We start from the raw sequence: 72,089 nt of genomic DNA on the forward strand, positions 1-72,089 counted from the left end.
AATATAGAAAGTAATGGATTTTCTTGAGTCCTCGCCAACTTTCTTCCCTTCTACTGGGATTTTTTGCTTTGGTGAATATGGAGAGTAATGGCAGAAGTTTCTGGGTATATTTTTCTCTTTCCTGCAGAGGGATCCAAGAAATTACTGCTGTCGTAGGATTCTACAAGTGTTTCTTGCTTGCCGAGTCCAGGAGTCCTTTGAACCTGGGAATGGGTTTCAGATGTGCCTTTCTGGGTAAGAATCACTTGTAGTCTCTACGATGGGATTTCTCCTTTCCCTAGCTTTTGGGGTTTCACCCAGGAAAGCCAGTCGTAAAATTCAAGAGAGGAAACTATTTTAAGGAATTGTCATAAAAAAGAATTCTCAAACCCAAGAGAAGATAATTTTAGCTTTGGTAACTGGAGGGACCATACCGTTAGATCCCCTTTTCTAACGTTCCCCATGTGTACCTCCACTCCCCTGTTTTTTCACCAGCATCATATTCTTCTTACCTTCTGACTCCTGTAAGTGAAGTCTCTTTAATGTTCCTAAATATTCTTTCCTTTCTGTCTCTGTGTCTTGTATATGTTTCTTCTATCGGCAATCCTCTTCCCTCTTTGGGTTCCATTTCAGGGTATTGAATTGCTGTTTTTTGTTCATTTGATACCTTCCTCCTTACGGTATGTTCAGAGAGAAAGTCAATTGTATATTTAATACCCTTTCAGCATTGCCACTGTAATTATTTCTAATGACATTGAATGGCTTATCCTTTCTCAAACAAAGGGGTCTCTGGGCATTTGTGTCCCCTCATTGTAAGTGCCAAGACTTCTAAACTGGCACTCTCTTGTCTTTTCATTCGGTTTTTCCTTTGACAGCCACTTATTTTCCTGAACACTGATGAGATGATATCTTTTACCTCTGTGACAATTTTGAGTAGGTCCTAAGCATACCGGAAAAAAAAAAAAAAGTGAAAAGTCATTATTAGCATGCTTTTTCAGGACCTCCCTAGTCTGGTTGCAACCTATTCTTCTCTTTTACACCCTCCACAGAGGGGGTAAAATTTCAGACGTCTTCTCTCTGTGGTGCCTTATCGAGATGTGGTGTGCCCTGTCATGAGCTAAGAAAGGTTTTCACATTTTTAAATGATTGAACAAAAAAATCAAAAGAAGAATAATATATTCTGACATTGAAGATTATATCAAATTAAAAGTTCATTAACCATGAGTAAAATGTTATTGGAAAAGAAGCGTGCCAGTTCAGTTGCCTATTGGATATGGCTATTTTGTGTATTACCCTGGCAGAGTTGAGTCATTGTGACACAAAACCTAAAGTACTTACTATCAGGTCCTTTACAGAAAAAGTTTACTGAGCCCTAAACCCCCATTTTAGCTGAGTAGGGCTGGTTCATTTGCACAATTCTGCTGTTGTTTATGCGTAGCATTAATACTGAGCCAATTATTCCCATTTACCTCAGTTGCTGCAAGTGGCCAAACACTTCTGCAGTGGTCCTCCCTGTAACAAGGCTCTGTATGTTTCCTTAAGTAAGCCAATCTGATGCCTTTTCAGAATCCCCAGTCCTTCTTTGCTCTTGGATTGCCAATGACCATTATCTTCTAGCCCTAACAAAGCAGAGGACCTGGCTTTCCCTGAACCCCTCTCAGGTTGAGGCTCTTTTTTCTTCACTCCTGTCACTCCATACCATGAGAATGTTTGTGGTGAATGTTCTCCTTGTCCCTCATTGCTCCCTCCAGACCTTTCTTTTCTCTCTTCTTGCTCGCACCATCCCGTTCTTTAGACGTTTAGGCTCTCAGACTGTATTACTCGGCACTACTCCTAGATGCAGTCAAATCCAAGTACCCCATGCTTACCTTAGTGATTTTGGTATCCGCGTGGATGATTCTTCCTCACCTCTACCACCTCAGAGTTCAAACTTGTCATTACCTGTAACTGTACGGATTCATAGTCTCATTTAAAAGCATCTCAGTCTGGGACCATCACTTTTAACCTTCTCAGTTCACTTCTAGTATTTCCAGTGCGATGATCTGCCATCCAGTGGCTCTTGCCTTTTCACTGCCCCTCAACTGCTCTTGCCCTTGATTCTTATCTGGTCCACCTTAGATTACATGGCTCAACTAATTTATTAATTTGGTCATAAATCCAAACCCCTGAGGTCTAATATATTTCCAGGTTCACATTTTTCTTTTTAATTTTAGAAAGATGGTAATTCCTATACCATGTTGTATAATACCATCTGCAATGAAATTGATGATTATTCCCAAAGAAGTGGGACCAGTAAAGGCTCTAAATAGCTATGTGTCTATTCAGGATGGATTTTGCTGCCAAATGGGTTGTGAGCAATATTATCAAATTCTGTTTTTTTCCATGATCTTCTTAAATTATGGAAATGCAGAAAGGGATTGTGGACCTGGACTTTAAGCTGCCCTGCGCCCTGATCAGTCCATTTACTCTCCCAGTAAAGAGTAAAGGTGATACCCTGGTTAGATGTAACTCGACTTACTCTCAGCTTACTTACATCCAAGCAGCTGAAGAAAACAAACAACCTTGTTAATGGGTCTCCTGCAAAATCACAAAAGCTTAACGGGAAGTCGCGTCAAGCAACATAATTATTTTCACCAAGGGTAGTATCGCCTCCTAGAGGGCAGTAAGTGTTTTATGGAGATGATGTTAGTCTCCGTGTACTCAGACCTGAGCATTTACACGTGTAAATACCTGTTAGTTTATTATGACTTACTTTCCTTTTATTTCTTTATATTATGGTGAGGACAGTATGTGGATTTAAAAATATGTGTGTAGCTAGGTTAAATTATTACTTTATTTTTACAGTAGTAGCAAAGGTGCTAAAAAATATGTAACAAAAGTGGTCATTGTGGTCAATGAGGTTAGGGTTGAGTGGTCAAATGAGTGGTCAGTGAGTGGTCAAAAGTGGACAGGATTGAGAACAACTGTTCTGGTCAATTTACTTTCTCATGTTTATGTATTTATGTGTTTATTTATATAATAGACTTTATTTTTTGGAGCAGTTTTAGGTCCACAGCAAAACTGAGCAAAGGTACAGGGATTTCCCTTCTGGCCCCCACTGCCACTCATGCATGGCCTCCTCCATTACCAACATCCCCCAACAGAGTGGTTCGTTTGTTACAATTGATGAACCTACACTGACACATTATTATCACCCCAAATCCATAGTTTATATTAAGGTTTACTCTTAGTGTTGTATACTATGGGTTTCGACAAATGTATAATGACATGTATCGATTATTATAGTATCATATAGTACAGGTTTCTCTGCCCTAAAAGTTCTCTGTGCTTCACCTATTCAACCCTTCTTTGCGTCTCATGATTATTTCACACTGTTTTCTCTTTCCTCAAACATCTAACATCTTTTCCCAAGTCCAATCAGCTAAGTATTTTACTGAACTGAGAATTAAAAACAATTGGAAGAGAACCTCTATGCACTCCACTGTCCAACTCATCTACATCTATACCCAGGAACCTTGCATCCTTCCTTAGTAGTATGTGTGAACTGTCTGTGCTTCATTCCAAGGCTTTCCCTTCATTTATCACTGGATGCTATTTTCTCTTGACTACTCAAGGACACTGTTCAAACAATTATCCCTTTTCTCCTCCATCTTCATTTTTTTTCTCTCTCTCTCAACACTGGAGAGAATGCCACTGACATTCAAATACACTTGCTGTGGTAATGAGAATTCTAAAAATAATTACCTTGACCCTGCACACCCCCCCTGTTAGTTTGCTTACTCATCCCATATTATTGCTCCCTTTTATAGAAAATTTCTGAAAGGATTTTCTTCTTTCGCTTCTTAAACTATGATTGGCCAACAACATCAGCCACCAAGGAGCTGGGTAGAAATACAGACTCTCAGATCCTACTCTAGACATGTTGAATCAGAAACTCCATTTTAAAAGGATCTTCACGACTTATAATGACATTAAAGTTTGAGAAACATTAATCTGTAGTGCCTGTTTCCAATTCTTGTATTTTCTCTTGACTCTACTTCAGAAATTTTTCCTTTCTACTCTGTACTGAAACAGCTCATTTTAATATTTTTGAATACAGTTGACACATAATGGTACATTCATTTTAGGTGTACAGCATTTCTGTACATTATGCTGTGCTCACCACAAGTGTAGCTGCCATCTGTCATCATACCCTATTATAATACCATTGACTATGCTGGACCTTTTATCCCCGTGACTTATTAAAGCCTGTATCTTCTACTCCCCTTCACTCCCTCCACCCTTTCCAGATCACCAGTTATCTCCAAATTATTAAATTCACAGTCAGTGTTCACTACTCATCTTACTGGGTCTGTGCATCATGTGACATGGTTGAAATCTCTGTTGTGCCTCATTTTCAAGACGATTCACATTTATGTAAGGGGCTCACTCCTTGGGACTTTCTTGTTCCCTCTGTTTAATTGACTAATTTATCTCACCTAGTGCCATGGCTTTAAAATTTTTTTTACATGTTTATTTATTTTTGAGAGAGAGAGACAGAGCGTAAGTGGGAGAGGGACAGAGAGAGAGGGAGACACAGTATCTGAAGCAAGCTTCAGGCTCTGAGCTGTCAGCCCAGAGCCCAACGTTGGGCTTGAAGTCACAAACTGTGAGATCGTGGCCTGAGCTGAAGTTGGACACTTAACCAACTGAGCCATTCAGGTGCCCCATTTTTTAATGTTTACTTATTTTTTAGAGAGAGAGGGAGAGAGAGAGAGAACCAGAGAAAGAGGGAGAATAGAATCTGAAGCAGGCTCCAGGCTCTGAGCTATCAGCACAGAGCCTGATGCAGGGCTTGAACTCACGAGCCGTGAGATCATGACCTGGGCAGACGTCGGACGCATAACCAACTGAGCCACCCAGGCACCCCTAAATGCCAGGGCCTTTAATGCTGCCTGTTGATATAGTCCCCACGTTTCATATTTCAAGGCTAAAGTCAAATACCAACTTCTTACTGGAATATTTACAGATTCTCCTGGTAGAAATTAATCACCCTTTCTTATAAGTGATTATTCCCGTCACTTGTACTTCTAGTTTCTCACTTTTTTCCACTTTATTTTATAGTTTGTTTGTAAATTCTTTGGAGACAGGATCTATATAATATTCATCTCTATGTACTCATATTTCACTCTTTTATTAAAAAATACATATTTCAGGGTGCCTGGTGGCTCAGTCGGTTCAGTGTCTGACTCAATCTCGGCTCAGGTCATGATCTCACAGTTCATGAGATTGAGTCCCGTCTCAGTCTCTGCACTGACAACACAGAGTCTGCTTGGGATTCTTGGGAGTCTCCCTCTCTCTCTGCCTCTCTCCTGTACTCTCTCTCTCTCTTTCTCAAGGTAAACTTAAAAAAATACATTTTTCTCATGCAATAAGTGCTCAATAAATGCTTATTAAAGAGAAGTTTTTCCTCCCTTCCTAGAGTGTATGATGGGCTTAATTCCATGTGCAGTTTGCTCCAGGATCATTAAAATCTGTACCTACACTCCTATTATCCTCAAGAAGCCAATCCCCATGTAAACTGTCGACATTAATCTTTTCTTGTAAAAAAACAAAAAACGTAGGCAAGATCAGAGATAATCGAGTAGCAACTGGATTTGCAAGGCACCTTTTCAGACACACTCAGTGAGACTCATGGAATTCTGCACGCAAAACTACTACTTGAAGGGACACACTCTACAGAATAAATCATAGAAATTAGATTGTGAAAATGGTCTTCTTTCAGCTCTTTCCATAGTTGGCTCCTCATCTTTTATTTCTTGGGTGTGATGGGATCACCACAGAAAGGCGTTCTCTAGTCATCCTTTCTGAAACAATACTTTTCAGTCATGCTATGTCTTAATACGTTGTTTTATTTTAGTCATTTACTTATTATCTGAAATTATATATATTTTTAGGTTTTTATTGTCTATCTGCTGCCCCTATGGAATATGAGCCCCATAACTGCAGAAACTTGGCTTGTCTGTGTTCTTCAGTTACGAAGTAAACAGTGCATGGCACATAGTATGTGCTTAGTAAATATTAGTTGAGTAAATGGGTAAGTACAACCTGAGGACACTGAAAAGCCTCTTTGGTCCTTACCTTCATCTGCACAGACCTTAAAGGTAATTTTTTCAAAGTTTATTTTGAGAGGCAGAGTACACAAATGGGGGAGGGGAAGAGAGAGAGAATCCCAAGGAGGCTCTACACTGGCAGTGCAGAGCCCAGTGTGGGGCTTGAACACACAAATGCTGAGATCATGACCTGAGCCGAAATCAAGAGTTGGACACTGAACTGACTGAGTCACCCAGGTGCCCCTATAAATCTTACATTAATATAATTTGGTGGGGTGCCTGGGTGGCTCAGTTGGTTAAGTGTCCAACCTCAGCTCAGGTCATGATCTCATGGTTCCATGAGTTTGAGCCCCACATCAGGCTCTGTGCTGACAGCTCAGAGGCTGGAGCATGTTTCTGATTCTGGGTCTCCCTCCCTCTGTCTCTGTCCCTCCACCACTCATACTCTCTCTCTCTCTCTCTCTCTCTCTCTCAAAAATTAAGGTATACACATATATGTATATGTATATGTATATGTATATGTATATGTATATATATGTGTATATATTAAACTTGGTGATGAGGAGGTAAGGAGAAGGGAGGAGAATATTAATGACTTATGGGCTACTGACTTCCTTTAAAAGACTTAGAAGTCTTTTGGATTTTGAAATGGCCAATGCTTTAGGAAATATCTACAAAGCTAAAATAGAAATATTTTACTAAGGACTTTGAAGTGGGTATTCAACAAATATTCTTTGATGGACTCATTTGGACACTTACTTGGCCAAAATGATACATACGTAGCTGGTATAATTTCTCTGCCAGAGCCCATGTTTGGAACTGCAAAAACCCTATAAAAGGTTACAATGACTTTTTTTTTCCTTGCTCACCTTTCAGTTGTATTTTCTAAGTTTTTTCTTGTTGTTGTTGTTCTGTTTTGTACTTTTATTTTATTTTATTGTAGTATAGTTAACATACAGTACTATATCAGTTTCAGGTGTACAGTATAGTGATTCAACATTTCCATACATTATGCAATCCTTACTCTGATAAGTGTAGTCATCATCCATCACCATACAATGTTATTTATTACAGTATTTACTAAAGAACATCTTAGGCCAATGTATGATCTCAGATCAGCAGCACTGGCATCACCTGGGAGCTTGTCAGGAATGAAAATTTTTAGGTCTTACTCCAGATCTACTGAAATAGAATCTAAATTTTGACAAAGTACACAGATCATTCATATGCACATTTATGTTTGAGGACTAGTACAATAGAAATGATATCTATCCAATGAAGAAGTGACTTAACAGCTGTTTCTGAAAATAGAGTAGGAGGGTGAGCTTAGGGCAAAGATTGCAGCTGAGGGTGAGGGGTGTATGAACAGCGATTTAAAGTGAGCAAGTTAACCCAACAAGGATTAAGTGGTATTCATTTTCACCTCATGGTCATAATAAGCAACTTGGATGAACACACACGTCATTGAGTCTAGTGACTCTTCTAAGATGGCACAGATGTTTGGCAGTACATAGAAAATGGAGGGCAGATCTATTTTCTGACTTTTTTTCCTATTGAGAGTTTTAACTCAGTGCTTAATGATGCTTCATGAATTTCCTCAAGGCTTTTTAGTACCTGTGAAGGAGTCAGAAAGTGATAGGTTTGGTTCTATGCAGTAGGTCAACTTTAGCCACAAAGGAGAAAGAAGGAAGGAAAAAGACTTGGAGAAATAGAGAAAAAGTTTGTGTGTGTGTGTGTGTGTGTGTGTGTGTGTAGGGTGTAGGGTGTATGGGATAGGGTTGTTGAAATAGATTCCTGTACATATTTATATATAAGAAGGGATTTGGTTTTTCCTTGCTGAGGAAGAACATAAATAGTGCTACAGATGTTATTTGGGAAAGAAGAAAAGAGCTGAAATTGTGTTCAAATAGACCTTTGGAGTGGGCAGGGGACTCATATCCTCAAATAAAAATTCAATAAGAAATAGATCTATGCTTATGTTCTTAGATCTGGGGAATTATGGTGATTTACTAATGCACTCTATTGCCATGACATCTTTATGAAGTCGCTTTAAGCTTTCCTATGTTTTTAATTAGAAGTCATTTAGCCAATGCCTCTGCTCCTTGGCAGCAGTGGACTTAAATGGCTACGGAATAAAAAATGAATAATGAACGTTGCCCTCCCCTCTAAATACCCCACATTGACCAAGGAGAGGTGATCACTCTCTGTATGCCAAGGATTTTTCTGAAGTGGAATTTGGAGAAATGGAGTTTCACACTCCATCTCCCAGTCTTCCTTATGTTTTGACACAGGTCCCAATATAGTGCTTTGTACTTAATCCTTAGTAAAGTGTTTGTTTTTTCATTGTTCAGTCCACTCAGCGACTGTGGTCTGTGAATTCTGATGGCTTTGAATAAAAAGATGGATAATCCCAAGTCAGGAGAGCACCTTTAAGAGTCCATTTTTTGGAGAGCTTTTACTTAAATCCACTGCTGTCTTAATCTGTATACACTTTAGATGGGAGGAGAGAGACTAGAAGAGAGGACTTTTTGTAGGTACAATTTTGATGCATCCTTTCCCTGTAATCTAACAAATCTTTACCTTTGACTTTCCCTATAAATTATCAAAGTCTAGTCAATACAAGGTATATTAGTTTGTTAGGGCTCCCATAACAAGGTGCCATAAGCTGAATAGCTTATAAATAACAAATGAATTTTCTCACAATTTTGGAGGCTAGAATTCTGAGATCAAGATATCAGTAGGATCACTTCCTTCTGAGTCTTCTCCCCTTGGCTTGTAGATGGCTGCCTTCTCCCTGTGTCTTCACATGGTCTTCCCATTGTATGTGTCTTTGTCCTAATCACTTCTTAGAGTTTTACTGGATTATGGCCCACTCTAGTGACCTCATTTTTACTTATTGCTTCTTGAAAGACTCTGTCTCCGACTATAGTCACATTCATTCACTGTAGATATTGGGGGAGTGGAAACACAATTCAGCCCATAACACAAGGCAAACATTTGACCAGGAATAAAGCCTGGACATTAAGGAGCAGACTAATGAGAAATGAAACTTATGTTTTATCAATGTTGTATCATTTGCTTTCCTGAACTCCCAGGACTAAGCCTCTCTTATCACCATGGGAATTAGGAAGGGTATAAAAGACTATTCTCTACAAACTCTTCCCTTTAATTTTACTGCCCACTTTCTGTGAGATTTTCCTTGTCGGTATACTGAATCCCACTAGGGAGAATTTTAGCTGGGTTGCCCTGTTGGTGGTCAAATTGTGCTCTTTACAAATGCAACCTAAGAGCCAGGCCCATCTGGGAGGAGGAGCTACAATCTACTTAGGGCTTCATCCACTCAGAGGGGCCAGTTTTTCTGATATACCCACCTCAAAGGGGACCCATTATATTCTCACAAAATTGTCATTTAATCTGTGTTTGGAGGTTTACTTTTTTTTTTTTTTTTTTCCCTTCTGGCTGTATCACATATAGAAGAGAAAAAAATGATTATTTTGTTCAGGAAATTTCATGAAGCCATGCTCAGTGACGCTTCAAGCAGGTCTGTGAAGAGCTGTGTAACTGAAGCACAGGAGAGGAAATTTTCAGGGTGAGCATGATAAAAAAGCTTCCTACTCAAAGTCAGGAAGTTGGGGTTCCTGAAGAGGGCCAAGCTGCCACTCATCTTTCTGATGGTCTGCTCAGCTGCTTGATTCCTCAGCTGCAGAATACTGGGGTTATTTTGCTTGCTTTATCATTTTTATTCATTTAAAAAAAATTTTTTTTTAACGTTTATTTATTTTTGAGACAGAGAGTGACAAAGCATGAACGGGGGAGGGTCAGAGAGAGGGAGACACAGAATCTGAAACAGGCTCCAGGCTCTGAGCTGTCAGCACAGAGCCCGACGCGGGGCTCGAACTCACGGACTGCAAGATCGTGACCTGGGCCGAAGTCGGCCGCTTAACCGACTGAGCCACCCAGGCGCCCCTCATTTTTTAAATAGATACTGAAGACACAATATATTCAAAATTTCTAAATCTTATGTTCAAAATTCGAAACATATGAAAAACTGTGCCATCCTCTGTCTTCAGAGAGGCAGAGACTTGCTACTTAAAGTGTGGTCCATGTGTCAGCAGCATCACTTTGTGAGAAATGTAGAATCTCCGATCCTACTCCCGACCTATAGGATCAGAACTGCATTTTAACAAAATCCAGGCGATCCTTGTACACATAAAAAAATGACAGCTGTTGTAGATGCGTAGGTGTAAACATTTTGAATCTGAGTCTCAGCTATAGCACTTTCTCAACACCAATGCAGGAAGGCAGCCTAAATTTAACCTTATCTTATTAGCATCCTTGTCTTAGGGTTGCCTGAAATCCATAAAGCCCACAGCCACATAGGTGGAGTTAACAGATCCAGCAAGTATATTATTTATATTTAAGATCAACATAATTGATTTCACCGGCTTTGTTGCGTACAGTTAATCTAAGCAACTGTGGGAATAGCAACCCTACCACCAACTGAAAGAATAGAATAGACAAACTGGTCCTGTAAAGTATACCACTACAGGGAAACTGTCCCACTGATTGTTCTTGCTCACTTGATGGTGTGTGTGTGTGTGTGTGTGTGTGTGTGTGTGTGTGTGTGTGTGAAGAGGGGATACTGTCTTACTTTACTTCTAATGTTTAAAGGTGGATAATACTGAAAGGTTGAGTTTCTGTTTGGAGGTTCTAGAGCTCACTCTGATGAGAATTCTCATATAATATCCAATCCATTTCTACAAGGGGGAAAAAAGATCATTGTGGGACACCCCCTAGAAATTAGGGTACCATAGCCTTTCTTCTACCCCAAACAAATATGTACGTATTGTGATATGTGTTCATAGAAAGACTCAGTTTAGATTCATTCATTTAGCATTGGATGCCTTTTTTGTTAATTTGATTAATCCTATAATAAATATAAATAAATTGAAAGGCAAAATTTAGTTCCACTTATTGGATACAACCCAATGCAATAAATACAATGTGGGCCATTTTAGGTCTTAAGCATTCATAGTTGCAAAAGTTTGTTTTATGTATAAATGAATAAATACACATATATTCTTTTTCTTCCCCCTTTTTTTTAAATTTTTTTTTCAACGTTTTTTATTTATTTTTGGGACAGAGAGAGACAGAGCATGAACGGGGGAGGGGCAGAGAGAGAGGGAGACACAGAATCGGAAACAGGCTCCAGGCTCCGAGCCATCAGCCCAGAGCCTGACGCGGGGCTCGAACTCACGGACCGCGAGATCGTGACCTGGCTGAAGTCGGACGCTTAACCGACTGCGCCACCCAGGCGCCCCTCTTCCCCTTTCAGTAAATGGGAGCATATGCAATATGCTTTAGCATATCCTTCACATTTGCACACCTTCTCTCTTATTGCAACTGTAAGGACTAACCATGTAGCTGCTCAATTATGAGGTGTTGTGAAGCTTTATTTAGCATGACTTTGAGCTTCTCCAGAGCTCCAAGGCTTTTCCCCAAGGCTAAAATTATGATGAAAAATCACTTGCTTATTTTTTGATACCTTGAAATTATTAAAAATTATTATGAATTTTTTTTCTAAAAAGGATAATACATATACATGATACAGACAGTAAAACAAGGAAGGTCAGAAAAGGAAGTCTTTCCTACTCCTTGACCACTAGTCACCCAGTTCCTGCCCCCAGGACAACTCTTAGGTTGTCTTCTGAGGCTTTGTTTCCCTTCACCCAGATATTTCTTGCTTTGTCTTCCAAGAAGGCAATTTGTCCTGCAAGGGCAACAAGCTACATTAAATGGTTACTTTTTCACAATCGGTATTTAATACAAAGGCAGTCTTCATGGGCTCCCCAGGTATAAACGTGGAAAATGATTCTGCAATTTGGCTATTTAGGAATAAAGAAAACTTCAAAGATCCCTGAGTGCATTGGTTGCTTCCATATAGAATTACACTGCCTATATTGATGCAGCAAATATTCACTTCTAATATTCCTCTGATTCCTAATGAGATAGGCATTCTGAAACAAAATTAGGGAAAAATGGAGCTCATGGATATGGTAACTGCCTCTATATTGTCCCTTACGGTCATTAGTAAGAAAATAGTTCATGAAACATTTCTCACTCTTCACAGTGTTCCCTAAATTTGTATTTAGTTGTGACTGCTAAGTTTCTGATTCCAAATTAGGTTGGGTACTCATAGAGAATCTAGATGAATTTTGTGTAGCTATATGATAAATGTGATTTAAGCAGTCAGAGTTTAAATTATTAACATTTATGTAAAAAATTAACATGGATATATTGTATATTTTAACACAAAATTCACATGAAGTTTTAAGATAAAATAGTCTTCAAAGAGAAATTAAGCCTGTGGTACCATGTTTTTTCTCTACCACTAAAGGAAATTCTTGGAAAAATTTGGCAGACATTATAAATACATAAAACTCTGTGGAAGTGGAATGACGAACTAATGCTGGCATATACAGAATTAAGAGCAAAGAGTGGGTGTTAAAATTGGAATGTGGGAGGTGAACAGTTTTTTAGTAGCTTAGTCAAATGAACGCGATTTAATGATGTAACTGTCCCTGACTGAAATAAGAAAATAGTGATAGAACCCAACAGCAGCTAAGAATATGTCCTGTGTTAATAGGAGGCTTTTAAAAAAATATATGTGGTACAATCTGAGTATTTTTCCTACATCCTAAAAGTCAGATAATTAAATTCTACTGTCAAACAAGTGTTGATTTAAAAAATCATTATTACCTTTATTAAACAGCATTTTAATAGATGCTAAAGAAGGTAAGTCTTATTACCTACAGACAGACAATTTGTTCTTTGTTCTCAGGGAAACTAGAGTGGTAGTTAAAGAGCAGTTATTAAAAGATGATAGAAAAAATTGTCAAAAAGCAGTTAGTTTTTTCCCCCATAGTTGGTTTAAGTAAAATCCCACGATTTCCTTTTGGTATCATAAATTCATGTTACCATTCTCCCACACCCAGTTATATTGTGGGATTTTTTTTTTTGGTAATTTTACTTAAAATATTTTAGCCTATTTTTAGTACATTGATTTATAATATACTGTTGGATCATATAACAAAATATATTTATAATTAGTGTGGAGTGATATATATATGTGTAAATTAACATTAATCTACACCTTAGGATTGGTTGATCAGCCTCTGAACTGCCTCCAGGAGCTTGAGAGATGGGCACAGTTAAGTTTTCAATATTTATATGTAAATCTAAACCAGAGAGATTGTTAATTAGCCCACATCATCTAGGAAAAAAATACTTCATTGGTGAGATGAGCAATGTTCAAAATGTATAGTAGGCAAGAAAGATTGTAACAGGATCTGTGCCCTTGAATGAAGAAGTGTCTCATAAGACCTGCGTCCTAATCTTGTCAGAGTGGTCCCTTAGGTCTAGGGCTTACTTTGATCCTTTGACCCTACCCTCACAGGTAACCATTATGTAAATTGATAAAAAACAAAGTCTGCTTATCCAGTTAGTAAAATACTGCATCTATTTTGAAATGAACCTTTTGTACTGTGTGCTTATTATTAGAGCATCCAAGAGCTGAGAGTGGCAAGAGGCTATATGGCTGTTTTTCTTCCTACTTGGTATGAGATATTTTTAGGATTGACAGAATTATGTTTGGGACTTGCTTTCCTGTAATGTACTACTTGGAAACTAGGTAGTAAGGGACAAGATGCATAGAGCCAATTGGAGTTCAATGATTTTCATCATCAGATGCTGACAATTGTTCAGTGAACTAATACTTTTTATATTAGTATCAAACATTTCAGGCTTAAATATGCAACCAAACTTGGAGAGGATCTATTGGCCTGTCTTGGTGAATGTTCCATGTATATTTGAAAAGAATGTGTATTTTGTGGTTGGATGGAGTCTTTGATAAGGGTCAGTTAGGACAAACTAGTAGATGCTGCTGTTCAAGTCTTCTATATCTTCACTGATTTTCCATCTGCTCTGTCAGTTACTGAGATGAGTGTTGATGCAGCACCTGTGCGTTTGTCTATTCTCCTTTCATGTCTATAAGCTTTTGCTTTGTGTATTTTGGAGCTCTATAATTAGTCAGCACACATTTAGTGTTGTTACCTCATTGTGATGAATTGACCCTTTAACATTATGTAATGTCTTTTTATCCCCAGTGATATTACTTGTTCTCACATTATTGTAGCTACTCTATACTTTGTTATGAGTAATGTTTACATGGGTTATCCTTTTTTAATTCTTGTAAGAGCACTATAAACCTTTAGATTTCCTGTGACAAATATCTCTAATGGTAGAAAATGGGGAGTGTTGGGGAGGAATTTCAATCTCGAATGCTTTATTGTGACTGAACTGCATGTAACAGATCATGTAACAGAACTGTTGTCAGAGCTGTTTCAGCATCCAGTTCTTAGATATATTCCTTAAGATTGAATGTGAACCTCTGTCCTCTAACTAAATATAATGACTCCAAATACTAAAGCCCTATGAAAAGACACGTTTAAAATGCACCTCCTAAAAATAAATTATCTATTCATTTTGGGTATTTCAAAAATAAATCGTTATAAAAGACGTAGCTATAATATAAAAAGTACTTTTTTTTTGCACAAACCTACAAAACCTAATATTGATCCTCTTTGCTAAAACTATTGAATGGCCTTTGATATTCTTTTATGTGTTCAATAATGTGTCTGTCCAGTCTAATGAAATATTGTGCCTCAATTTGTTTGGGGATAATGGTACAATAAAATGTAGGCTTAAGCATGAAAACCTTGTCAATACAATTTACTGTGTTTTTTTTGTAGGTTTACAGTGCTGCAAAAAATCATGACATTATAAAGCTGTACCCATAAAGCATCCATCACATAACTCTCCTACTTTCTATGCTAAGCAAGTTATTAAAAACTATTAACACAAATTATGGGAAAATAATGTTTTATTTTTAGAATAATTGATATCCCCTTGTTAATTAAAACATTGTTGCTTTTATTTTTGATGAAAACAACATTTTCATTTTGTTTTGCATGCCAAATTAAAACAAATATAATTATTGCCTTATTCTTCCAGGTCCTTAAAGAGATTACTATTATTCTCCATTTGACGAATATAGACTTATAAGTAAACAGCTGTTGATTTATTTCTCCTTCTCTAAGGATTTTGATCTCAATACTTAGAATTTTTTAATTAGCAGAAGGCAACAAAAGAAGTGAAAAACCACAAAATGTAAAAATATGTTGTAATAAGTGTGTTTAAAATGAGTTTCTTGAGGTGGATATTGCTAGGCTTTGGAAAAGGGAAGATGCATATCTTTGATCTCTTTATTTCAAGCAGAGAATGACTAAGCAACAAAAACAAACAAAAAAATCAATTGCTTTATGGGTTTGTCAGGAGGTTAGCTCTGTTAAGGGAAGCTACAGTGGGAAAGTTCAGCTACCAGGTCGTAGAATGGCAAAGATAAACTATCGGGGACCAGATTTGGTAGTGGACTAGAGACTCAAGATGCTAATGAGGCATTGCAGGTCAAGTCTCTTGTAAGGCAGAATATCGGAATCTGTGGAGCAGGGAAGGATGGAGGGAGGCCCTGGAAGAGGTCATTGCAAGCATTTCTCGATAGAATAAACAATGCAGAATGTTATAGTTGGAAGGGGAAATCATTAACTTTAGCACAAAAGATAAGCATATTGTTCATGAATTTAGAGGAGGGACCATCACATCAGAAAATTGCACTTTGTGTCACAGTATTGAGGAGAGAAGTTGAAAATACCAAGGAAATAGCCTCAAAAGGGATTTAACACTAAATCTCAGTATAACTCGTAAGATATTGGGCATGTGGTATTTAAGCACTTACATCTTGAGTTACTGTTGCTGAAAGAATATATGCTATACACATCATGGCTGCATGGAAAGGGCATTTTCAGTTCCAGTTAATAACATAAAGTGACAATGAGTTGTAATATCCCTTATGCACCATTTCAAGTTTCCAGAGATTTTCATTCTTTCTATGGGAAGAATGCAGACGACCAGCATTCATTTCTTAGAGACAGAGAATTGCAATAATCTAAAACCAATGGCGGACACAATGTTAACGAATGTATTGGAGGAAAGTTTCCACAAAAGCCAATGGATCATAACTCTGTACACAAAGATTACATTTTGAGGAAATATTATAGGGCCAAGATGGTAGCTACTCTGATATTAGCTACTTCTGATTTGCCTATACAGTATGTATTTCTGCCCAGTCCTACCCCCCAGACAACAAAATAGTCTTCTTATCAGTTATGGTATTGCGTCCTACAGACCTTGGTAATTGGCTTAAGGGTTGAGGTAACTGGTATTCCGCCTCAAAATGTAGATTTAACATAATCTCCTCCAAGTTTTTAATGGATTCCTCTTCTCACATGATTATATCTTCTCATTGTATCTTGTGTAATTTCTTTCATACCATTTATTACACAGATGTGTATTTATGTTTTTATATGTTGGTCTTCAGCTTACCACCAGACTTGTGAGAATCTTAAAAAGAAAATTGTACCTTATTTGTCTATTACATCCAGTACTCAATACAAGCCTAAAAAAAAATCATTCACTAAATATTTGTTGGATGAATACTTTCCTTTTCAGTACTCTTCTAAGACATTGTTGCACCTTTTTAGCTTAAATTTTTCTTACTCTAATTCTTCAACTGAAATACCACTTTGGCAGTAATGAACTTAGCTATTGAAAAGACAAACCCTATTTGAATTCAATATCTCTTTAAGTATTATTGCTTTTATAGCATTTTCTCCATTTGTCTAATTTTATAGGTGAATGTTTTAGTTCAGATATTTATGTTTATGAGTATTATTACAGAGGATAAATGGATTTGTACTGCGATGATGGAAAAAAATTAATAGAAATGGTAACATAAAAGCACTAGTTTCATTTAAATTCTAGGGAAAAAAACCCCACAACACTTCTTCTTTCAGAATTGTTACTACATAAATTAAACTAGTAATTCATAGTAAATTAGGGAACAAAGCATAATTTAGTAAATTGAAGCAGTAAAGCTATTCCGGTGCTGGATAGTTGTAGGGCTCACCTTGAAGAAGTAGGGATAATGGAGAGGGAACATATTATATTTACCATTTTTCTGCCTACAGTGTTATACTTCACTGATTTCAGCTATGAAACAAGGGATTGTCAAGAGTATGGAATATCTTTAAAAGAAATATAATTAGCATACTATTCTTTAATAAGGGTGCTTATTATATTATTCTATTCAGTAAAATTTAGAGATACGGAGTCAAATGTTTTGTAGTTTTAAAATATCATATAAAGGTAAATGTTTATACTTCCATTTTACATATTGCTGGATTTGATTTGTCACATATTGTTTTCTTTTGTGGTTGGGGGGGATTTTAATCCCAATTTATGACTGAAATAGTCCAGTAATTTTTTGAATTTTTCTTTTCTGGCTTTGGTATATTATATTAACTTTGTGATAGTTTGTTTTATGTACCAATTTGGCCAGCCGATAGTCCCCAGTTATTTAATCAAACACTACGGTGTTACTGTGAAGGCATTTTATAGATGTAATTAAAATCCATAATCAGTTGACTTTAACTAAGGCAAATTATCCTAAAATATTTTTTGAATGATTATCTTAGATTATCATGCATAAGTCTGATTCAGTCAATTGCAAGGTCTTGAAAGCAGAGTTGAGGCTTCCCTCAGAAAGTATCAATCCAACTGTAGATGGCAATTTCAGCTCTTGCCCCTGAATTCCACCCACTTCTTTCTGATGTCTTGGACTTTGAATTTCAGACATGCCTTATCAGTCCCCACAGTCACCTTAATCAATTGCTTGCAATAAATTTCTAAATATGTATCTCCTACTACTTCTGTTTCTCTGTTTGAACCCTGACTGATAGAACTTTTATAAATGAGTTTCAGAGTAACTTTTTTTCTATTCTGTGAAATAATTTGTATAAAATTGGGATGTTCTGTTATGTAAAAGTTGATAGAACTTGCTTTTAAAATTCTTTAGGCCTTGCAAACCTTGCAACTGATGAGACTGATATCCAGAATATATAAAGAACTCCACAACTCAACAGTGAAAAAATAAACTGCCTAACTAAAAAATAGGAAAAGGACCTGAACAGACATTTCTTCAAAGAAGATATACAAATGGACAAAAATCACATGAAAAGATGCTCAACATCAGTAGTCATTAGGGAAATGAAAATCAAAATCGTGATGAGATACCACTTCACACCATTAGGATGGCTACTATTAAAAAAAAAAACACAAAAACTCCAAAAACAAAAACCAAAAATAAATGTTGGCAAGAATGTGGAGAAATTGGAACACTTGTGCACTGTTAGTGAGAAAATGGCATAGCTAACGTGGAAAATAATACGATGATTCATCAAAAGATTAAATATAGAGTTATATGCTTCAGCAGTTCTGCTTCTGGGTATATGCCCAAAAGAGCAGCACAGATGTCCACAGGGATGAATGGATAAACAAGGGTATATGTCTACATACATATACACACAGACACACACACAGACACACACACACACACACACACACACACACACACACACACACACTGGAATATTATTCAGCCCTAAAAAGGAAGGACATTTTGACATATACTGCAGTATGTTTCTTGAAGACATTATGTTAAGAGTAATAAGCCATATACAAAGGGACACATGGGCATGATTCCACTTAAAGGAGGTTCCTAGATTAGTCAAGTTCATGGGGACAGAAAGAATGAGGTTTGACAGAAGTTGGGCAGGGGATGGTGAATTGGGTGTTTAATTTGTGTAGAGTTTCATCTTGGGAAAATGAAAGAGTTCTGGAAATGGGTGGTGGTGATGATTGTACAACAGTGTGAGTAGACTCAGTGCCACAGGACTGTACACTTAAAAATGGTTAGAGGTGCTTGGGTTGTTCGGTTGGTTAAGCATCCCGCTCTTGATTTTGGCTCAGGTGTTGATCTCATGGTGGTGAGATGGAGCCCCACTTCTGGCTCTGCACTGGGCATAGAGCCTGATTAAGATGATCTCTCCCTGTCCCCCTCTCCCACTCATGTGCGCCAGTGCACACTCTCTCCTCTCTCAAAAAAAATGGTTAAAATAATAATTTTTAATTAATTTATTTTTATTTTTTATTTTTTTTTAGAGAGTGCAAGTAGAGGAGAAGGTTAGAGGGAGAGAGATAGAATATCTCAAGCAGGCTCCATGTTCATCATGGAGCCTGGTGTCAGGAATGATCCCATGAACCTGGGATTATGACATGAGCCAAAATCAAGGGTCCTATGCTCAACCGACTGAACCACCCAGGTGCCTCTAAAATAATAATTTTGATGCGATGTATGTTTTACAAAAAGAAAAAAACTCTTTAAGCTTGATTTTTTTCCTTGTGAAAAAATTTTCAAAAATTCAATATTTTAAGTGATTATAATTTCTTAATAGTTAAAGGATCACCTAGGCTTTTTGTTACTTTTTGTTGTAATTCTGCTTCTCTTCCATAATCAATCTTACTGGATTATTTTTTTTAGTTTTATTTTATTAGTCTTCTCAAGGAATCAATGTATGTATGCTATATTATTCCTGTCAATTATATCTTTACTTTCTCTTTCATTAACTTCTGATTTTAGTATGATTGTTTGTCTTTTGTTTTCTTTAGATTGTTTTCTTGTTCTTAACTTCTTAATTTGGACAATTAAATAATTTATTTTCAGTTTTCCCCTCTTTTCTAATATGTATATTTGAGTCTATAGGTTTGCCTTTAAATGTTCTTTTAGCTGCATCTCACAAGTTTAGATATGTGGTATTTTATTTATTTTTTAAAGTCTATTTATTTATTTTGGGAGAGAGAGAGGGAGAACGAGTAGGGGAGGGGCAGAAAGAGAAGGAGAAAGAGAATCTCAAGCAGACTTGATGCTGTCAGAGCAGAACCTGATGCGGGGCTCAATCTCACCAAATGTGAGATTGTGACCTGAGCCAAAGTTGGACACTTAACCAACTGAACCACTCAGTGCCCCTAGATATCTATTATTTTAAATGCGATATGAGACCAAATGGTTTTCATGTATCAATATCAGTGAACTCTTTTCTCCAGGAAATTCTTGCCCCAAGAAGATAAACCTGCAAACCAATAAATAACTTCACTGTTTGCCTAAGGAAATTCTTTAAACCAATTTATCTGGACTTAAAAAATAAGTTTTTTTATGGTAGAATACTTTGCTCATTGAGACAAACAGCTTGATTCTCATCAAAACGTGTTGTTCATCAATACTCACCTAAAGACCATTGTCTTGCTTTCTCTACCAGTCTTAAAGTATGTTATAAAAATTTTCTAATTTCAGTAAGTTCCCTAACTTTAATTTACCTTAATTTGAGCCAGACTCCAAAATCTTATATTTTTGGAGATACTATCTTGTATCTTGTAACCTGTATTAGTGGTCCTGTAACAATTACAGGACCTGTATTAGTATCCTGTAACAAATTTCCATAAACTGGGTGACTTAAAACAACAGAAATTTCCTGTCTCCCTGTTTTGGAGGCTACACGCCTTCCAGGAGCTCTGTGGAAGAATCTATTCTCTACCTCCTCTAGCTTCTGCACGGCTTCATTTGTTTCTTGTTGCTACGTCATTCCAGTCTCTGCCTCCATCTTCTTACAGTCTACTCCTCTATGTGTCAAATATCTATTTGCCTTTTTCTTATAAAGATATCTGTCATTGGACAATCCAATATGATCCAGTTTTGAGATTCTTCACTTACTTACATCCTCAAAAGCTCTTTTCCCAACAGAGGTCACATTCATATGTTCTAGAAGTTAGAACGTGGACACATCTTTTTGGGGGTCACTATTCTACCCGTTGTACCTTCTCAGAGGGCTGCTATAAGGATTAAATAAAATAAGGCATGTAAAAAGGCTTATGTGGTTCCTGATATATACAGATTATCTAGGAAATAATAGTTATTATTTTCCAAGGAATGCAAGAATGGTTCTGATTTAGGATTCTGTCAATGTATATTACTCTACTATCATATAAAAGGAAGAACATCATGTGGTTATCTCAATAGGTACCAAAGCTTGTTTTGAAAAAAAAAAATCAATACCCATTTCTGGAAGTGACAAACATATGAACTTTTTTTTTTAACTTGAAAAACTAGATCTAGCAGAAACCTAATGGAAATATGAGACTTGATTTTTAGAAATTAGAGATTTTTTATTACAGGTAATAAGACTTTCTACCATGCTATTAATCAATATTACATTCATCCAGCAAAGTAATGTGATCCAAAAGAATATAAAATAAGTATAAATACAGAAAAATAAAGTCTTTATAATTTACATATGATCTGATTGCCTACACAGAAAACTAGGGAACCAACTGACAAATTGAACTAATAAAAGAGCTGTATATTGACTAGATTAAAGAACAACTTCAATGTCTTACTTGAGTGATGGCCAGTTAAGAATTTTCATTAAAAAAATCTCATTCTCAATAGCAAAAAATCTACCAAACATATCTGAGCGACTCTAGCACACATATTGGAGAATATATGAAGAAATATAGGAAACATGACTTAAGGACATACAAAAGATGTGAATAAATTGATACATTTGTGATCAAGAATGGCAAGACTCAATGAATTGATTTTTAAATTCAATGAAGTACTAATCAAAACCAAACAGAATCATTATCAAACTTGACCTGTTGATTTTAAAATTGTGTGAAAGAAAACATGGAAATTAAAGGAAAAAAAAAGAAAGCATTAAAGAATAAGGGGATTGTTCTACCTGACATTAGAATGTACTATCAAAGAAAAATACTTCAAAATATTGTAACTCTGGTGTAAGAATTAATAAATAGAATTGTCTTTTCAGAAGACAATAATGAATCCAAAATAAAACATATTCATATAATTTTTTTGGCAATTTTATACATTATATTTCCAGTCAATAAGGAAAGATTATAATTGGGACAATTGAATATCTGTTCGAAACAAGCAAAAAATTGAAAACAGATTCCTGTATCTCATCATAAAAAAGAAAATCTAGGGATGCCTGGGTGTCTCAGTCGGTTAAGTGCCCAACTCTTGATTTTGAGTCAGGTAATGATCTCACAGTTGTGAGACTGAGCCTCATGTCAGGCTCTGTGCTGACCATGGAGCCTGCTTGAGATTCTCTCTCTCTCTGTCTCTGCCTCTCCCATGCTCATGCACTCTCTGTTTAAATAAACATTAAAAAAAATAAAATCTAGAGATGAATTATAGAGATGAATAGATCACAAAGCCTTAATAATATCAAAGGAAATTATGAGAATAGAAAATATTGTTTTCTTTTTTTTAAAGTTTATTTTATTTTTGTGAGAGAGAAATCATGCATGTGCAGGAGAGGGGGTGGGCAGAGATAGAGGGATAGAGAGAATTCCAAGCAGGCTCCACACTGTCAGCATGGAGCCTGACACAGCTTCAGTCTCATGAACCATGAGATCATGACCTGAGCTGAAATCCAGAGTTGGATGCTTAACCTGCTGAGCCATCCAGGTGCCCCTAGAAAATATTTCTAATCTCAACATTGGAAAAAAATTCTCCATATGCTAACATAAGGCCCAGAATTCATAAAGAATAGAGAGACTTAAAAATTTTTAGCTAGACATATCTGTCACTTATTTTTCTTTATGAATTCTGACACATACTTCTTAGATATCTATCACACATTTGTTTATCCAGCCTGAGTCCTCTTCTAATGCATTAGATGTTGAGGTTTCACGAAATAGGATATGACTAACAAAATTTGTTTTCATAGTGAGAAATACAGTAAGAATAAAAGCCAAGATAACAAAAGTTATTATTCATTTTTTAGGGCAAACATGTAATTTTTCTATCAAGCCAATTCAAAGCTCTATTTACACCACACTGAATAGTGAGTCAAGGAAGAGGTTTCTGAGAGGCTCCCATGCAAAGCTTGAAGCTCCTCCCTGTCTTGAGGAGGAATAAGATGGATATGGGATCTGAACAACAATTTCTGTTGGAGCTGTGATGGAACTTTCAGTGTAACCAATCAAGATGGTAAAGGATTTTGTTTTTGTTTGTAGGGCTCCCTGCTTTGGAATATCTCTTATTTCCTGTTCTTTTCTGTCTTTTGAACTTCCTCTGTGTGATGTCATAAGAAAAACCTAGACATGCTCCTGCTTAGTTGCTCATCCCCTATCCTCTGAGAAGGCCTAGCAGAAACCCAGCTGTGGCTCATGGGAAAGGAGAAGGGAGGTAGAGTAGGGAATCCCTATGTTTGGCTGGGGAAGGTGCTCACTGCATGTAGGAGGTATTGGCCTCATTGTCTGTGTATATAGAATATGTCACTCAGGGACCTCTGGGGGGCAGCACTTTGGTGGGTGGTCTCCTCCCTTGATCTGACATAAACATTTTTTCTCTCTTTTTTCTCTCTCTCTCCTTATTGCTAAAGCAATTATATTGTTTTACTGGGATATTTTGAAAACAAAACAAAACAAAACAAAATTTAATCTTTGCATAAGGGAGATTCTTTAAGGAGACAGATAAGAATTTAAACTTAGGTAGTTTTTAGTTAGCTTGTTTCTTTGTTGATTCACATGGAGTTTTGCATCAATATGTCCTAATGATTCTTCTGTACTTGTGGTATGAATGTAGATACTGGGTGTGGAACCTAAGAACTATAGTTCAAACGGCTAGAGGAACTTGAAATAGTCATGCTTGAGTTTCATAAAACTAAGCAGATTTCTGTATAAAAGTGACAAGATTTTAGGAGCATTTTAATAGAGGAGCAGATAATTCTTTGAAGAAGTATTCAGTAGGCAAAGAGGACACATACATAGAATAAAAGTTCTCAGTGCTGCTTTGTTAACAAATCTACTGACAAACATATACAACAGCAAAAGATTTGAACAATATTTGTTAAGAGTTGAGTGTGACAGGTGTGTTAATGGAATGAGCGAAGCTTTGGTGTTAGAAAGGCCTGGGTGGCAATATTTACAAAGTTGGTCATCTAAAAAATATTTTGTAAAACCTAGATGAAGTAATAAAGGGTGGGCCATAGTTGCCAGAATCTGGGAGTAGGGGGGAGAAATCTTGGTGGTGATAAAATGTCCTGGGTCTTGAATATAGTGGTGGGTACACAACTGAATGCTTCTGTCAAAATTCATACAACTCTATGCCAAAAAGGGTTAATTTCCCTGTATTTCTCTTAATATCTGAACATCACTGAGGGCCCAACCCATAAGCTGCAAGCCAAAAGAGAAGCAGGGAAATCTCAATCAACATTTGAGATGCCCTCTGGATGCTCTAGGCACCCCTAATCTCTCTCTCTGTCTCTCTGACTCTTTAAGATATTTAGGTATTCTTTAATTATCTATGTTGCCACAGAGTTACTGTATGCCCACGGACAGACAGTCCTCAAAGAAGCCATGACCGTAATTTAGGATGCAGTTAGGAAATAATAGAATTTACAGAATAAATTTGTAATACAGTTTTGAGGTGATGTATATCAGCTTCTAAACAGAGTTCTTGACAAAAGCTACTAGAGCATATTCCAATAACAGAGGGATATCACTGAATGATTTTAATCTGTATTGGTATCTATAATCAATGTGTTTTAGACAGTTTACATATAATGTGTGCTAGACAGTTTACATACATCTGCACCCCTTCAACTCTTAAACCCATATCCTCCAGTGTCCCGTGTTGCCTCAGAGCACGTAATCTGTGTTGACGCAGAATTTTACTGCTGCAAGGAGAAGTTGAGGGCCAATTAGAGATGGGCTCTTTGATGGAGATTTTGAGGATATTTTAATCCTTAATTTTAGACCTGGAGCTTTAGAAGTTAAGCATATTTTCTTCTTAAAGAGTTGAAGTTCAGCTTTAAAAAACATTTTCAGTTTCTAAGACTGCTAATATAGTCAGTATTGTGAAAGGATAAATATTTTACTTGAAAATATTTTAATTACTTACATAGAGAAGGTGCTTCCAAGAGACAATGAGGAGCCATGTATATAATAAATATAACATATGAATGAAAATAGCTTTGTATCTCAGTGTAGCTGTACCATTATATAAAATTGCCTTAAGCCAGTATTGCTTTCCTGCTCACTGTTACAATAACTTCTTAGCTCTCTTGCTTCTTCCATTGTCCTTTCCCTCATAACGGAATGAGTATAAGCTTTATTTTGCTTTTTTATTTAACACAACAGCCAGAGTCCAATTTTAAATTCTCAAATATGATTTTACTATATCCCTGCTTAAAATCCTTCAGTGCTACACTGCTGTTCTTGGATTATGATCCAGTGGCTTTTGTCTTTGCTATAAATACTTAAAATGATGTCATTTCTGTCTACCTCTTCAAACACGGCCTAAAGCATTGTCCAAGGGTCTTGGGTCTTGGGCTCTCTCAATGCATGTGTGTGTGTGTGTGTGTGTGTGTGTGTGTGTGTGTGTGTGTAGATATATATCTATAATTCATATATATTAAATTACATATTATATGTTATATAACAATGACAAATAATCATTGACCAATTTCTGTTTATGAATTTCGTGGATTTTACTCAAAAGATATGTTCTTCGTCCTCAAGATATTTGGAATCTAGAAGAAATGCAACTAACTGTATGATGCAAAGCAGAGTAAAATTAAGATTACAAGCTTGGGAAAAAGAAAGGACTATGGAGGGACAATTTAGGGGCTAATTTTGATACAAATAATTGGGAACAGCTTAAAGGAAGTTTGCTTTTTATTTAACTTCTTCACCATATTGTTATATAAGTGGTGTAAAATACATCAGTAGAGGAAATACAAGACAACATAAATTAAACTTGAGGTAAATAGATAATTAAAAAATATGGACTGGAAATATAAAACAAAGCCAGAAATAATACGAAAACACATACAGTAATAATGACCACATCTTCCATAAGAGGGTCACAAGTTGGCTTTAAATTTTCTAGTTGCAAACTTGTAAAGGGGAAATTGATCACTTATGTGCTTCCTAGTGTCCACAAGATACAAAGAATCCCTGTTGCTCATGACAAGTGTCCCTCCATTTATAATCAAGAATTAGGAGAGTTTACTCCTGGAAGTTTTCCACGAAGAGGAAATTGTGATACGATATGTTCTACATCCTTGAAAACACCTTCAGAGTTTGTAAGAGGGCAATAAAAAGGAGGGCAATCAAAAGGGGAACCTGGGTGGCTCAGTCAAACATCCTACTCTTGACTTCTGCTCAGGTCATGATCTCACGTTGGTGAGATTAAGTCCCTCATCGGGCCCTGCACTGACAGAGTGGAGCCTGCTTCAGTTCTCTCCCTCTCTCTCTGCCCATCCTCCACTCATGTGTTCTCTTTCTCTCTCTCAAAATAAATAAACATTTTTTAAAAAGGGGTGAATGTGACAGGGTTGTTTCTTCTAAGAACAGTTTAGACTGATAATATTGTATGTTGATTATACCTCAATGAAAAAAAAAAAAAAGAATAAGGCTGATGGTGACGTGTCACAGATAGTTCTGCAGAAGGCTAGTACAGTTCAGTTTAGTTTTCCAGTTCCCAGATGATCTAGCTTAATCTAACCACATTTTAGGGAGAGCTGGAAGAATATAAAAATTGTTCCATGAAAGTGGAATTTGAATTAAGCCTACAAAATCAAAGTAGAAACTTTATAAAAGCAGATCGAGAGAATATGAATAAAGGGGGAAAAGATATCTAATTGGGGGAAGGTAAATAATTCGATGTGAGAGAAGTGGTTCTCAGGACAGCCTACACATTAGAATTACCTGGAAAGCTCACTCTCAGAAATCCTGATTTCATCAGTCTGAGCTCAGTCCTGGGTGTAATTTTTGAAGGCTCCCCAGGTGATCCTAAAGTACAGCTGGGACGGGGTGGGGGGAACCGAGCTAACACCTTGTTCCTCAAGTGTGGATCATGGGCTGGCACAGGCTGCCTGGTCTGGCATTGTAGGTTATGAGCCGTGAAAGGCAAGTTGGGCCAGGTATGGAAGGTCTTGAATATTGTTCCTAGGAAATTAGCTACTCAAGGCTCCTCAAGGGCAGGGACGGGCCATTTAGCCTAGCACCATCACCTAACAGTATTTTTAACAGCTTTTTATAAGTTACAATGCTTGCCCCTTAGTAGTGATAGATTGCTTCAACATTTTACAACTTGGTTTTTAGTAACAACCATATTACCAGTTTTTTTTAGGTATGGCACATTGTCCTTTTAAAATGCACACTTTCTCCTCCATCGTCACCTTCATAGAAACTGTATTATACTCTGTGCTACTTAAGGGTCTTGCTATTTGTTTCCTTTCTCTCCAGCCATGCAAAACCCCTTATGTTATTCTATCAAGATTCTAGTCAGCAGCTTTTGGGCACAGGTGATGAAATTACAAAACATTTCAGGTAAAACAATCACTTGATTTTCTTGAGTTCTTTTAACCATATTTTGAAAAGAAATATGATGTCTAACAATAAATCATCTAGACACAGCAGGAGCACTCTCGGCAATTTTAGTGAAATTTGTGTCTCCTGAGTTTACTAATGAAAATGAATGGGGCAACTTCTGTGTTCCCACAAACTCTCCAAAACCTTTGCTGCTTCTCAATAGGCAGAAGCTGTAGCTGAATAGAACACTGAAATTGATGTTAGGATTAAAGGTTATGAGCAATGAAGACAGCTGAAAACTTAGATCCATAAAGTCTATGAAAGGCAGGCTATTGAAATGGAATTTTGTGGGCTTTTTGTTTGTTGCTTTTGTTTATTGTGTGTCCAAGGCTAATTATACTAATTAGATTAGAAGGCACGAATGGAAATTAAAAAAGGCATTCAGAAAGAAAGAAAGAAAGAAAGAAAAGAAAAGAAAAAGAAAGAAAGCATCAGGAATTGCTTTGTTAGTTGATAATTCAGGAGAAGGAATGGAAGAGTGGTTTCATCTTTCACCAAACCCTGGAAATAGATTGTGTGGAAATGGAATTTTTCTGAGCGGAGGTCATATTCAGGGCTCATATTGTTATATTATCTTGGTCATTGAATTTGAGGACTAAAGATGAAGTAAAGTAAACTTATGTAAAAATAAAATGTAGTATGTAAAGGATCAGAAAATCTATAAAATAAAAAAAAATAATCTCTGAGTTTAGAATTTGTTGAAAATTTCTATGTGATGTCAGTAGTGCTATAAAAGTAAAAAGCTTATTTGTTGAAGCACCTCCAAAAGCAATAATAAAAACATCTAGCTGCATAACAACTGTGTGCATATTTTGAGAATTATTCTGTTATAAGCAAAGAAGGATCTTCATACCCCTGTCATGCAAGGGCACTTTTAGCCCAGTAAATGGCACAGCAAAAAATACAATAAAATTAAGATAAGATAAGATAAAATAAAATAAAATAAAATAAAATAAAATATATAGAAGAGAGATAAATTGCAAGTCAGATTCACTGGCTTATTTTGGGGGGAATTAATTTATTCAGGGGCACCTGGGTGGCTCAAACGGAGCCTGCTTGGGATTCTCTCTCTCTCTCTCTCTCTCTCTCTCTCTCTCTCTCTCTCTGTCCCTCCCCAGCTCATGCACATGCTCACTATCTCAAAATAGATAGACTTAAAACATTTTTTTCAATAATTTATTCAGTAAATGTTTAGTACCTCCTATGTGCCAGGGTTATGTTAGACAATTACTTATAGAGCATAGTGCTAGAACTCATAAATACAAGAAGTCATGAGAACCTCTAAGAACCCTCATCAAGTACTTGGATTAAGAAGTCTTTAGAAAAAAGCGGTTAAAAACTTAGAGTATGATCAAATGGTTGAGTAGGTGTGTTCAAAGGTTACTTTTGAAATTTTTTTTAATATTCATTTATTTCAGAGAGAGAGAGAGAGACAGAGCATGAACAGGGAGGGACAGAGAGAGAGGGAGACAAAGAATCTGAAGCAGGCTCCAGGCTCTGAGCTATCAGCACAGAGCCCAACACAGGGCTCAAACTTACTAACTGCCAGATCATGACTGAGCCCAAGTCCGACACCCAACTGACTGAGCCACCCAGGCACCCCTACAGGTTACATTTGAAAGGCTGCACTAAGTGCAGAAGAGGAGACAAATTGGAGATAGAATCTTCTATTTAACCTTAGCATGACTGCTAAAATTACTAAAGAACATACTGCTAGATTTAAATATATAATCTGTAAAAGTGCAATCTACTACCAATGATATGAATTTGTTTTCTGAATATGTTTTGAAGAAACTAACTGATGTGTGAGGCACACCATAACAGGGTGCCTTAAAAATTGCAAATTAACAACAGTCTGGTTTGAGAGAAGGAAAATTCATATATTCTTGAACTATTACTCATGTACTGCTATGTGATATTATCATGAATTTAGAGTGATTTTTACTGAAAATCACAAGCTAACAGTAATAAATACTTATTGAGTGGCTACTATTTGTCAGTACTGTTCTCAGCACTTGGGATACATCAATAAATACCCCTGCCCTCATGGAACTTACATTCTAACGGGGGACATTTATTTACAGTAAATAAAAATGATAAATATTACACATAAGTAAATTATACCTAATTAGGCAACAGGTGCTATGGAAGAAGAAGAGAACAATAGAATATGGTAAGAGAAATCTGGAGTTTAGGATGAATTGTAATTTTATTTTTTTAACTTTTAAAAAATGTTTTAATGTTGATTTTTTTGAGAGAGAGGGGGAGAGACAGAGCACAAGTGGGGGAGAGGCACAGAAAGAAGACACAGAATCTAAACCAGGCTCCCAGCTCTGAACTGTCAGCACAGAGCTTGACGCAGGGCTCGAATCACGAACCGTAAGATCATGACTTGAGCTGAAGTTGGATGCTTAACTGACTGAGCCACCCAGGCACCCCTGAGTTGTAATTAAAAAAAAATTATTTTAATGTTTGTTTATTTTTTTTTTTTTAATTTTTTTTTTTCAACGTTTTTTTATTTATTTGTGGGACAGAGAGAGACAGAGCATGAACGGGGGAGGGACAGAGAGAGAGGGAGACACAGAATCGGAAACAGGCTCCAGCCTCTGAGCCGTCAGCCCAGAGCCTGACGCGGGGCTCGAACTCACGGACCGTGAGATCGTGACCTGGCTGAAGTCGGACGCTTAACCGACTGCGCCACCCAGGCGCCCCTAATGTTTGTTTATTTTTGAGAGAGTGCGCGAGTAGGGAAGGGTCAGAGAGAGACAGAGACACAGAATCCGAAGCAGGTTCCAGACTCCAAGCTGTCAGCACAGTCCCTGACGTGGGGCTTGAACTCACTAACCCCGAGATCATGACCTGAGCTGAAGTTGCATGCTCAACTGCACTGAGCCAACCAGGTGCCCTGAGTTGTAATTTTAAATACAGTGTCAGGTTGAATTTCATTGAGATGGTGATATTTAAACACAAATGTGAAAGAAGGAAATAATTTGCCTCATGGATACTGGGGAAAGAGACTTCTAGGCAGTGAGAAGAGCCAGGGCCAAGTCTCAGGGGAGAAGGTACTGACCATTGAGAGGCAAGAGCAGTAGATTCAGATAGATAACTGGGAAGTCTGTGGGGCTTTGTGTGGATTTTGGCTTGTATTCCGAGTGAAATAGAATATTGAATTTAGATGTTAACTGGGTTTACTGAGATTACCTGAGGAGAGACTGAGGAAAAAGGAGGGCACACACTTCATAATTTCGACAAGTAAGGATATTCCAAGACACATAAAAAGAAAATACATTTATGTTTCTGTGAACTGTACTTTGGAAGAACCAGTTGGCTTGGTTGTCATGATTATATTTTCAAATGAATTGCATCTGAATTAATATGTAGTGATTTATATTGAATGACTTAATTCATCTATGACCCAGTTGTGTGTTTTTTTTTCCATCATGACTTAGAATGAACTAAAACTTAAAAGTCATTTTGATTTGGAAAAAGAATTTGAGATGCTAAGAAGACTAACACAATTATTAGCCATCTATACCTGAAATATAAACCAAAAAGCCACACATGTCTCAGAGTATCTATTTTTTATAATAAAACGACATAACTTAGATGTGAAGGAAGCCTCAGGTGATCTTTTTGTGTCATTTAGAGGGAAATGACATAACTTAGAAGTATCTTCTTTGGTGCTGGAGATTAGGGGAGCCATAGAGGAGGCTAAATGAAAAGCTTGTATATTTTGTTGTTATACAGCTTCATTATTTATTGGATTACAAGATACTTGTTATAAGAAAGTCTTTGCTTTCAGAAATAAAAAAGAGAAGAACTTTTTCTTAAGTCAACCCTTCCCCTTTGACAACTTGCACTAGTCACCTTTTGTCATAACAGAAATTCCCCATTGATTTCTCGCACACATGACATGAGGGCTTCTGGGCGGCAGAGGGGCTCCTGGGATCTGCGTGTTTTCTCATTTCAGGACTCAGAGTGAAGAAGTCCCTATTGTGACTGAGGGAGGGAGAGAGAGAGAAACTGAGAGAGCATTGAGTATATAATCACGTTTCGAGCAAATAGGAACGATTATCCAATTTACAACACCATTGTTAACTCTTTGATAATAAAGTCTCTCAGACTTTTTCCAAACATATCAAAATATTTAATATGTCTTTAAAAATATAATCACATTATATGTTTTTATTTATGCTTTTTCCATTTAACAGTGTAACTTTGGAATATTTATAAGTTGAAATACCTTCTTTTTCTATGTTTCTTGAAAAAAATCAGATTTTTTCAAATCAATAAAAAATATTGATTTCATTACACTTTAATATTAGCCTTGATATATTTACTCTTACACACATTTTGAAGGTCTGTGTGAAGGAGGTCCTGCTGTAGATCTGGCTCTCTCTCTCTCTCTCAATCTCTCTCTCTCTCTCTCTCACACACACACACACACACACACACACACACACACACGTGTGTGCACATGTGCACATGCACTCATACATACTATTACACCCCCACAGTGTAGCTCTGATTGTCTAAACCTTCATTCTCATCTATCATAGTGTAAGATTAAAATACCATCCAGGGAACTCTCTTCTCGAGGATCTTTTCTGGCTTTCACCTTCGCCGACATACTGTGCAGGCAAGTTTCATGTTTAAGTTCCTTTGAAGTGGCTCTCCAACAGCTGGATGAAAGAATCACTCCAGATAGGGTGACCATATAATGGATCAACCACACTAAGATATTTTCTTAGAGTCAAAAGGGAAAATATTAATTATTAATGCTTAAAGTAGGCTGAGCAAACCAAATTATTGAGGCACTCCACTTCTAGAGGGTATTTTCAGATGGCAGTCTATTTTTTTATCCTAAATTTTGTTCCTACTGTTCTCTATAGTATTTTGTTACCTATAAAAATAATGAAAAAAATGGTTTTCTTTATTTTGTTAAATGCCTCTCAAGAAATATATATATATATATATGATTGCAATCACGCAGATCTATCAATCAACTCTTTCATATTCCATTTCTGCAGAATTGATCTATTCTGACCTATACCATGCTTTATCTTTTGGTTCAGTTTAGTATCTAGATCTCATTACATACCTGAATAGCTATTTAATCTTGCACAAACACCCATATGGTGGGGTTTGAAACCTGGTGCAAGAGATAAAGGCAAGTAATTACTATCCACACTTAACATTTTATCTTCTTGCCATTTAAAAGCTTTTTATAGAAGTGCTGATAGTCTGCGTGATTAAATGGCTAGGTTCTCCATTCTTCTGATGTATTTTTATGGCTTGGACTCCACAAAAATTTAGGTTTTAAAAAGTTATAGTTGTAATCTTATCTAAAATCTGAAGATAGTTTATCACACCTGCAAAAAATGCACTCACATGAAATGAAAAATAAGAAGTCACACTGTAGACTGAGCACTGTATTTTATTAAATATAGACTCTGCTCACAAAATGAATATGCTAAGATGAAACATAGCTTTAAAAAATGGCCAGTGATGCCACAATAATGTCTCCTTACTCTCTTCCTTCAATAAAATTATTATACTAAAGTATGCTTGACATATCCTCTTTAATAATCATTTTGGAATACCATTTAATGAATATTGGAAGTTTCAACATCACAGTGGGAAATATCAAATATGGAGGTAAAGTATATGGTTATAATCCTGATTCTGATGTTGATTAGCTCTGTGATCTTGAGAATAAAAATATAAAAATAACCACTTTTTTGAACATTGCCTCTTTGTATATGCTATTATTCCTCAAAACAGTCACATCAGGTAAGAATTCATCTTAATGGAAGGGCTTTGGTTACTGACAAGATGTTTCACTCGCGTGCTCTTTCCCCTCTCCTATCTCAATTCTAAAATGCTCTAGAAACCAGAGGGAGAAGATGACTGTGTCAAACTTATGTAACAATTATGGAAAGCCCCTGGGCAAAAGAACTTGTTTGCCTCTTGGTAACCGGCAGCTCCAGTTAGAAGGGGGTGCATCACAGAGTCGAGGAAGGTTTCCAGGATTGCTCTCTGCCCTGTTGCTGCTGCAGACCCTGATAACTAATGATCCCATTTCAATTTTATTTATTTGTTTGCTTATTTACCTTTATTTTTAAGTGTTTATTTATGTTGAGAGAGAGAGCCTGAGTAGTAGAGGGGCAGAGAGAGAGAGGGAGATAGAGAATCCCAAGCAGGCTCTGTGTTGTCACTGCAGATCCTGACACAGGGCTCAATCCCACCAGGAAGCATGAGATCATGACTTGAGTCGAAATCAAGAGTTGGACACTTAACTGACTGAGCCACCCCAGTGCCCTGATGCTAACATTTTCTAAGCTCTGCCTTCTGATTTTTTTTTTCCAGAACTCTGATAAGAGTTTACTTCTGCTTCTCTAAATGACACTCAGTCACTTTTTATCTTAAATTACAATTTGGTTTAGTTTCTCTTTTGTGTTTCTGATTATGCTTAATTTCCCACTAGACAGCTTGCTCTTGAAGCTTGAAGGCAGGTAGATCCTACATTTTTGTGTGTTTGTTTTGACTTTTGTGTCCTCCACAGCATGCAGCTAGGCATTCTAGGTGAACAGATGACTGAACTGTAAAGCATTCTGTTTTCAGTTTTCTGATAAATGTCATTTATGGCAGTGGATAATCCTAATATGTAAATTAAAATACAAAATGATGTGGTGAAATTTTCCTCAGAATGACCTGTGCAAGGTATTCAGACTTTTATACCAATCCTGATGTTTTTATTCATTAGAAACTTAAAATTTATGTATATTGCTTTAATAAGTACCAGCATTAAGACCAGCGGAAGAGGATGTTTTTATCTGATGCTAGCACTGGCAAGAAGCAGACAGGAATGTATTTATGTAGTACATCCAGGATATCCTTACTATTTGTGTCATTCCTGTTAGGAAAAGGCCACAGGGTCATCTGGTGTTACTTCTCTTTGCTCTTCGATGCCAGCCAGGTCCATCCATCATGCTGAAAATTGCTTTGCACATTCCATGCATGATCTCCTAGACCTGAAGAGGGCAGCTATTAACGTTTCTTCCTTTCTTGACAAACATTACTTTTCTTGTATGGTCTATTTTTCCTCTCTCTCTGCCTTGAGTGTTTCCTGATGCAAGCCCACACACATTCCCTCGTCTCGGGTGCCAGTGTCTGGATGCGTTAATCAGGATTAGCAGAGATATTACTGATCTTGACATTTTCCTCATACTTCAGAGTGTACAATGGTCCAAACATGTTCTTTGTTGAGGATTCCATGTCTTAAACACACAACAGACTCAGAACATTTTTTTGATAGTCACACTCTCCTAAGATACTTTACGCTTTCCTTGACATGTCTGTCCTTTTATTGACTTAAATGATTTATTCAGCTTCAGTTTTGTAGTTTCCCAGTGGAAAATGCACTTTAGACTCCTTGTTTTAAGGAAAACAACAGTGTCTTTGCCCCTGAAATGGGAACTGCTGTGGCTCAAACAAAATTTCTTCAGCATAAGTAATTTCACTTGGATTTCTTCCCACATTAATACAGGAGTTCTCTTCACCATTTTTGTTTAGAGTCATCCTAACCAAAGTTTGGATCTAACTTTAATAATTAATTGCATTCTGGATACTGAATCCTGCAATTCAAGAAAGTAATTCTCTCTCTTCAGTCAAGATTCTGTTCATGTCTTTCAACACCATTATCAAATTTATCTGCTTCCCTTTTTTTCCCTGTTGTTGGCCCTTTTCCTACTGAAACTTCATTTTCCTGCCTCACCCTTTTTGAGGGTAATTTACATCTTCTACTAATTTTCTTGAAGCTAATTCATCTTGGGGCTTCTGGGCCTTTTGTCTGCCAGATCCAGTTTTGCATGTTCTTTTGCAGTCTTCATGAATTTACCTAAGTGTGAGCCCTTCCATCATCCTTCTTTCTATCATAAACATCAAATGAGAGTAGACACATTCATCTGCTCTTACATTAAAGCCAGGGAATTTTGCTGTAACTTGTTTAGCACTCTCAAAGTAATTTTTCATTTATGTGTCACACCTCAAAATTTTCATGAGCTCTTCACACTGGTAAATGGAAACTACATATTTTTTTCTTATTCCTCGTTTATCACTTTCTTAGTTACAATCACTGGTGCTTGAAAGTAGTATTTCTACTGGGTTAATAAACAGTGTCACAAGTACATGCAGTGGCAATAGGAGGGTTTAATTTCCTTCATCTTCTGCTACCAAAGGGCATTTACCAGTCTTCGTAGGGTACTCTTGCTTTTTGATTCTTACAGTTGTTTCTCTGACTTCCAAACCCACGTCACTGAACCTGACAAGTTAACATTTATTGTTTTTATTTTACTTGGCCAACTCCTTTTAATCCTCAGCCCTCAAGATAAGCCCTGAAGAGAAAGTGAAAATACCTATCTGGTGGGCCCCTTCTTCAAGTTGTCAGATCTATCTAGCAAATAAGAATATAGGATGCCCGGTTAAGTTAGAATTTCAGGTAAATGACAACTTTTTAGCATAAGATGTTTTGAATACTTTATTAGTACAATATGTTCTGAATATTGTGTGGCTATCTGAAATTTAACTAGGAATCCTGTATTTAATCTACATCCCTGAAACCTTCATCTTTTCTGTGACTTGAGTTCCAACATGTGGGCATCACAGTAATGTCCTTGGGTTATGATTGGTCTGATTTGTGCAATTTCTGCTCAGATAATCTAAGGTGGTTTAGCGTTGAAGACTCTGTGTATTAGTTTCCTAGAACTGCCATAACAGAGAAACACAAACTGAGTTGCTTGAAACAAATGAAATGTATTGTCTCATAGTTTTGGAACCTGAAAGTCCAAGATGAAGGTGTGCTCAGGGCCGTACTCCTTCTGATTGTATTAGAAAAGGCTCTGTTCGGAGACTTTTTTCTAGCTTCTGGTAGTTTCTTGGCTTGAAGTTTGTTGTAACAAAACTCCAGTTTTCACATGGAGTTCTCCAAATGTGCATGTCTGTCTTTCTGCATGACATTCTTTTATTTAATAAGTACACCAGTTATATTGGACTAGGAGCCCACCCTCCTCCAATATGACCTTGTCTTAATTAATTACATCAATAATGAACCTCTTTGCAAATAAGATGTCATTCTCAGGTATTGGGGTTAGGGCTTCAATATATATTTTGGGGGAACATGATTCAACCTACAAAATATTAAGGGAGACTTTCTAAAACTTAGTTTAATACATTATCTACAATGAGATAAGATCAGCCCAGGGATCTAAACATGTTCATGTAAGTTATAGATTTAAGCAAATAGGAAACTTTTTAATAGATTAAAAATATGTTCTTTAAACTTGGAACACCTTAATTAGTCAGAAATACAGTGTTGCAGCTATACAAAATTATAGAGCAAAGACATTTTCATGCTATGGGAAATATCCATATTATGTTAAATAAATAACAATTACATGATTATACTGTTTATTCAATTAAAACATATTCTGCCTTCTTAGCTAAGTGCCGAGGGTTCAGACATCAAGGCAGCACACACGAGCTTACAGTCTATAAGGGAAGAAGTAAATTGATAATTATTTAAATTATTAATTTGTCATAACCGTTACTATAGTTGATATGGTAATTAAAAATAGGGTGTTATAAAAACATGCACTTGGGAGGAATAGATTTCAAAGTATCTCTGGCATTTTAATACAAAAATAAAGACTAGAGCTATTTGCATTTTGGAAAAATACATTAAAGCATGAACTTATGTATTAAATAAATGGTGAGCATACAAGTTATGCTTCTTGCTTCATAAGTTTTGGGTAGTATATTTATTTTAAGAATTCCCAATTAACTGCTCAAGCATCCTTTGGTTTCAAGGGCTTCTCATGGGACTGAGCATAAAAACTAAGCTTTTTTGCTATGGCTTGTAAATTCTTGTCTCCATCTTTAATCTAATTTCCTATCATAGACCTTCCATTCTCTAATAACTTGCTCCTCTCCAGCCACACTGGTTTTATTTCTATTCCTTGTTCTGGTCTTAAGGCCTTTGCACTTGTTATTTTTTCTATGTAGAAAGCTATTCATCCAGATCTTGGACAGGGCAACCCTGTGCTCATTATCTGAGTGGACATTCCTGATAACTAAGATAGCTCTCTATCAGAGTCACTTCTACCCTGTGGCATTTTTATTAGTTTTGCAGCCGTTTCAGTTTCTAAAATAATCAAGGGTTTTGTTTTGTTTAGTTTTGCTGGAAACTTGAGTTTTTAATTTGCAGCTATTTGTTTTACTGTTAAATAGGAACAACTGAGTAGTGTGAGGCAAGCTACGTTAAATTCTTTGATATTCAGATTTAGCAGTTTTAGATTGGGCAGAATGATCCCTGTCAATTGTTGGTGAAAGAATTCAATAGGGATTTTTGTGTTGCCATTTCCCTTATTTATGTATTTATTTATTTGACATTTTAATTCAGTATAGTTAACACAGTGTAATATTAGTTTCAGGTGTACGTAATACAGTGATTCAACACTTCCATACATCACCAGGTCCTCATTTCAAGAGCTCTCCTTAATCCCCATCACCTATTTCACCCAAACTCCTTCCCCTCTGGTAACTGTCAATTTGTTCTCCATTGTTAAGAGTCTGTTTCTTGATTTGTCTCTCTCTCTCTCTTTTTTTTTTTTTTTCCCCTTATGTTTGCTTATTTCTTAAATTCCACATTTGAGTGAAGTCATATGGTATTTGTCTTTCTCTGACTGGCTTATTTAGCTTATTATTATACTCTCTGGCTCTATCCATGTTGTTGCCAATGGCAAGATTTCATTCTTTTTTATGGTTGAGTAATATTCCATTGTATATATATACTACACCTTCTTTATCCATTCATCATTCAGTGGACACTTTGGCTGCTTCCATAGTTTTGCTATTATAGATAATGCTGCAGTAAACATAGGAGTGCATGTGTCCCTCTGAATTAGTGTTTTTTAATATTTTTTGGATAAATACTCAGTAGTGTGATTACTGGATTGTACAGTAGTTCCATTTTTAACTTTCTGAAAAACCTCCATACTGTTTTCCACATTGGCTGCCTTCTCACTTTGCCTTCTTGCCAACAGTGCATGAGGATTTCTTTTTTTCCACATCCTTGCCAGCACTATTTTTCTTGTGTTTTTGATTTTAGCCATTCTGACAGGTAAAGTCATCTAGTTTGAGAAATCGGTTTCCTTAACTCTCTGTGTTTCCCCAACAGAATGGGCTCTGTGACAGCTAGCATTGGAAATGTAATTAGATAGGGAAACACATTTTCTGAAGGTTCACCTATTCAACACATTTAAGGTATTACACTGACATTAATATTTAGGACATTGGTGAAAAAGTATAAGAGGAAGCAGTGTGAAAATAAGAACAGAAATAGGTCAAGAAGATAGTAGAGTAGTCCCTCACCAACAGTGACTCATGTGCTCTCAGGTTAGACCTTGCCATGCTGTCTCAATTTTGTTGAATGAATGAGGGAAGGAGGGAGGGAGGGAAGGAAGGAAGGATGGAAGGAAGGGAAAAAGGGAGAGAGGGAGATGTTTATATTCTTTAGGGGCAATGAGTTCAGTATTTTCTTCCTGAAGTCATCCAACCCCATTCCTAATCATTCTAGAACCCTATGTCTGAATGAGCTAGTTCTGCTTTTAATACTGGGAGGATCTACGCAGAGAACTGACATCCTTCTATATAGAATAGACCATTGTTCTGCTAGAAGAACTAATCCTAAAAATAATATTTCTGTTTTGGAATTTAGGTAGCATTTATTCCCAGTCATTGTTTTGTCCTCTTTTCTTGGGAGCTCTTTGCTTGGGAGACTTTTTTTGTCAATCAGACAGACAAGAGGAATTTTACTGGGGGTAGAACAAGGGTTTGTGAACATGCTATGTTTACAGCCTGACAAATACTCCTTGCACACATCCCCAGAATCTGTTTGATTTCCTTCCCTTTTCCTTACTCACTGAAACCTAAATATTTAATGTGTAAGATTCTATTCAGATAAAAGAGGCTCATTGCCAGCTTTGGGTTAGTACTTCGCCTGAGGACATGAACAATTACAAACTGTGGAGAGTTATGTATATCCAATGTTGTCAGTATCAGCTGTAATAATCAATGGATTTTTTGTTTTATTCTCATGCTTAAAACCAGCATCTGCTCTATCCTCATAATAAAAATGAATGAGTTTTTCAAACTGTATTTTATTATCTATTCAGCTTTGTGTTTGAAAATCAATATTGTTGCACACTTGATTGCATTTCTTCGTTACCAGTCAGTTTTCCCTGTAGGCTTTTTTTAAATTTGCTGAAATTAACTGCAATCAGGGCTTCTTATTCTTGTCTATAAAGCCCACATTTAAATTAAAAATGAGTTCTCCAAAAATAGTTTACTGCTTCTGGCTGTGTTCTTTTCACTATCAAAACATAAACACACACACACACATACACACACGTACACACACAACTGGGCAAACAAACAAAACAATTAAAATGAGAAAAATGAATCACAGTATATTTTATAGACATACATATTTCATAAATGTATGGATATTTTACACTAGAAAATTGGGTTAATGAAGGTTTACATGGGCCTAATGTAATTGCATTCTGATATTGCTGCATGAGGCACCTCTATAATATTTGCTGGCATTAGCTTGTCACATTTTTATCTAATTAAAGGTTGAAATAAAGGAAATCTTTTTTAATTTTTTTTAATGTTTATTTATTTTTGAGAGAGACAGAGACAGAATGCGAGTGGGTTAGGGGCAGAGAAAGAGGGAGACACAGAATCAGAAGCAGGCTCCAGGCTCTGAGCTGTCAGCACAGAGCCCGACGTGGGGCTCGAACTCACGAGCTGTGAGATCATGACCTGAGCCGAAGTTGGATGCTCAATGGATTGAGCCACCCAGGCACCCTTCTAAAATAAAGGAAATCTTAACTGATCTGTAGTCTTTCAGCTTTTGTTGATACTTCATTTAGATAGATGAAATAACTTTCTTCCTATTTAAGTTTAGTGGCTGGAAGTTTCATCAAAAAACTCTATTTTAGGGGCACCTGGGTGGCTCGGTCCATTACATGTACATCTTCAGCTCAGGTCATGATCTCACAGTTTGTGAGTTCAAGCCCCACATTGGGATCCCTTATGTCTGCACAGAGCTCACTGTAGATCCTCTTTTTCCCACTCTCTCTGCCTCTTCCCTTACTGTGCTTTGTCTCTCTCTCATAAGTAAATAAATATTAAAAAATCATTTAAAAACCCCAAAAAAGCTTTATTTTAGAAGACTTTGATTTCTAAATTTAAAATATGCCTTCATCCAGATGGCCAACCAACACATGAAAAAATGCTCAACATCTCTCATCATCAGGGAAATACAAATCAAAACCACAATGAATTACCACCTCACACCTGTCAGAATGGCTAACATTAACAACTCAGGCAACAACAGATGTTGGCAAGGATGCGGAGTAAGGGGAACCCTTTTGCACTGCTGGTGGGAATGCAGACTGGTGCAGCCGCTCTAGAAAACAGTATGGAGTTTCCTCAAAAAACTAAAAATAGAACAACCCTACGACCCAGCAATTGCACTACTAGGTATTTCTCCAAGGGATACAGGTGTGCTGTTTCGAAGGGACACATGCACCCCAATGTTTATAGCAGCACTGTCAACAATAGCCAAAGTATGGAAAGGGCCCAAATGTCCACTGATGGATGAATAGATAAAGAAGATGTGGTATATATACACAATGGAATGTTACTTGATGATCAAAAAGAATGAAATCTTGCCATTTACAACTACGTGGATAGAACTAGAGGGTATTATGCTAGGTGAAATTGGTCAGAGAAGGACAAATATGACTTCACTCATTTGAGGAATTTAAGATACAAAACAGATAAACATAAGAGAAGGGAAACAAAAATAATATAAAAACAGAGAGGGGAGTAAAACGTAAGCGACTCTTAAATATAGAGATCAGGGGCGCCTGGGTGGCTCAGTCGGTTAAGCGTCCGACTTCAGCTCAGGTCATGATCTCGCGGTCCGTGGGTTCAAGCCCCACTTCGGGCTCTGTGCTGACCGCTCAGAGCCTGGAGCCTGTTTCAGATTCTGTGTCTCCCTCTCTCTCTGACCCTCCCCCATTTATGCTCTGTCTCTGTCTCAAAAATAAATAAACGTTAAAAAAAAATTAAAAAAAAATATAGAGAACAAACAAGAGGGTTGCTGGGGGGGGGGGGTTGTGGAAGGGGGGATGGGCTAAATAGGTAAGGGGCACTAAGGAATTTACTCCTGAAATCATTGCTGCACTATATGCTAACTAATTTGGATGTAAATAAAAAAAGAAAAAGATAATAACATATGCCTTATACCTTTGTAGCAGAAACTCCTCTGCTGCTACTTCATTTTTTCAGTATGATGCGTGTCTAACCAATTATGCTCTAAGTATATTTAAATACTTACATTGGAAACATTTAGCCTTTTCAACATTTAAATTATATGAAAGCATTTATTTGACAATATGCCTTTCCTGTGATTACCCATTATTCATTTGTGAGCAGTAATACAAAATAGAACATATTTCTTTTTTTTTATTAAATTTAATTCTGGGACATGTGTAAATTTTCTCTGCATTTTAATGTACATACTAGCATTTGTTAATGAATTAGAGATAAGAAATGTCAGCTTCAAATGACAATCTTTTCTAAGTGAAAACAGGTTAGAAAAAAAATCACATATAAGCTTAAGTAGATGATTCACTATCATAAATAATATAATAAGAACAAATTGTATCTGTTATGATCTTGTGCCTTTTTCTTCCTTTTCTTTTCAATCTTAGTCATAAAAATAAATTACAATTGTTGCAGTTTTAGTGATCCTTTTAAAAGCTCTTGTCAAAAAGCATGGTGTCAACCATGTTTTTAGAAAAGGTCCTTGAAAAAATCAGTTACAAATACCAATGAGACTGATACTCATAAAATCAGGTGACATGTATCTCATTTAGAATTTATTTTAAAAATACCTTTACTGTTGATTCTTATTTAGTGCCTTTGGGGGTGTTGAGTACCTTTAGGGGTGACAGACTAGGTAACATATACTTACCCTCATCAGGAGATGCCGCCCTAGTCCTTAGTTTGCCATCATTTTGATGATTTTTATTTCTATACATGTAGTTAACATAACCATAGCAACATACCAGGATCCCATATACAAGTGTAAAGCAGTTTTACACCAAGAGTCACTGCTAACATTTACTGAGCACTTACAATGATATAGGTGCTGTATAGTTTCAGTCACTTCCATTAACCAATCCATGTGATAGGAATTCCCATGTTGCATTTGATGACCACAGGGAGGTTAAATTAACTTTTCCCCAGGTCATATATATGTAGAGAGAGATGCTGAAAATTGAAATCAGACAGTCTGAATACAAAGTCAGTGGGCTCAAGCACAGGCTATATCTGCTTTAGGTGATGACTAAATTAGTGATATATGATTGTATAATTTCCTTAGCCTAATATCACAGTGTCTTGCTCATGGTAGTTGTTACATAAGTATTTGCCAAAGGTATGATGAGGATGGGAAGATGTTAAAATTTTATATGGGGGAAAAGCCACTTGGATTGGCTTCACCTCCAAGTTCGAATCTATCACTTTCTTGTTCTTGTCAACTCTATAACATTGCAAATGTGAACTAACCCATTGGAGCTTTGATTTATTCATATATAAATTGGCATATCAATCTTATTATTATATTTAATTATTCCCACTTCTGTACCTTCCATTTTCAAACACTTACCATTATTTATTTTTATATCTTTCTTTCCTACAAGATGATAAGCTCCTGCAGGATAAAGACTTTTATTTAGCTATATAATTGAGAATCTAGGCAGAGTTTGACATGTGGCAGGCGCTCTGTATAAATAATAATTGAGTTAAGAGTTTAATTAATTTTGTTTACCTAAATTCAGCTATTTTTAATTTGCGTCTGTCTTGTCTCAGTGATTGCTCTAAAGATGTTTTCGTTTTCACTGACATGTGAGGCAAAGCTACATACAATAAATTGGGTAAAAAATCATATGTGGTATATACCTGGCACAACATTGTCTGCACTGTTAAAATCCTTATGTTCCTAGTCTGTAGATCAAAAAGGCATAGAGCCCATTACCTATGATAAATCTTTTGTATAAAAAGTGTGGAAGGATAGCAGGAAACTTTATGAAAGTTTTCAGCAATCATCTTTTTTGTCACCTTACTCTTTACACTTTTGTAACCAAGGGATGTCTATTTCTGTGCCTTTAAGTTTTATGCATCAGACATTATTGCTATGTAATGGCTGTTATAAAAAAGGTAGCAAGAGGTAAGAGAACAAGAACTGGATAGCTGAAATTCCACTAAAACCTGACTGTCAGGGTGCCTGAGTGGCTCAGTTGGTTAAGCATCTGATTCTTGATTTTGGTTAAGGTCATGATCTCATGGTTGTGAGATCCAGCCTTGTGTCTGGCTCTGTGCTGGGTGTGGAGCCTCCTTAAGATTCTCTCTCTCCCTCTTCCTCTCTCTCTCTCTCTCTCTCTCTCTCTCTCTCAAAATGGATAGATTGATAGACAAATAGATAGATAAAGCTGATTGTTGTTGCTAAGTGAAAAATACCCATTAGGTAAGTTATTCATTGAATTATAATGCCAGACATCATGACCTATTCCATTTTGCAGTTTTAAGGCTATCTTTCAGCCAGGAAAAGGTATATCAATGAGCCTGAAGACACATAACATTTTGAAAATGACAACTACATTTTCCTTTAGCTGGAAATTCTGAGTTTTCCTCGAACAACATCGTCATTATAACTGTTTGGTTTGGGGTTTCTGGTAAAAAGAAGAGGAAGAGGGAGAGGGAGAGAGGGAGGAGAAGAAGGAGGAGAGATGGAAGAAAGGAAAGAAGGGAGGGAGGGAAGGAGGAAAGGAGGGAGGAAGGAAGGAAAGAAGCAATGACCTTTTATTATAGTCTCACTTTATGGCACTTAAATAAATTTAACGTATGTCCGTGTAGTGGTAGATTTGGGCTCTTAAAAACACTTGAATGCCTCCCTACTTCTTTGTTCTCTCCATCCCATCAATGAGTTACTTCACTGTCTTTCTTCTCTGGAAAACTCTTACAACTTTTGGCTTTTATCTTTGCCTCCAATATTTCTTCCTTCCAATCCATGTTCTTCATTACTACCTGTTATTTTTCTAAAAACATATCTCTGTAAAGCTCTGTGTAATTGTGGGTTGTTACTGATCTGATTTCACTCTGCCTTTTGCTCACTTTGTTCTAGCCATATAGGCTGCCTCTTGAGCACACCAAGCAAGTTCCCACCTCAGAGATGGAACACTCACTATTCCCTCTCCAGAGAAAACTCTGCCCCCGGATAAACACATGACTTGCTATCTCAAGTTTTTTTTTTTTTTTTTTTTAGGGATCACTGCAAAGTTACTTCATTGGGGAAGACTTCTCTGACTCTATGACATTTGTGAGGTTGCAAACTATGACCCATAGGCCAAATTTGTCCACTGCTTATTTTTAAATGGCCTGTGAGCTAAGAATGGTGTCTATATTTTTAATTGGTTGGAGAAAAAAGATTAATGATTGTGATACTTGAAAATTACATGAATTCAAATCTTAGGGTCTATAAATAAGGTTTTGTGAGAACCTACTTACACTCACAGTCATTTACTTAACTGCCCACTGTTGCTTTTGTGCTATGGTGGCAGAGTTTAGTTGCAGCACAGATGGCTAACCTTAACAGAAAAGCTAGTTGATCTCTGCTGCATATAATTTTATATCTCTCATACAACCTGATACTCTCTAATTCTTTTTCCCTGCTTTACTTTTCTTCATGTTTCTTGTTACCATGCTATTAAGTAAATGTTTTTATTCAAATACAGTATACAGAGGTTCCTAGGTGGCTCAGTAGGTTTAAGCATCAACTCTTGATTTCAGCTCAGGTCATGATGTCATGGTTTGTGAGATCGAGCCCCATGAAGAGCTCTGTGCTAACAGCAGAGCTGTTAGTGTGTGATTCTCTCTCTTCTCTCTCTGCCTCTTCCCCAGCTCGTACATGTGCACACATACACACTCTCTATGTTTTAAAATAAGTATTAAAAATACATATACAGAAAAATGAAAAGATTATATGGATTACTAAATCAGCTACCCGAACCAAGAAATAGAATATTATAGGACCCAGAAAGTTTGTAGAAATCCTCCACTTTTTATCTTCCCCCCAGTGAAACTATTCTGACTTCTAACAATATAGATTAATATTGTCTCTATATGATCTTTATATAAATGAGATCACACCATATATAATTTTTGTGTCTGGTATCTTTCACTTAACATTACATTTGTGAGATTTATCTGTGTTATTAGTTTTGCATAACAAGAGTTAATTCAATTTAATTACTTACATCATTCCATCTTACCAGTAAACCACAGTTATGAAAATTCCATTTTACTATTTAAAAAAAATTTTTTTAACGTTTATTTATTTTTGCTACAGAGAGAGACAGAGCATGAATGGGGGAGGGTCAGAGAGAGAGGGAGACACAGAATCTGAAACAGGCTCCAGGCTCTGAGCTGTCAGCACAGAGCCCAACGCGGGGCTCGAACTCACGAACTGTGAGGTCATGACCTGAGCCGAAGTCGGATGCTTAACCGACTGAGCCACTCAGGCGCCCCCATTTTACTATTGATGTACATTTTTATTATATCCCATTTTGGATTATACACATAGTATTTCTATGAACATTCTTTGCATGTCTTTTAGTGCGCATATGTATGCACTTCTGCTGAATGTATACCTAGAGGTGGAAGTATTAAATCATAGGGTATGCAAATCAGCTTCAGTAGATATTGCCAACAATTTCCCAAAGCAGTTGTACCAATTTCCACTCTTACTGGAAATGTATGAGCGTTCCAGTTGCTCCACATACTTGCCAACACTTACTATTTTCTCTTTTTTAAGCTTAAATCATTCTGTCTGAATCTTTTCATTAGAATGTGAACTTTGTGAGAGAAAGGATTTTATATCTTTAATTACCATATGCACAATGGCTAGTATTGTTATATTAAATGGCTAGTATTCAACTAGTGTTGAATGAATGAATGCTTGAGTGGTAAGGCTGTAGGGAGAAGGACAAACTATTTCAGAGTCTAAGGTCCTTCCTCTGCTGGTGCTAGTTTACTCTGAATTGCTGTAACATTTATCTATATCTTTGCAATGGCATTTTACTTTATTATATATTTTTAATGTACATTTCTTATTCTTCCTGTTAAGAGTCAGGGTTTCTCAACCTTGAAACTATTGACATTTTGGGCTGGATAATTCTTGGTAGTGAAGGGCTATCCTGTGCATTGTAAAATGTTGAGAAACATCCCTGGCCTCTACACACTAGATGCCAGTAGCACTGCCTCCATAATGCCACCCAAACCCCTGTAAGTAGTGACAACCGAAGATATCTGCAGATATTACTAAATGTCCCCTGGGAAGCAAATTTGTTCCCATTTGAGAACCAGTGTGCTGGATAATGAGCTACATAAGAATAATCGTTGTATCAACTTTCCCTTCTCTCAAGGTTAACACAGAATTTTACCCATAGTAAATACCTCAACTCTTTTTAAAAAAAATTTTTTTTAATGTTTATTTTTTTGAGAGACAGAGACAGAGCATGAGCAGGGGAGAGGTAGAGAGAGAGAGGGAGACACAGAATATGAAGCAGACTCCAGGCTCTGAGCTGTCAGCACCAAGCCTGACATGGGTCTCGAACCCACAAACCATGAGATCATGACCCGAGCTGAAGTCAGACACTTAACCGACTGAGCCACCCAGATGCTCTGTAAATACTTCAACTCTTAAAGCTTTGTTTAATTCTCTCCTTCTGTATGTCATCATCTGAGAAGCTTTAAAGAAATACAGATTCCCAGAACCCACCCATACCCTACTGAATCATATCCTATGGTATAGGTTCAAGGAATCTGTAAAAGTAAATGGCTCCAAGGTCATTCCAATGAGCACCTTACCCTGAAAATGTCTGCTTCACATGTATCATATTTATCAGTTGATAAATAATTCTAACTGAAGTCAAGATTTTACTGCATATCTATACATAGATACAAAGATTTCCCCTTTAATAATTGCAGATATATGTTTCATCTATTTATTATCTGAAAAACATATTCAATTCACGAATATTGTGTTGATCTAGGCAATCTATACTACTTACATTTCAGAGTTCTTATTTTTAATAAGGTCATTATTTTGTTTTGAAACATATCTGACATTGCAACTATTTTTTATGCTTCCAGCTTTCTGTGAGAAATGCAGTGGGAAGAATTTTGTTAATTATACACCATCTTTACACTGTTATATTCAGTGTAAAAATCATAACAGTAAAAATCGTAGTAGTAATCAGAGCAGATGGCAATGAAAAAGAAATAGCCACTTCTTTAGAAATAAAAGAAGGAACCAATTTATATGTGCCTCTCCCTCTTAACTTTGAATTGTAAAAAAACCAACAATATAAAGCACAAAAGAGATTGTATTTTGCAGCTACATTTTTTTCAAGTGATATATACACTGGACTGGTAAAATTACATTTTTATGCAATGGCAAGACAATGTTTACATTTGACTTTTAGTTTTTATTGATTTTAGTGTAGGTTATTGTCAGACTTTCGTATGTTTCCTTAGATTTACCAAGTAAAAGGAAATATATTTTTACTTACTGTCACAAACTACAATATTAATAGTGAAATGTAAATTTTCTTTCATAAAAATTATGGCGCATCTGAAAGCAGTTACCTGAAAGGTGAAAGAAAATCGCTGCTTATTTTCCATTTTTCCATTACTCCCCAATTTTTTTGTTTTGTTCTCTTTTTAGTGGTCATTGCCACACACCCACAAAACTATCTAGTATGATTATTAAATTATGGGTTTCCTTCATTGTGCATATTTAATTTATTGCCAACTTGAATTGAATTTTAAGCCTATAATTGAAACATTCCTATTTTTAAAAGCTCATCTGTGCTCTATGCTGCTAGCTGCCTATCCAATATACACGCTCTCCTCTTCCTTACAACGAGAACTTGATGATTTTCAGACTGGAAATCAGTCCAATTTAAAGTAAACAAACCAAAAATCCTACATATCCCATGCAGCTCTTAAGTGGCCACGTGACACAATTTTGACTAATCAAGTATAAGCAAAAGTCACCAAGTAGAGTTCTAGGAGAGCTCTTAAAAGAGATAATTTCAACTGGCAGGTGCTTTTCCTCCTTTGCCCTTCCTCCTCTTCTTAGCTAGAACTTGAAGTTAACAGCCATCTTTCAACAATGAGGTAAAAAAAAAATCATGAGGGCAGAAAACATATGATAATTCTGACTCAACAGGAAGAGAAAAGAATGTGGGTTTCTAAAAGCATCATGCTGCATTTAAACTGGCCTGCCTTGTTTTATAAGAAAATAAAATGATTACTTAAACAACTTTAAATTGTGATTTCTGTTATGTTCCACTAAACCAATTCCTAGTTGACATACCATTCCTTTACCATGAGCCTTATGGTGGGCCTTGGCCTTGCCTGTCCTGGTCATTTTGGTAACCACCTTTCTCCTTATTCTTGAACTTCAAGCAGTTTTTATATTCATCCTCTCCCCAGAAGTGCCATTGCCGACCTGTCAGTTCTACTGACTGCTCTGTCTATGTAATCTCTACAGGTTTACTTTTTCATCTTCCATTATGGTCTCCATTCTCTGTTTCAGGAAGCTGGTTATATTTCAGTATATTTCTGTTGTTTGTTCATGCTTAATCCTACAAAAATATGGTGACTTAGCTATATGCTTATATTTAAGAATGGAACCCTGGAGGATTGATTGGAAATTCTAGACACAAGCTTCATATCACCTTGGGCTTCACTCAGGTTTAAAAGAGATGAGGCTATTTCTTTGGAGATCCCCTAATATCACTATTTTTATGTCCTTTTTCTTGGTTTCCTCAAATTCTGCACAAATACCCTTCTCCCTCCTGCATGCAAGATACAAGTCTGCTGTCAGCACTTTAGAAGCCACAGGGGAAAGGCTGAGTAGTCTCAATATTGCATTTTGTAGAATTTTACTTCTCTGTTTTCCAACATACTATTCATCTCTTCTTCTTGGTATCTCCCATTGTGGAGATCCTGTTTCCCTTGTTCCAGAGGATAAATTCCAGTCTTCTCCCAGGTAGAGAAGAGATAGTTGCCCAGCTGGCAGGATGGCGTGGGAGTGAGAATTGTAGAAAGGGAGTGTCTGTCTACCTGCTTCTTTGGCAACTTTTCATTCTCTCTCAGCTAGTTTCTGAAGCTTTGTGGGTGTTTTGATATGAATCACGTTGCTTCTTTGCTGTCTCCGTTGTCAGCTTTGATTTGAGCTTTCCTAGACCTCTTCTTCTGTTATGATTCATTCATTTGCTTTCTACTTCCAGTCTTTTGTTGTTCCTGTCTCTTCTCTTGATATGGGTTTCTCCATAAAACAAACAAAACAAAGCAACCCTGTTTATGTTGTTTTTGTGTCTACTTGAGAGGAAGCAGTGGTTAATACCTATTTCCAATCTCTCATCTTTAACCAGGAAATTACACTTTCATTCCAAATGTTTATTATTACTATAATAGAAATACCCATTTTATTTTATTAAAATAAAAAAATTTTTAAATGTTTATTTTTTGAGAGTGCGGGCAGAGGAGGGGCAGAGAGAGAGGGAGACACAGAATCCAAAGCAGGCTCCAGGCTCTGAGCTGTCAGCACAGAGCCCGACCAGGGCTCGAGCTTAAGGACCACAAGATCTTGACTTGAGTTTAAGTTGGCTGCTCAACCAACTGAGCCACTCAGGCACCCCAGAAATTATCAGTTTTAGTAAATGCTGAAACACATTTTAGAAATGATGGTTAACACGGGGTGCCTGGGGTAGCTCAGTCAGTTTGAGCGTTCGACTTTGGCTCAGGTCATGATCTCACAGCTTGTGGGTTTGAGCCCTGCACTGATGGCTCAGAGCCTAGAGCCTGCTTCGGATTCTGTGTCTCCCTCTCTCTCTGTCCCTCCCCGACTCACATTCTATCTCTCTCTTTCAAAATAAACATTAAAAAAATTAAAAAAAAGAAATGATGGTTACCATTAGTGTTATTTCTTTAGACTCTATTTTTCCCTACACATATATTCAATAGCAATGTTAATATATTTAATATTTAAATTTATGACATATAACTTACATATTATACAAATATAAAATATATGAAGTAACATATAAACATGTATAATACGTGTATATTTAAGTAAATTATCGTCACTTTTGTAGCCTGTTTTTTAAAAATTTCCTATTATATCATGAGCATTGACTCAAAATGAAATATTAATTGGAACGTGGTTTTTAACGGTTGCATGGTATTCAATCCTGTAAATGAACACAGTTTTTAAAAGTACTTCTTTATCATCAGAAACGAAGGTCATTTTCTGAAATCCAGTTCATTCTCAGTGGGCATCCTGCTCTTGCCTCTGTTCTCATAAGTGGCGCACTTACTTTCATCAAACTCCCATGGTGAGGAGGAATTCCTTGACCTCTATTTATTGACAGAGAGGCGTATTGCTAAATCAGCTCAGAAGGTCCTCCAAAGATACTCAAGAGAAATCCTTCCTGAAGAACAGAGCGATGGTTGCCGGAAGTTCGCACTGTGTGGATTGTTGCTGCTGCTGCTACTGCCACATTGTGTGTGTGTGTGTGTGTGTGTGTGTGTGTGTTGGGAGGGTGTGCAGTATGGTTGGGAAGATTGCAATAAAAATTATTTCTTTTTTTAAATCCACATAGACCACCCGGTATGCATGGATTTTACACTCTCCATGGTAGGTGTGGCTAAGATAACTGTTATATAAATACTAGTTTATTTGACATTCCCAAGGCATTAAAATTGAAATTTATCCCCTCAAAGCAGCTATTGGGTTTGAGACTGGATGCTCTACGAATGTAAACTATTTACATGCATGCTGACATTTACTTTGTTTCACTGGTTGTGATTAAATTCTTTCTTTTTTACATTTTTTTTAATGTTTATTTATTTTTGAGACAGAGACAGAGCATGAACGGGGGAGGGTCAGAGAGAGGGAGACAAAGAATCTGAAACAGGCTCCAGGCTCTGAGCTGTCAGCACAGAGCCTGATGCGGGGCTCGAACTCACGGACCGCGAGATCATGACCCGAGCTGAAGTGGGCTGCTTAACCGACTGAGCCACCCAGGCGCCCCGCGATTGAATTCTTAATGTACAATAGCGATATCTGATTTTCTGAGAATCACGATTCCTTTTTTTCAAAACACATGTCTGATATGGAAAGGTCTATTTCCACTTAAGACCTCACCTTCCATATCCATGGTTGCAAACATTAAATAAACTACATTGCATGATGGTGAGCACTTGAGCCTGAAGACCAGTTTGGCTACTTAGGCTTTATTTAAATTGAGAGCTAAAGGTCACGTCATTTAACCAGAATGAAGTCGTTTATCTTTTCTAGGCTTTACTTTCATTGTTTGAGAAATAAATTTCTCCTCTGTATCATCAGAGTCTTGATAACAAGGCCAAATGAGATCATTTCAAGTTGTCCCTTAAGTTTTTAGGGACGTTTGCAAAAGTCCAGAGTCCCGAGAACCAGTTATCTCCTCATTTCTCCTGTTTTTTTTATTTTAAAGTTTTATTTATTTATTTTTGAGAGAGACAGCACATGCGTGAGAATAGCAGAGGGCTAGAGAGAGATGGAGAGAGAGGATCCCAAGCAGGCTTCACATTGTCAGTGCAGAGCCCAGCTCGGGGCTCGAACTCAGGAACCGTGGAACCGTGAGATCATGACCTGAGCTGAAATCAAGAGTCAGATGCTTAACCAACTGAGCCATTCAGCCACCCCCTCATTTCTCCAGTTTAAGTGCCAATTCCTGTGTAACAAACCCCTTTATGTTTCCACAGCATTTGCCTCAGGAACAAAGACAAGATGATCTGATGATACGTTTGTCTTTTCTTCCAGTGTCTAGACTGTGAGCTCCCTAAGGGCAGGGATTTTTGTGCCTTAAAGTCCAGGCATCCAGCAGAGTGCCTGATATACTGAAGGTCTCAGTCAGTGATTGCAGATTGAGTTAAGTGGGGAACGCTTTGCAGAGGGCTTTGTAAATATAAGGTACTTTGTAATAATGCTTCGTGTGCAGGGCTGTGCATTGTACAAGTTCTTTCACATATATTATTCATTCTCTCTTATTTGATCTTCCCCGTACTCCTGTGAAGGCAGATATTAATATCTTCATTTTGCAGAGAGGATTTAGAGTAAGATAGGTTTTGGGGTAAGAAATGAAAAAACTATTAAGTACCCCTTGCAGTTTATGTGAACTTATGAAAAGGAGTCCCTTGGTTATTGAGTGTAGGCTAGTGCCTCTCAGACTGTCAGATTGACAAACCGAGGCATGTTCACAGCTCATTTCTTTAGCACCTTTGAAAGTTTAATAATATGTCCATATCTGCTCATTTTTAAACATCCAAGTGAGCCAATCAAGATGTGAATTAAATAATTTAGTGCTGTTCTTCTAGAAAAATGAAATTCCTGTTCTCTCATTATAATAGAATGTTTTAATGTTTAGTTCTTGTTTATAACTTGCTCTCTTTACACTAGTGGTTTCAACTTAATTTTGTATCTCTTTCGTCTATAATCTCTTTACCTTTAAGTGGTCTTTTATCTTTCCAGGAAACAGCTGACAATACTGTTTTTCAGTTCAGGACGTTTTCATAATTACATTTTTAGCCTTGAGGGAAAAAATTGTATACCTCATCAAATCTTCTAGCTCTGTAACTGAGTAACTTTAACAGTCCCGAATACCACTTGCTGCTATCACAACTTAATTGTGAATTGGGAAAAATAAAACTGCTTTATGATTTTTGACAGTGTTAAATTCTGTTTGAATTGAAGCATTTTATATGATGTTTTGATGTGATCATTAAGTCAATAATGTGGAGTCTCGCAGTTGTTCATCTCAGATGAGAGGCCTTGACTCCTCTGGACCAGCTTCAGTCAACACCAACTTAATAACTTTATATCATTTGGTGCAAACCATTCCTTGAAGTGACAACACATTGCTAGGTTTTTTGTTTGTCTTACAGCAGTCTTTTGTTTGTAAATTTAAGACTTCTCAGTAATGTATTGTAGCTGGGCTAGTTTTTCACACTTTGCCTGCCAGGTAGATCTTATGAAGAGGCATCTTTGATGCTAGTTTAGGTAGATCTGCTAAGCATCTGCAGTGGTTCTGTCTTCTGGAAAATAAGCTACCACAACTGACACACATGGAAAAGTCTCTGTTACCTTTTATATTCATCAAGCTTTCTTCTCTTTTGCAATATCTGTGATGTATATTGGGCTGGTTGTTGCTTTAGTCTTAGTCCTTTTTTCCTTTAAGATAGAAAAGGAGGATATTGTTGAATGTTCCAACAGAAGGCATTCTGATGTGAACTTTTACCTATATGAAGACATAGGGCATTCAAGGCCTTTCACCATCTGACACACGCCCAAAATTATGTGCTCAGTCCCCGTCACTTTTCCTGAGAAATTGTATGCTTCAGGCAAACCGGAATGCTAACCATCCTATCAACATTTCAGGTACTAGCTTACCTCTGTCCTTCTGTTCCTCCCTCTCCAGAAATCCCTCACCTAGCCTCATTTTTCAATGTCCAGTCCAAACATTAACCCCTGTTCACAGGTTGCACTCCTTGATGCCCCACACTATTTCCAAGTTAGGTAGGTTTAAATGTGCCCTCATGAATGGAAAACACTGAATATATTATGATTGTTTTTTGTCACATGTTTAACATAACCACTAGAGATAAAATTTCTTTCTAAGCAGAGCATTGCTTGTCTTGCATCCCACAATTTTTTATTTGTTAAATTTTCATTATTATCGTGTTCAGACTATTTTTTAATTTGCCTTGTGATTTCTTCTTTGACTCTAGGTTCTATGTAATTATGTTGCTTAATTTCCAAATATTTTGGGGTTTTCCAGAATTCTTTTCACTGTTTATTTTTTAATTTAATTCATTTGTGCTCTGTTATGATTTTAATCCTTTAAATTTCTCAAGACTCATGTCATGGGCCAGCATGTGATCTGTCTTTGTGAATATTCCATGTGCGCTTGAAAAGAGTGTGCAATATACTGTTACTGTAGGCTATAATCTATATATTGGTCATGTTGCATTGAGTTGTGCATGACTTTTATATTCTTTCTGATTTTCTCACTGCTTCTCTCAGTTGCTGGGAAAGGAGTATTAAAATATCCAACATAAATAAGGACTTTTGTTTATTTTTCCTTTAAGTCTATCTGCTTTGTTCACATATTTTGAAGTTTTGTTATTGGATGCATAAACATCTAATTATTGTGGAATATTCCTCTTCACCTGTGATAATACTTCTTGAAGTCTACTTTGTCTGATATTAATATAGTCATTTCAGCTCTTTTCATGCATGGTATGTCTTTTCCCATCTTCGTATTTTTAGACAATTTGTATCATTATATTGAAATGAGTTTATTATAGACAGTATGTAATTGGAATTTACTTTTTATCCAGACTGACAATCTCTGACTTTCCAACATCTGTGCCATAACTGAATCTGGTTTTTATGCTTTTTCTTTCTTCAGATTGTGTTTTTGTCATTCATATGCATTGTAACTTTTTGCTGAAAGCCAGACATGATGTAGTGGGTAAAAGGAATTGCAGTAAATAGGTCATCAGTGTAGGGCGATAAGGTGTGTAGAGAAGGGAAGCATCTTATGGTCTTATGATTGTGCTTTGGTTTTTTAGTGAGCCTGTGTCTCTGGGCTGTGATTTCACAAGTGCTTCTTAGTCCTTCTACCCCCACTGGTGGGATAGGAAGTTTAGAGGGGGCTGAACTTGAATGAATTTTTTTTCTTTTTTTTTTCCTTCTAGGTTGGTTAGGCTCAGATAAAACCCCAATAGAATAGGATCTGCTAAAATAGTTTATCTTGAGGGAATGTTTTACTAAGAACAGAATGCTCTGGACATATTCCAGAATGGTTTATTCCCCCCTGCCCCCCGACTCTGCCAGAAGCAAGAAGGGCTTTTTTTCCAGTATTCATGGTGAAAACCTAGTGGGGTTCCTGAAAGTAAAATATAAAAGTATGGATGTACCCCTAATTCTGGGCCTTCTAGGTATTTTAAACGCTCAGCCTTATCCAAAATAAACTTCTAGCAATTTGCACATTATGGTTAAGACTTCCTAGTGCTGATTCCCATGGAGATTTCTGCTCAGGTAAGTGCTAATTCTCTATTTGTTTTCTGTCTCTCCAGTTCTGGGGGCATCGGTTTGCCCTGTAACCTCAATTCTCTAGTGGATCTATGAAGGCTTGTTGGTTTTCAATTTTTCAGCATTTTACTTGTTGTTAAGTAAGAGTGATGACTTTCAGGTTCCTTAGTTATATGCCAGACTGGAAATTGGAAGTCAGTTTCTGACTTTAATTGAAATATTAGGCCATTTACATTTATTGTGGTTATTTATAATGTTGAATGGAAGTGTACAACCTTGTGATTTGTTTTCTGTGAAGTGGCCATATTCTCTTTGTTCTCTCCCTCCTTTGTTTTCTGCCTTAGTTTTAATTATCTTTTAGTATTCTGTTTTATGTCCACTTTTAGCTATTAGCTTTACCACTGTTTTTAAAGTGGTTGCTCTAAGGTTTATAACATTATCTTTAACAGTCTACCTCGAAAGAAAATTATACTATTGTACTATTTTATATGTAATATGAGAAACACGTTAGTAGTCTGACTTTTTTGATGCAGATGCTGTCTCAGATTAATAACTACTAAAATATTCATATATTTTTGTAGTAGAGTGTCTCTCTCTATAAAAGGGAACAGAAACTAACAAATGATAATGTGCTATATTTTGAAATGTGCTATATATTTGAAATTTAAATATGGAATATTATAGAATTATATAACACAGAATATAATATATTCAAAATAAGGAATATTAGAGAACAAAGAACCATTACGTATGGTGTAATTTCTTAACTTTATGACTAGTATTTTTATGACTTTTTCACTACTCAAACTTATACAGTTTATACTTCAAACAAACACTTTTCAATCTCAATTTTCTGTTTCACAGGAATAATATTTTATCACTTTGATGTATTATGTGCATTCCAGATATCATTTTACTAGAATAATGTTTATTTCATCTTAAAAGGAAATATAAGACAGGATGTTCTTATCATGTGGAGTCTATGGAAATTTTTCTAAGTAATCTTACATAAAGATTATATGAAAAAAATGTTAATATCAGCTCTAAACATATATCTTAGTCTCAAGTAGCCTGATTAAATGCACTGAATAAGAAAGACATTTTTCCATAAATTGAAGAAAATGTCCCCATGAATTCCAATCTGCATTCTTTTCTGTGGACATTCTTTATGATATCAAATCAAAACTCCCTCTACCACATCTTACGCATAAATAACTTTTTTTTATATCTGCAACCAAGGTTTTTGTTCTCAAAATATTTTCTAAAAACCACTTTATTTTGTTAGAGAAGTATGAAATAAATCTAGAGAAATGTAAAGAATCCAAAGGAAAACAGAATAGGGACATTTGCTGGTTCAGATACCATAAAATAGAAAATAATCCTCCAAGAAATCATATAAGAGTATTTTACCTTTTAGGTTTTCAAATGAAGTTAAAATAAATATGAATTCAAGATTTGGAGTTATTGGATATCTTAAACCATATTGTTAAATGAGTTATAGAAAATGCCAAAATGGTAAATACATTTTTCCTTGATTCTTAAACTGAAGAAAAATAATGAATTCACCAAATGTCATACTGAAATCTGAGGCTACAGCTTAGTTTTTATTTTTTCACAAATTGTTCTGTCTCTCTCTTTGCCCATGGATTGGATGACATCATCAGAGCATCTTGGGTTAATCCCCATAGTATAAGACAGTGTTTTAGTTTCCAGAGGTGGCCAATTTTGCTTTTAAGAGAGACCAGTTTTATCAATGTTTTTTTCCTCCCCCCCAAGTCTAGGACTTTTAATCTGTTTCTTCTTTCTTTCTTTCTTTCTTTCTTTCTTTCTTTCTTTCTTTCTCCAAATTTTTATTTAGATTCTAGTTCATTAACATATAGTGTAATACTGGTTTTAGGAGTAGAATTTAGTGATTCATCACTTACATGTAACACCAAGTGCTCATCATAATGAGTGCCTTCCTTAATACACATCACTCATTTAGCTTATCACCCACCCACATCCCTCTGTCGACCCTGTTTGTTCTCTATCATTAAGAGTCTCTTACGGTTTGCTTCCCTGTCTCTCTTTTTTTTCCCTTCCCTTATGTTCATTTGTTTTGTTTCCTAAATTACACATATAAGTGAAATAATTAATATGGGATTTGTCTTTCTCTGACTGACTTATTTTGCTTAGCATAATATACTCTAGCTCCATCCATGGTGTTGCAAATGGCAAGATTTCATTCTTTTTGATGGCTGAGTAACATTCCATTGTATATATACACCACATCTTCTTTACCCATTCATCAGTCAATGGACACTTGGGCTCTTTCCATAATTTGGCTATTCTTAATAATGCTTCTGTAAACATTAGGGTGCATGTGCCCCTTAAAATCTGTATTTTTGTATGCTTTAGGTAAATACCTAGTAGTACAACTGCTGGGTCATGAGGTAGTTCTATTTTTAAGCTTTTGAGGAACCTCCATACTATTTTCCAGAGAGGCTATACCAGTTTGCATTCCCACCAGTAGTGTAAGAGGGTTCTCCTTTCAATGCATTCTTGCCAGCATCTGTTTCCTGAGTTGTTCATTTTAGCCATTCTGACAGGTGTGAGGTGGTTTCTCATGGTAGTTTTGATTTGTATTTCCCCGATGATGAATGGTGTTGAGCATCTTTCCATGTGTCTGTTAGCCATCTGGATGTCTTCTTTGGAAAGATGTGTTTTCATTCTTTTGCCCATTTCTTCACTGGCTTATGTTTTTGGGTGTTGAGTTTGATAAGTTCTTTGTAGATATTGGATATTAGCCCTTTATCTGATATGTCATTTGCAAATATCTTCTACCATTATGTAGGCTGCCTTTTAGTTTAGTTTTCTTGATTGTTTTCTTTGCTGTGCAGAGGTTTTTATCTTGATGAAGTCCCAATAGTTCATTTTTGCTTTTGTTTCCCTTACTTCTGGCAACATGTCTAGTAAGAAGTTGCTACGACCAAGGCCAAAGAAGTCATTGCCTATTCTCCTCTAGGGTTTTGATGGTTGCCTGTCTCACATTTAGGTCTTTTACCCATTTTGAGTTTAATTTTGTGTATGGTTTAAGAAAGTGGTCCAGTTTCATTTTTCTGCATGTTGCTGTCCAGTTTTCCTAACACCATTTCTTGAAGAGATGGTCTTTTTTCCATTGGATATTCTTTCCTGCTTGAGTGAAGATTAGTTAACCATATAGTTGTGGACCCTTTTCTGGGTTTTCTGTTCTGTTCCATTGATCTCTGTGTCTGTTTTGTGCCAGTACCATACTGTCGTGATGACTATCACTTTGAATTACAGCTTGAAATCCAGAATCGAGATGCCTCCAGCTTTGCTTTTCTTTTTTCAGGGTAGCTTTGGCTATTAAGGTCTTTTGTGGTTCCTTCCAAGTTTTAGAATTGTTTGTTCTAGCTCTATGAAAGATGCTGATGGATTTTGTTAGGGATTAAATGTGTAGATTGCTTTGGGTACTATAGACATTTTAACAGTATTTATTCTTCCAATCCATGAGCATGGAATGTTTTTCCATTTCTTTGTGTTCTCTTCAATTTCTTTCATAAGTGTTTTACAGTTTTAATAGTATAGCTATTTTATCTCTTTGGTTAGATTTATTCCTAGGTTTTTTTTTAGTTGTTTTTGGTGCAGTTGTAGATGGGATTTATTCCTTGATTTCTTTTTCTGCTCCCTTATTTTTTGTGTATTGAAATGCAGAAGATTACTGTACACTATCAGTATATTTTGAAGAGTCTATTTCAACAACTCTAGGGCCACTACATATCTGTAGACTGCAACCTTGTATGGGCCCTCAGCTCTGATCAGTAATTTTGCCGTGTCTAGTAACCTTTCCTGTTCCCCTTAGTTGCTTTATCCAAATTCTCACGAATCTTCCTTGAGATCTCAAAAATTCTCTGTCTCTTATTCTCTTATTCTCTCTCTTCCTGATTCCTCCCCCCCAATCTTGTTTTATATTTTATAGAAAAAAAAATAAGCCTATACAAGAATACTGATAGCTGTATCCAACCCTATCTACTTATCTCTGACCCCTTGGCCTTTTTTTAAAGAAAATTCCCTCTACTTAGTGACCATATTCCCTTTCTCTCTTCTCAGAATACTTTCTACCTATCACTCATTTCCATCACCACATTGTACTATAAAGATTTATTTATGGATTTTTCTCATTAGACCTTGAGCTCTTTGAAGAAAAAGACTGTTGTTTTTGTTTGTTTGTTTGTTTTTCACTTTGTATCCCTGAGCCCTTTTATAGTTCCTTGAACAGATGCTTTCATTTGTTCATTAAAAAACAATCATTGATATCCTACTATGTGCCAGGCACTGCTGTAACCTCTAAAGATACTCTGGTAAGGAAGACAAAGTCCTTACCATCACGGAGCTTACATTTTAGTTTGAAGGAGAAGTATATTTTAAATTAATATACACACACATACAGGTCTATATGTCAGTTAGTGTTAATTACTCTGCTAAGAACTAAAAGTAATTTGATAACAAAAGACAGACAGATTGGCTACTAAGACTGGGTAGTCAGTGAAGACTTTACTAAGTAAGTTTTATATACTCTGAGGAAGTTTATTACTATTATTATTATTATTATTATTATTATTATTATTATCTAAAAGATCAGAATAGCAAGAAAGAGCCTAACCTGGGACAGTCTGAAGAAAGAATCTTCCAGGTGGAAGGAAGAACTAATGCACAAGCTCAAAGTAGAAATGAGTTTGGCTTATTTGAGCATAATGGGTAAAGGCACAGAGGATATAGATTCAGAAGCTGAAGCTGAAGAAAGAGGCAGGAATCGGACAATGTAAGATTTAATAAGTCAGGGAAGGAGTTTCAGTGTTGTTCTAAGAATGAGAGAATGCCATGGGAGGATCTTACAATGTAGCTTGACATGAACTATTTACATTTTAGAAAGAACATGCTGACAGCTGGGTATGAATATACTGAAGAGCAACAGTGAATTCAGGGAGACTGATTAGAAGGTTATTACAGTTGTTCAGATGAGATACAGTAGCAGCTTGAATGAGGTTAGTAGCAGCAAAAATGAGATAAGCAGTGAGATTTAGGGTGTGATTTGGAGGAAGAGTTGACAAGTTCCTGAGGACTAGATGTGCAGTAAGCAGGAAAGGGATCTAAGATAATACCTAGGCTTTTGGCTTGAGCTTTAGGGTGGACAGTGATATTTATTTACTGAGATGATCCCACAGCCAGTCCTCCCTCCTGCTGGAGAAAAGGGGCAACCTCTAAGCCACTTAATGCTCCAGCTACCATACCTGGGGCCACATATTTTCTCCCCTCAAAAGAAGAGGTTGTTTCCAGCCTACTTTTCCATGCATTACTGCCCCTTGCACACTGGCCATACTACCATGTCTTTAGAGAGAAGAAGCCCTCTTATCATTTGTTGCTTCAGGTCCTGGAAAGGACCTCCTCTCTCCCCTTTGTTGGCAAAGCACTGGCACCTACAGGAAAGAATGGTCAACCCCTAAACCCATAGCGTCTATCCTGAACTGGCTACCCACGTCTCTTCAGGAGGCAATCAGAATTCAGCTCATTGTGCCCACATTCCTCTTTACCTCATTTACCCACAAACCAAGTCCCCAAGTCTTCTGTCATCCATCAAGCCCTCAACCTGTGCCTTCTGTAGAAGCACTAACTGGCTTGATTTCTCACACTTCATGTCCTCTTAAACACATTCTCCACCATTTTTTAGGATAATCTCTGAACTTTCTCTTCACTTTTTAGGCCTCATTGAAACCTGATTATCCTCTGAAAACATTACTTCTCCTAAAGCCCTCTAAGTGCAGGTTGCTTTTCCAGGTCTTTCAGGGATATAAGTGGGATAGAAATTCTTCATCTCTGTTTTCTACCTTCCGGGAATTGCAGGAACATACTTTGCTTTTTTGCCTGTATCATAGATGAATGCTTTCTACTCCTCAATCTCCCACTTGTGTACAGATTCCATGTCCACCCTATTTTGGAAGGACATCACACCACAAATTTCCCCTTTTACTCTTCTGTTCAACATTTTTTCTCTTGTTACTGGAACAGTCTCATCAGTATGCCAGCAAGTTGTATTTCTCTCAATCAAGGAAAAAGAAAACCTAACCTTTTCTTGACTCTATTCCTACCAGCTATCACCCCCTTTTTCTTACTTTCCTTTATAGTGAAAATATTCACAAGAGTTACTATACTTACTTTTCCCAATTGTTCTCTCCTTTGTCTCTTCCCCTTCTTTCATTTGGTACCTTTTTATTTTGATCTACTTTCTACCATACATAAAAGTTTAAAAAATAGCATAACAAATTTCCATGTATGTTATAGCCAGAATCACCATTTGTTTACATTTTGTTCTTCTGTTATCTATTTATCTGTTTGTCTGTCTATCTATCTATCTATCTATCTATCCACATACACTGAGTCTTTTGAGAGTGGTTGGGGACACTGTGCCCCTTACCACTAAACACTGTAATGTGTACTTCCCAAGAATAAGTCCGTTCTCCTTCCATCACCACAGTAAAGTTATCAAAATCAGAAAATTAAACATTCCTGCAACTCCATTATCCAATACAGTGTATACATTCAAATTCTGTCAGTCGTCTCAGTGCAACTCCATGATCACACGTTGCACTTAGTTATCATGTCTCATTAATAGCCTTTAATCTGAAACTATTCCTTAGGCTTTCTTTACCTTTGCTGACCTTTATATCATTCCTAAATGTACTCCTTTTAGCCATTTCCTCCTACCATTCTACTGAAACAACTCTCCTTAGCATGACCATTATTCTCCAGAGTTCTAATGGTCTACTTTCTGTTTCATCTGACAGCAGCATTTGGCACCAGTGATCACTCTATTTCCCTCGATTTAGATTAATAGAGTCTACTGGGACCCTCACAATCTTTTGACGTCCCTCCCTGATCCCTGGCATCTCCTCAGTTTTCTTTGCTGGTTTCTTCTGTGCTTTGTCACCTTTTAAAGTTGGCTAGCCCCAAGAGCTCAGTTCTAGAGCATATTCTCTTTACCTACACTCACCACCTCAGCGATCTCACATTGTCTCAATGGCTAACCACTTCCAGATACACATTTCCAGCCTGGGAGTCTCTCATAAACTCTAGGCTGAGTATCATCCTCCCACTTGCCGTCTCCAACGATGCTGAATAAAACCTTTCTTCCAAGGTACTGATGATACTGAGACAGGCAATTCCAGTATCACTTCTCAGTCCTCTTCTTACTGGATTTTCTGCCTCACTTATTTCTGTTGACAAATACCTCTATTTTAAAATTTGAGTTATTTGGTATTTACTATATTACTCTTTGGTTTCCTTTTTATTTCTTTGTTTTGGTTAGTAACTTCCAGGTCTTTTTTTGACCTTGCCTTCCTGGCTTCCCTATGATTTTTCTTTTCTCTTTAAACACTTTGGGTAGCTTCAACCAGAGTGTGTTCTATCCATCATTTTTATATTGATCATTTATTTCCAAATATCTCTCTAGCTTCCTTCTTTCCTATGAGGAATAAACTCATATATACAAATGGCTGATGGAGCGTTCAATATCTACAGGACAAAAATGTCCAAAATTTATTCTCCTCTCCTCTCCTCTCCTCTCCTCTCTCTCTCTCTCTCTCTCTCTCTCTCTCTCTCTCTCTCTCTCTCTCTCTCTCTCTCTCTTTTTGCTAGCTTCTTAATTCCTCTCCCATCTTCTGTATTGGTAAATTTGGTCTTAAATAGCTTGTCACTCAAACGAGAAATTCTGGAGCCATTTTAGATTTTTTCTCCTTCCCTACATTCAACAACTTACCAAGTTTTAATTGGTTCTACCTCCTTGAAATCTTTTATTTATTCCTTTATTTTCTTACCACACTTAAACCAGGCCCTTACGTTCTAATTAATAGGACTACGGGACAACAAGCTTGTATTATCGCTGCTTCCTACTTGAAAACTCTAAGCACTGCTGCTAGAATGAATCCAGAAGGTGTTTAAATCATAGGTTTATCAACAAAGCTAGTCAGCAAAAACATTTACTGTTGAGAATGCTTTTATTTTTTAATACACTATTACTTTATTTCAAAGAGTAAATTTCTTCTAGTTTAAATGTAGACAGTCTAGGAACTTTGCATTTTCATTCTTCATATTACTAAGAACAAATTTGCATTTGATTCTCTTTCACAAAATTGAGCAATTATGCTAAAATATCTAATATTTGAATGTTTTGAGAGAATTATTTCATGTGATTCTTAAGTAAAGAAAAAATTCATGTTTAAACTATGTTTAGTGTTATTTGTTTAACTATAAAATATAATTAGTCTAATATGCTTCCTATGAGGAAATAATATAATTCCCTTAAGAAAGTTTCTTCAGTAGCATGAATAAAATAATTGAAATAATGGATTCCAGGAAACATCCCAGGAAGCAAAGTTCCTTTTTATGTTGCCCTAAGAATATAATTCTCATCTGGATAGTATTTGACAAAATTCTGCAGTTTTGTTTTCCTTATTGCCTAAATGTTTTTTTTTTATTTTCTAAAAATAAAATAATTATCACAGCAATTATCCCAGCAAACCAATGAAAAAATATCTTTCAGAATAGGTTTTGTTGTCCAGAATAGGCAAATACATACGGACAGAAAGTTGATTAGTGATTGCCAGGGGCTGGGAGGAGGGTGTGTGGAGAATGACAGTTAATGACTATGGGCTTTCTTTTTGGGGTGATGAAAATGTTCTAGAATTGGATAATGGTCGTAGTTGCATCATTTTGTAAATATGCTAAAAGATACTGAATTATATGCTTTAAAAGGGCGAATTTTATGGTATGTAAATTCTATCTCAATTTTAAAAATTGATTTTTGTATCAGAATAGTTGCATTATGTTGAATTCCAAAAGCACCTTGGGCTCTTGCCAGATTGACAATCTACTCGGCAGAAGAGAACTGCTTCTTTAATAGCTCACATCTGGAGTACAAAGTCACTGAGTGGGTTTAACAGTCCTGTAAGAGAGTGAGTGCTTATTTGTTGACTGATTTTTTTGACCCATGGCAAATACATTCAACTTCTTCATTTATCAAGTAGGGATAAGGATAAACAGTTAAAGAATTAGATTTATGGGTTGTTAATAGAAATATGTATAAGATTGATTGAAATTGTAAGCTACTTACAACCTGAATGATGTGGGTAATATTTAATCATTCTTCAGAAACCCTCTCAATAGCTTAACCTCTGGGGAATGTTACAGAGTGGCATATCTGGTTATTTTGAGGAAATATCACTACAGCAATTTCTAATGATGGCTATGCACTTTTTTTCTAGAGGTCTTGATTCCATAAAACATTTTTTTTCTTTCAAAGGACAGTCTGTGCAATTTTGTTCTGTGTAAAAACTCCAACCTATAAAAGAACACATTAGAGGAGGCGAGGATGCATTTCATAAATTAGTTTATTACAGGTAGTTTTGAAATAAGTCAGCTTTTCTGGGACATTTTCAACTATTTGTCCTGACTCTCCTCACAAGACTGATGCTTCAGAAACATCTAGTGCGCACTGAGGTGGGGAAATGTGTAACACTGGGACTTCCGTTCACATCGAGAACTGCTCTGAAATGCTGTGGCCCTCTTTGCCACCAAAGATACAGGTGGCAGCACTTCAAACGAAAATGTCAGACTTAATACTTTTCCCTGAAATCTTAGCCTTTTATGTGTGACAAATTAAAGGATCTCACAGTATAGTGGAATTTGTTTCATAGTCTTGCTGTCCTTCTTGCACACTTCTACTCAACATTAAATAGCTTTTCAAAACACAAAACATGCATAAAATCAGCTCCTTGTTCCTTTCTAATTTATGGTTGATGAGTTAAAATATTACCTGTTGAGTAAACTATTTGCTACTAACATTTGGTGAGGGAAAAAGAACCTAATGCAAGTTTCTGATTCAAAGTTAAATTTGCTATACACATCTATAGTTCAAATAAAGAAAACGCAGGGGGATTTGATACTGAAATAAAACAACTTTGGTATCCTCCAACACTTCCTTCTTTTATTAAAAAAGTTTTCATATAAAATATATTTAGCTTCAGTGTGAAATTTAAAAAATTCACATGATGGATAGCTTGACATTTAAACTTCCAGCAATTGAACTTATTCAGAACAGATATAGCCTGGACATAAATTGAAGAGGACTTTGAAGACAAGTGAAAAATATGTCATGGATATTTGTGCTTTATTTATTTACTAATCCATGTATGCATTTATTAATCACTTTTTAAATTAATTAGTTTGCCAATGATGTGTCAGGTTGTGGGTACACTGTAATGAATAAATAAAACTTTATACAGAGCTCACAGAACTTTCTACAGGTTCTCAGGAAAGAGCTTATTGATTTTGATTTTTTTAAAGTTCATGTAATTGATTTAGCATGATTTCCCCTGGTGCTATTTAGTGGACTACAGTGAATGGTGAATTAAATTGTAGGGTACTGTGAATGGACAGAACCCTAGGAATTGACATATAAAGCAGCAGTCTGGGGCCACTTCATATAAGGACAGTAGTTATTCATTTAGCCATTGATTTGTTACAATTGCATATTTTAGAAAAGTGTATTTGTCATTACATTATTTAAGAACAAAGATCTAATGTAAAAAAGTATGATCAAATATTATGAAAATAACACCACTGAATATTTTACTTTTATTATTCAAATCCCAAATTTTATAAAATTTGTAATTTTAGGTTTAGAGAAGAAATTTTCAGAAACTTTCCTGCTTCTTTTATTTTTTTTTTATTTAAAAAAAATTTTTTTTTTTAACTTTTATTTGTTTTTGAGACAGAGAGAGACAGAGCATGAACGGGGGAGGGACAGAGAGAGAGGGAGACACAGAATCGGAAGCAGACTCCAGGCTCTGAGCCATCAGCCCAGAGCCCGACGCGGGGCTCGAACTCACGGACCGTGAGATCGTGACCTGAGCTGAAATCGGAGGCTTAACCGACTGAGCCACCCAGGCGCCCCCTGTCCTGCTTCTTTTATTTAAAATGTCTCATGAAGCTTTAGATTTATGTTTACTTCCTTTTGACCTTTTGTCAATGCTGATTATAGTTCTTAGATTAAAGCACATACAATGAAAATTTTGTAATGTTCTAGCTTGTTTAATCATAAATTATATGTTTATGATTAGACCATCATTTCTATTTTTTCTGCACTTAGTGTTTTTTATGTATTTGTAAATTCAACATCAAGGTTAGTATATTTGTTACTATTTCAGGATTTCAAGTTGAATTCTTTGTATATAATTATTTTTATATTGTGTTTTCTCCACATTTCTTAATGTTGTCTCAGAACCTGAATGACTCTCAGTAAATGATTGTTTACCAAGTGCAAGTTAATCAAGAGTAGGCTTTTTGAAAATGAAATGAGGGTTCCACAAAAAGAAACCAATACATAAATGCTGAGTACAGAAGAAATCTCTGAATTGTGAAAATGTGACACAGCAGGTGGTTTTTACCTTTTGACCTTGAATGATTCCAGTCACTGGAATTAACAGGTTGGGTTTTTGCTGAGCACAAAGCAATTTCTGTGACAACTTTTTACATAGGGCCAAAGAGCAAACTAAAAAGCAGAAAGTGACTTTGTGTGATTCTCTGAGCAGCACAAAGACATCATTGAATTGTTTCTCTTTGTACAGTATAGGAAATGTTTAGCTCCATTGTGACTCGCAGAATAGGCTTTTTCATTGTTCACTCAGCAATAGAGGATATGTACCACACATTTCTAGTGCTTCTTGCTTTTTTTTTTTTTTCATAGTTGGTACTTGAATATCTAGCAATACCTCCGGCTTCAAATTTCAGAGGAGATTATTTAAATTTTTGAAGATACAGTACTAATAGGCTTTCCTATATCCTTTGGATATTAATATTTCCAGTGACCTTGTGAAAAGAGATGCATTTGTTTAGATTTATTACTTCAATCTATAGGTTTATATTTTACACTAGTGAATATTTAATTTAGGGCTGGCTTTGTGTTATAGGAAGCGTGAAAATTAGGAAAGATTCATACAAAACACAATTACTATAATATGCAGGAGGATGCAACTAGATACCCAATTCATGTGGAAGAGAAGTGAACGCATCAGAAGCTCAAAGAGGAAGACATTGTACAAGGCATGGAATAGTCAGCAAGATTTCCAAGGAGTGCTGAGACTTGAAATAGATGTGGATAGATGGGCGTAGTTGGACAGGCAGAGGAGAGAGAGAGAAAAAATTTGTCCAGGCATAAGGCATGGAATTTAGTTTGGTTGAGGTCGTGGAGGTCATTAGGTCCAACCGTCTAAGTGGTACATGAACTCCCTTTACTTCTGTGATCATTTTTGCAGTTGTTTTAGTTTGAGAATGACCTTTAGAGCCTCCCTTCAAGTCCAATCATTCAAAAAGTACCATTGATTTCTCTTTTAAAATGTCATTCCTATTTAGCCTTTCTTTTCCAGTCCAGTGCTGCCACTGTGGTTGTGGCTCTTTTCTTATGCTTGGTTTAGTCCAAGAGCTTCCTAACGCATTTTGCCTCTAACATCCCACCTCACATTTATCCTGCACACTAGCATGCACATGTGATAAATTATCTTAAAAGGACTCTTTTCATCATATCGTAAACTACAGTTTATAGAATTGCCTTAAAAGCTTAGACTGTCCTTTGAGGCTCTCAGCATGCTGCAAAACTGTAATTTCCCTCTCACCTCCCCCACCCTCATAGGAAGAATTTTCCATATCAGGGCTAATCTATATTTTTCTCTAACCATGTCATGCCCATTCCAGACTTGCTGATTTTCCTCATGTTATGAATGCATTCCTGAAATCCACTCTCATCTTTCTTTGTCATGGCTAAATCATATTCATTTTTGAAGGTACAATTCTTTCCTCCATGAAATCATCCAAGATCATCCCAATTGTAGTGAATCTCATTTCCCCGAAGTCCTACAGTGCTATTTCATTGACTTTTATGGTCCTTATATGTATTACACTGACTTGTTAATTAGTTTTTTAATATTTGTCTATCCTATCTCTGTATAATCTCCATGATTAGTACTGAATATCATAACATTTATTTGACTATTGCACAATGTCTAACTAAACTCTGTACATAATAATTGCTTAATTACTTATTACGTTGAGTGAAAAATAAGATTAGCTCTTCTGAGGTGGGACAAAATTTGGAGAACTTAGGAAATTTCTTTTCATTACTGACACATGAACAAGTAGAAATTAGTGCTTTCTAAATTATGACTTTAGCATTCATAGACTAAAATCTAAACCCCAAATCCCAAATCTACACAAAATGTTTAATCATTCATAATCAGAAGTTCTACAGCATGAATTTCGTCAGCCAGAAATGGGAGAGCGAACTTTAATCCTTGGTATTAAAAACAAACAAAAGTTCTGGATTATTACCGTAGTCTCTCCCCTCCCCGATACCTTTTTATGTGACCTCTGAGAATGAGAGGATCCTAATAAAAAAGTACCATTTATTTTCTTTTGACACAGTCATTTTTGGGTATGAGCATGCAATTTCAAGTTTCCTTATTATCTGAAGCTATTTCTATAATTAATTCATTTATTTACTCATTCAGCAATTATAGAGTATCTGTTATAGTACTTCTTACAGGCCAAGGTCTATGGAAGGGATGGAGATGTAGAATAGAAGTAACACACGCAAGCATGTTCTTGTGGAACTTATCACATATAAGTGATATTTAATAAAATAAGCTGTTGATCATCATGGTAGCTAATTCATTTATATTTTCCAATATAAAATTCACTTCCATTTGCCTATTTAATTTTGTGTATCGTATTTTGTATAGAATGCACCAAAAATTATAATTATAATTTGTGAAAAAAGTTACTTCCAAAGAGTAAAATAATGTAATGGTTACTTTCGGTAGCAATCAATTTGTGTTCTTTCTCTTTCTTTTTAACTCTATCTGTGTGTAGTAAAATATCAAAATACTTGAAAGACTCTAAGATGTTCAAGATTGGACCATATATGAATATTACTGTCTACCTTAGGCAAAGTATAGCCCCCAATTTATTGAACCAATTTGAGATGTTTTTAAGTATCTGTACATTCTATGCCCAAATAGATACATTACAAACCATATTCTTTCACACATTTATGTTCAGGTCTGTGTCAATTCCTCCTTTCTCTTTCTACTTAGCCATCTTTTTATAAAGCCACACAGGCTCAACCCAAGTTCCATTTTTTTTCTGTGAAGTCTTTCTGATGCTTCCAGTACAAAAAACTACAATAGATAAAGTGCTGTTTTGTTCATTAATTGGTTTGTGGCTGTATCTTTTTTACCCAACCAATCTGAAGGATTTTTGTGGGAAGAGATGTTTTTACCTGTTGATTAAAAAAACATTCCTCTTTACCTTACACGTAGTATTTTTTGCTGTTTACATAAGAAGTCAATACCTATTTCATTCGCAACCAGTAAAGAGTAGCTTGATACATCCAGGCTATGCTCCTTCAGGTGTGCTACAAGGGCAAGAAACAAACAAATGAGGACTGGGATGAATTAATGATAATAATAATAATGAAAGGGATTCTTTTTTTTAATGTTTATTTATTTTAGAGAGAGACAAAGAGCAAGTGTGTGCAAGAGCAGGGAAAGGGCAGAGAGAGAGGGAGACAGAGGATCTGAAGTGAGCTCTGCACTGAGAGAACAGAGCCCAATGCGGGGCTCAAACTCAAGAACCACAAGATCATGACCTGAGGTGAAGTCAGACCCTTAACCAACTGAGCCACCCAGGCACTTCCAAAGGAAGGGATTCTACATGCAAGGGCTTTATTAATTGTTTTGCTTTGCTAAACTGAAGGGATCTGCCAAAGGCAGAATTTCTACAAAATCAACTTGATTTAAAAATTACTTGAATATTATTTGCTTGCCTTCATAAATCTATATAATCTCGAGAGGTACTTCTTTATCTAACTTCAGTATATGAACAAAGCCTTTTGTTACAGCTCCAGACCTTTTGTCAGCTGTGTAGCTGATCAATGTTAGCTTGAACCCATAGTGGAGGTTGCATGGCAATGAAGGCTGCCGTTGAGATTTCACTGCAGGTGCCTAGACTTGCCTCCTATGAACATACCCTTCAAGTAGTGCCCAGTGGGCCAGATATAACAAATGTGAGATGAATTCAACAAGCTTTATAGAAGTTTAAAGGTTTTTAAAAATTTTTTAAAAATTTATTTTATTTTGAGATAGTGCAAGCAGGGGAGGGGGCAGAGAGAGGGAGAGAGAGAATCCGAAGTAGGCTCTGCACCATCAGTGCAGAACCGGATGCAGGGCTCGAACTCACAAAGTGTGAGTGAGATCATGACCTGAGCCAAGATCAAGAGTCAGATGCTTAACTGACTGCACCACCCAGGCAGTCCGCTTTATAGAAGTTTAAAGTGGAGTTCATTAAAACAAAACAAAACAAAACAAAAAACAAAACACAAAAGCACTAGACCAGAACTTAAAGTTTTCTTTACAGAGCTCATGTATGAATATTGGAGACAATTTAAACATATTTATTAACTCCAGTTTCATCTCTTTTCTACTTAAATTACTTCATCATGGCAAGAATAATAATAACTTCAGTGTGAAGAAACATGTTAAAATATATTACTGAGTTTTCAGAAGTATAAACCACTCCTATTCATTGAGGTAATTTAAGGGTCTTATTTAAGGAGATATTTTGGGTCCATATTAGTTCTAAATACATGATGTATATGCTAAATATAATGCCTGGTCTTCAGAGTCTGCACATGCCCTACCTGCACACCATACAGTAGGCTTCTAGTCTGCAATTATTTTACAGCATCTTAATTAGAATAATCTGTTGAAAGCCTAGTCTTGGTTAATATTTATACAGATGTCTATGCTTAGCAGCCACCAGTTGTGAGCAAATGTCAACAAACCTTTGCTAAAGCGTATGTATTATGGCCACTCATTTTCATGCACTCAAACCATTTTGCAGCAGCACTGTATGCATTATTTATCTCTCTCTCTCTCCTATGCTTTGCTAATTTGAAATGAGCTCAGAGTCAGCTGTTTACACACTAAATCTCTTAATATATGATCTTGTAATAGAAAGAATGAGATAAGGCCGACAAAGTATTATGAAGCAAGAATCAGCGATAAGCTTCTTTGATGACATGTTTAGGAACA

Source organism: Panthera onca, chromosome B1 (genome assembly GCF_046562875.1).
Source record: "Panthera onca isolate mPanOnc1 chromosome B1, mPanOnc1 haplotype 2, whole genome shotgun sequence".
Taxonomy (NCBI): Eukaryota; Metazoa; Chordata; class Mammalia; order Carnivora; family Felidae; genus Panthera; species Panthera onca.